A 72,089-nucleotide genomic window follows, 5' to 3' on the forward strand; every position below is an offset into this window, starting at 1 on the left:
CACCCTTTCTCACACAAAATGGAAGTCAATCTCTATATGCTTAGTCCTTGCATGAAACATAGGGTTGGCAAACAAATAAGTTACTCCCAAGTTGTCACACCATAAGCATGATATACGGTTCTGTTTAACTCTCATCTCATCCAATAACGACTCAATCCAAATAATCTCTACAGTGGCATTGGCCAACGACTTGTACTCAGCTTCTGTACTTGACCTAGACACAGTAGCCTGTTTCCTGGCACACCATGACACAAGATTAGGACCAAAAACATTGCAAAGCCTCCAGTTGATTTCCTGTCATCACTGCAACCTGTCCAGTCAGCATCAGAGAAAGCACTAACAAGAGCAGAATTAGAATGTCTGAAATGAAGTCCTATCCCCATAGTATGCTTGACATATCTTACAATTCTCTTGACAGCTGACCAGTGTGCAGTAGTGGGTGCATGGAGGTATTGGCAAACCTTGTTAACCGCAAAAGAGATATCTAGACAAGTGAGTGTTAGGTATTGTAATGCACCAACAGTACTTCTATACCTTGTACTATCTTCCTCCTGAAGTGACTCCCCTTCATATGCTGACAATTTCTCTGAAGAAGACAAAGGTGTGGGCACAGGCTTGCAATTTGTCATCCCCATGCGAGATAGAAGCTCATTCACATATTTCTCTTGACTTAACACTATGCCATCTTGAGTCTTCTTGACTTCAATGCCTAGAAAGAAGTGCAAGTCTCCCAGATCTTTCAAAGCAAACTCAGAGCTAAAATCATGCAGGAGAGCATTAGTATCACTTTGTGATGAACTTTCCACTATAATATCATCCACATAAATGAGTACAAATATTGCTACTTTTGCCTTGTTATAAATAAACAAAGATGTATCAGCTTTGGAAGCAATAAAGCCAAGAGATTTTAATTGTAAGCTCAACCTGGAATACCATGCTCTGGGTGCTTGTTTCAAGACATAGAGTGCCTTGTCAAGTTTACACACATAATGTGGTGTTTTATTATTTTCATACCCAGATGGTTGTCTCATGAACACCTCCTCTTCCAGAACACCATGCAAAAACGCGTTCTGTATATCTAGCTGTCTTAGGCTCCATCCTCTAGACATAGCAATGGCCAACACAAGTCTTATAGTTGCAGCTTTTACAACAGGACTAAACGTATCCTCATAGTCTATGCCATACCGTTGTTTAAACCCCTTTGCAACTAGACGTGCCTTATACCTGTCAATGGAGCCATTTGCCTTTTTCTTGATCCTGTACACCCATTTACAGTCAATAATATTTTTACCTCTTTGATCAGGCACAAGACGCCAAGTCTTATTTCTCATCAGTGCAGAATACTCCTCATCCATTGCTTTTCTCCACTTAGAGTCACCAAGTGCATCTTTTAATGTTGTTGGTTCTCCTGAAATACATAACATGCCATATGGTATAGTGCCATCTTTCCTTATTTTCGGATTGCGTATTACCTTTCTGTAGCCTGGTCATAACTCGAGAAGCAACTGTTGTTGGTTGCTGTACAGGCGAATGCACAGAATCCGCAGAATATCCACCAGCAGCTGACCCATCAGGTGATGATGCGCCAGGGTGCAGAGAAGATCCAGTGGTCCACGATGTGGTCCCTCGGCCACTGGATGGCGGTAGCGTGGGAGAGGCTGGTCACGAAGCCCTGGCCCGCTGTCACTTGGAACGAGATCCGAGGGAGATGCACCTGCGGGATGCGACGTCTGCAGACGCGCAGGGGCGGCAGGCGCCGCCAAATCAGCTCCGGGATCTGCACCAGCTTCGTCCCATTCTGGAGCATGAAATAACGCATCGTTTTGAACCAAATTTTCATGATTTTGGTTGTTTTGACCACCGTTTTTGCCAGCAACCTGCACAGGCATAAGATTGGAGCTAGGCACAGTAGAACCATCAGCATATTGGTTAGTACAATTGTCTTCCCCGTTGTGAATGTTTTGAAGATTTGATGGGAGAAGGAGAATTTCCTTGCGAAGAAGAGCACCGGCATTTGGATGAAGCGATGCAAAAGGGAACACTAATTCATCAAAGACAACATCTTGGGATATGTAGACCCTACCGGTAGGAACATCTAGGCATTTTACCCCTTTATGCATAGGGCTATAGCCTAAGAAGACACACTATTTTGAGCGGAAAGCGAGTTTCCGTGTGTTGTAGGGTCAAAGATTTAGCCAACATGCGCAACCAAAGATACGAAGAGATGTGTAATTAGGCGTTACCCCAAGAAGCCATGTGATGGGTGTTTCAAGCTTAATGACTTTGCTTGGAAGCAAGTTTATGAGATATGTGGCAGTTAAAAAGGCTTCATCCCAAAACTTGAGTGGCATAGATGCATTTGCTAACAATGCAAATCCTACATCGACAATGTGACGATGCTTTCTGTTGGCGAGCATGAGGGCAATAGACATGATGTGAGATGCCAAGTTTTTGAAAGAAGGAGTTTAGTTTCTCATACTCACCACCCAGTCGGTTTGTATAACAATGATCTTAGGATTCAGTTTGCGTTCAACAAGATTTTGAAAGTTGATAAAAACTTGGAAGACATCAGACCGTTTCTTTAACAAGTAAATCCAAGTAAATTTACTATAGTCATCAACGAAGCTTACATAATAGGAAAATCTACCAACTGAAGTGGGCTGGCCCCATACATCTGAGAATATAAGTTGTAGTGGAGCATTCGATACACTGGTAGAAATAGGATAGGGTAACTGATGACTTTTGGCCTGTTGACATGGACCACAAACTGACTCAACACTGGACTCATATGAGAGTTTATTTTTGCTAACAATATAACTAACAATTACTGTGGATGGATGACCTAAATGACTATGCCACTTTGCTGAAGATGGCTTGGTGACGACATATGCTTGTTTGTTGGACCATGATGATGATGATGATATGAGTGGGTAGAGGCCTCCCGCGCACCGTCCTCTAAGAATGACTCTCCTTGTTGCTAGGTCCTTAACCAAGAAAAAGTGAGGATAAAACTCTATAAGAACATTGTTGTCAAGAGTGAATCTATGGACGGAAATAAGATTTTTGGATGTTTCAGGAACTAAGACATCTTTCAAGTGTAAATTTTTTTACGGGGTTTTTAACAATTGTGCTGCCAATATGTGTGATCTCCATACCTGAACCACTTGCTATGTGAATTTGATCGCCTTCATTGTACCTTTCCCGCATTGTTAGCTTGTCAAGTTCAATGGTGATATGGTTTGTAGCTTCGGTGTCGGCATACCAATTTGTATCCACAACGTAGGAGGCAGCATGTGCCGCCTTCTCCTCCTGATCGCTTTCTTCATACCTGAACCAGCATGAGCGTGCACAACTTGGATGATGCTTAAGGCAGATCTAACATTCAGGGTAGTCATGCTGTTGATCGTGCCCGTGCTGCTGCTGTTGTCGAGGACGTCCTCTGTTGCCGCCACCTCCACCAGCAGGAGAGGGTTGTCGGTCGCCACGACCGCGCCCCCTTCCTCCTCGCCCGCGGTAGGATCTACCACGAGCGTGGCCACGGCCTTTGTACGCCGCATTAGCAGAAGTGTGGAAGCTGCCTAATGATGAATCACCGAGCATCTGCATCATCTTATCAAAGGCGGAGATTTGCGCAAAAAGATCATCTGGCATAATCCGATTCTTGACAGCACCAATCGCCGCAACCACCGGATCATAGTCACGGTCTAGTCCTGCCAAGATATAATCCACCATCTCTGGATCTAACACCGGATGGCCAGCAGCAGCTAGCTCATCTGCAAGATTCTTCATCTTCGCCATGAAAGCAGAGCTTGACATGGAGCCCTTCTTGGTTGTGGTGATCGCAATCCTCAAGTATGTGATCCTGTACTGCGACTGGGAAGCGAAGAGAGTTGTCACGGTTGTCCATAGCTCAAAGGTGGAGTCCTTCCCAACAACTTGTCCAAGAATTTATGGTGTCATAGAGTTTAGCAAATATGAGAGGACCTGTTGATCCTTTGTGATCCATGGCCCATACAGCGGGTTTGGCTCCATGGCCGAAGTCTTGTCCGCCTTGGTGATCTCCACGGTCTTGGGTGGAGCAGCGTCGGAATTGTCCAAGAGTCCTGTCACCAGTGCTCCTCGCAGGGCAGGCAAGACTTGCGTCTTCCATAGGATGAAATTCCCTCTCGCAAGCTTCTCTGATGAAGGCGCGCCGAGGTTGAGGGTGACTCCTGTTGATGAAGGCATGATGACAACGCCGGCGTGTTTTTGGGGTGTGATTTTGTGGCTAGATGTGTATGGAAGAGGATGCTCTGATTACCATGTAAGAATTATGGAAGCGTTCCTACTCCCACGTAAGGGAGCCGCATTGGGTTTTATTGATCGAGGCAGAAGCCCTGCCGTGGCGTACAAGATGAGGACTTAATTACAGGAAGAGATTCAAACTACTACGAGGGAGAGAGATAGAATACAGTTGAGATTACATGAGGAGATAAACATAAACTCTAACACGAAGGTCGATGCATTTTGCTAATGGTGCACCCGGCGCAGAGCTGGTCCACATGCTCCACTACTGTCATGCTATTGACCATGCCCATCGCACCAAGGTCATGTAGTGCACGGAAGTGCAGTTGTCCAAATCGCATGTGCCACTACCGCGCAAGGTCGCCCGCTTTCGCCAGCAGGCAGACCGGTTTTGTGATCTCCAGGTTCGTGATATGTAGAGCGGATTCTTGGCACACTTGACGTGCACCAGCAACACCCGCTCACGATCAACGATGCATATCACGCCATACACCAATTGAGCAAGATGGAAGATGATGAATAACTCAAGGACACAAGGAACTGCTCAACGCAACTTCTTCATTTTCTCTTCATCTTATTAGTCGCTAACAAACCTAGTTTGACCACTAACAGTACATCTTCACCACGCCGCGCATTGACTGCACCATCCCACAACCTGGTAGACATGGCTAAACTTTTTTTGAGGTCAAAGCAACGCTTTATAACTTAACGGTGCTCGGGCAAATCGCTCGAGGCACAAGCAGCCACATGGGCTAGTACATCGGACCCCCAGTTCATAATTTTGTCTACTGGGTACAACCGGCCCATATTGGCAAGCTCATGGGCAACATTATTAGCACTACGACGACAAACAACTATCTCGTGTTTAGAGAACCACATCTTCAGTTGATACTTTGTGTCCTCGATGATAGCCGCATAAGCTGACGAGTCGGCCTTCCGGAGATCCATGGCTTCCACTAGCAGTTGGGAATCTGTTTCAAAGATGACCCTCAGGCTGCCCAGGTCAGCGGCAAGAGCTACAGCGTTGGACAGTGCAGCGACTTCCGCCGCGAAAGCATCATGTATATGGTCCTGTTTGCCAGCCCTTGCTGCAACGATATCCCCGGCCGAGTCTCTCGCCACAACGCCCCATCCAGCATGTCCATCTCCTGGGGAAACGATCCATCCGCATTGATCTTCAGCATATCATCTGGCGGAGCAATCCACTTGTCCATGGAAACCTTCGACGGTGGTTTAATAAAGACTTGCATATATTCCATGACAGCGGTGCGAGTCCTCCTCGCTACCTCTGCTGCTGACGCAGCAAGTTCTCCCTTCCTCAGCTTGTTATGCACGCTCCACCAGTGCCACCAGAAGGTTACGATGTGCATGCGCTTCTTTTCATCTAGCACCCACACATAATCCATCATTGCATGCACGGACCTAATCTGTTCCAGCTCGATCCTCTCCTTCTCCAATGCTAGATCTTGTAGACAGGGGGAGGAATGAGAGAATGCACCCTTGGGTGCTCTCAAGTGTATTACTCAGGCTAATATAGACGGGTTACAGGGGTGCGCCGAGCGCAGTTACATGAGGCGCGAGGTGCGCGAGGTGGAGCTACAACGTGGGCATGCACGAGTACGTGCATGAGTGCTAGACTAGAGAAGTTACAGTCAACACCCCGCCACAGTCTGAGCATCAGGTGGCCGGATGCACAGGCTGGACCAGAATTCTTGGAACGCCGGCGTCGGAAGGCCCTTCGTCATAACGTTAGCGAACTGCTGCGCGGTCGGGACATGGAGAACATGCAGTTGGCCCACAGCAACCTTCTCGCGGATGAAATGGATGTCGAGCTTGATGTGTTTGGTGCGGCGGTGATGCACCGGGTTGGCAGCCATGTACACAGAGGAGATGTTGTCGCAGTAGGTCACCGTGGCTGACGGCAGGGGCACGCGCAGTTCACTGAGAAGCTGACGCAGCCAGCAGCATTCGGCGACGGCGTTGGCAATGGCGCGGTACTCCGCCTCTGCACTGGAGCGGGAGACGGTCGGCTGGCGCTTCGACGACCAGGAGACAAGCGAGTTGCCGAGGAAGACGGCGTAACCAGACGTTGAGCGGCGCGTGTCTGGGCACCCAGCCCAGTCGGCGTCGGAGTAGGTCACCAGGTCGAGCGAAGTGCATCGGTGCAGGTGGAGCCCGTGTGTCGACGTGCCGCGCAAGTAACGCAGGATCCTTTTGACGAGGGAGAGATGCTGCTCGCGTGGATCGTGCATGAAGAGGCAAGCTTGCTGGACCGCGTAGGCAAGATTAGAGCGCGTGAGGGTGATGTACTGGAGCGCGCCCACCAGGCTCCGGTACTCTGAGGCGTCGCGGACGGGCACGCCCGCGGCGGTGGATAGCTTTGAGTGCGTGTCCACTGGCATTGACACGGGCTTGCAAGCAGCCATGTTGGCGCGATCCAACAGCTCGTCAGCATACTTCTGTTGTGAGAGGAAGAAGTCGTCGCGGCTCCGCGTCACACTGATGCCGAGGAAGTAGTGGAGCGGGCCGATATCCTTCATCGGAAACTCAGCGAACATGCGTCGTTGCAGTCGCTGGAGAAGAGCCGTCGATGAGGCCGTGAGGACGATGTCGTCCACGTACAACAGCAAGTACGCCGTGGCGGCCGCATCGTGTAGAGTGAACAGCGATGGGTCGGAGCGAGCCGCCGTGAAGCCGATGGTACGGAGGAAAGCAGCGAACCGCACGAACCAGGCGTGGGGGGCCTGCTTGAGCCCGTACATTGACTTGTCGAGGAGGCAGACATGGTCAGGGTGAAGCTTGTCGACGAACCCCGCCGGCTGTTGGCAGTACACGCTCTTGGTAAGCTGGCCATGCAAGAACACGTTGTTCACGTCCATTTGGTGCACGGGCCAGTCGCGCGCGGGGGCGATGGCGAGGACGGCACGGATGGTAGCTGCTTTGACCACGGGCGAGAATGTCTCATCAAAGTCCACACCAGGGCGCTGAGAGAACCCGCGCACGACCCATCTCGCCTTGTAGCGATCGAGGCTCCCATCGGCTTTGAGCTTGTGCCGGAAGAGCCATTTCCCCGTGACAATGTTGGCACCTCGGGGCCGTGGCACGAGCGTCCAGGTCCTGTTCGTCATGAGCGCGGTGTATTCATCCTACATAGCGGTTAGCCAATGGACATCACGAAGCGCGGCGGACATGGACTTGGGCATGGGTGAGATGGTGGAGACAGCATAAGCAGTGTGTGTTTTAGCATATTTCGGGTTGAGAAGTGTAATATCCCAATTTTTATTAAATTCGGATGTTAATAGAATCATTCAATGCATATCATATTTCTTTGCATTTTTGGAGTTTTAAAAAAAAATATTCAAATAATATTTTCCACTCGAGAAAAAAAAACAAATGAGAGGGGATAAGATGACTTCCTCAAAATATAAAAGAGTGGGAAATTTTATTTTGAATATTATTTGAAGTTTTGGAGTTTATTTGGTATTTATTTTATCTGCAAAAAGTGCATTAATTGCATTAGGAAATATTTTCAAAATGTTCTGTGCTTAAGTTAATGTTCATTAGGCTTTAAATATTGCATAGTTATTTTATAAATTATTGTGGTGTTTTTATTAATTCTTTTGAATTAATTATGACCACTTTAGTGTTCTGTTTAAAAAAAAAAACACACGCACACACTCACCGCAGCCTGGACCGAAACTGGGTTCGGCCCAGGAGCGCCCCAACCGGCCCACTGGCCATTCGGCCCAAGGCCAGCCCCAGCGCCCGACGCCCCCGCACCGGTCGACCGCTCCGCGCCGCCCTCGCTCGCCTCCTCTCACTGCCGCTGCCAGGCAGGCCCCGCTCGTCAGCTCGTTCCCCAACCTCCCGCTTCTCCCGCAGGATGAGCACGCGCACGCACTCCCGAACCCGCCGGCCGAAGCTCTCGGGATAGAGCTTATCCCGCTGCTCCCCGACGCCCTCCCCTCGCCTATATAAAGGCCAAGGCCCCCTCTTCCATCCTCGCCGACCCGCACCTTCCCACGCCGCCCCTACCGCTCGTCGTCGCCGTTCGCATCTCGCCGGAGCTCCGAGCCCGCCGTCCTCGCCCCGCCCCGACCGGACGTCGCCGACGCACACCGCCACCACCTTCGCGACGCCCTCGACGCGCCGCACCTCCCCGACGCCGAGGACCGCCGTAGCCGCCGTCCCCTCCGCCACCGACGCCGCGCCGCCGTCTTCGTCGTCGCCGGCCACCACCTCCAGCCCACTGTAAGCCGCCGCCCCACCCTCGCCGTTAGATCGGACCCCAACGGTCCAGATTAGATTAGGTTCAGTTTTTTTTATTTTGCGAAGAGGTACGCGGTTAACCGCGGTTCCCTTAGACCGGCCGGTTTTATTTAAACCGAGCGTCGGTTTTTCTTTAGTTAGCCGCCGCCACTGGTTTTCTTAGTTAGCGGCCGTTCGCCGTATAGCCTCCGCAGCGGACGCTGCTCGGCCAGCCACGAGCCACCACGTGGCCAGGGACTTGTTTGCGATAGTTTTCTTCTCTGTTTAGTCCCTGTAATTAGCAGATTAGTCCCTAAACTTCGCATAGCCACAACTTTTTAACCGTAGATCCAAACTCGATGAAACCAGCGGCAAATTCTTCGTATTGTTTAGCTCTATCCAGTGGTATCCTTTTTGCAAACTTTTGACAGATTCAAATTTGAAATTATTCAGATTTGAATTCGAACTTCAAATGGCCATATCTCCCAAACCGTAGCTCCGATTAAGTTGATTCTTTTTGCACTTTGTCACCGTAGCCAAACCCTATCACCTGGACCTTTGTCACAATAATCTTTTCACACACTAGAATCTGCCCATTAATATTTTTTTTACTAGTATGCATAGTACGCACTATAGTTCACATCACTCTTTGAACCATAGGCCTATGTTGTTTTGCATCTAGAATATTTTTCATGCTAGTTAGGTGTGATGTTGTTCATTTGGTTTTTCCGAGACTTTTGCTTTGCATGTTCTTCTTGGTTCTCTTGAATGTTTGTTTATGTTTGTTTATCTCCTTTGCGATAGATTGCCCGGAGTGCGAAGCAGAATATTTTCAGTCTTTAGAGTTCAACCAGCAGTACCAAGGCAAGTTGCATCTTGATCATGTTTCATTACCTATGTTTTTATTATGCACTTAGTTCTTTGCGGTAGGACTGCATGGTAGGAATTGTTGCCGCATGACTATGCTTTTCACCCAGTAGTTCATTGAGGTAGGTCTGAACCATATGACATTGTCGCCATCGTTTTACATTATGTTGCTTCGCTAAATAGACGTGGATTGGGGAGTGAACATTGTAAAGTATGAGTAACAATGTAGTAAGTAGGACCTAAGATAATTAATGAACTACCTGGGCGGAAACTTGATGGAATGGTGGCGAAGTACAGTGGGGCACGCATGGGAAATCCATGGTGGTGCACCACTAGTGGACCGTCCGCTCAGGCTCAAAGAGATCAATCGTATTCTCATGTCTAGAAGCTTACGTGTGCAGCCACAAGCCAATATGGGCTCTGGCTTAGTTGAGTAGTTAGTGTGACCCCTTCCGGGATGGGCTAGCAGATGTAGAAGGATGTAGGTGTACCAGCCTATCCGTGGGTTAAGGGGAAGCACTTTCGAAAGACTATGTCTCGATCTTCCGATCATGGAGGTGGTCGAGTCTTGTGGGGAAAAGTGCGCAACCTCTGCAGAGTGTCAACCTAATCGATTAGCCGTGTCCCCGGTTACGGACATCTTGAGCATCTAGTAGTGAAAATGCTGGGAGATCTCCTCACCTTTAATTAAACAGTTGGGATTTAAATGAAACTTGGGAACGGATGGAGTTGGGTTTGCCAACTCATCCTATGCAAATGTGTAGTAGTAGAATAACATCTTTTCTAATAGGGAAAAACTAGCTTTATGCAAAAAATTAAACTTAGAGCTTTCCACCAGCCAAATTGCATGTACAAGTAGGTTCATTACACTTATGATGTGACTTTCCAGTACATTCAATGTACTGACCTATATGGCTGCAACTTATCACGTTGCAGATATATCCGACGAGGATTAAGGTGCGATAGGTCGATGTTCTACACTCAACCTTGCTCGTGGAGTTGGACTCATTTACTACTTTGCTTCCGCAGTATTTGTTTATTGGCTCTATGCCCTATTTGGTAATAAATGTATTGCTCCTGGACTATCGATGTAATAAAGAGATGTGTGTTATTTCTGTTATTTCATCGAGTACTGTGTGTGCTAGCAAGTCGATCCAGGGACTAGCACGGTAAGCACAGAGACTTCGACTCTTACCGAGTCGGGTCGCTACAAGATGGTATCAGAGCCAAGTTGACTGTAGGATGCGACCCCTAGAAAATGGAAAAGCCATAGGATAAAACTTTATTTTTCACTTTCCCTATATATCCTTTGGTCTCGTACCTTCTTTACTTCTGTACTAATTTCTTCCCTCTTTCAAAATTTAGATGTCGTCCGCCATTGTCGAGTTTGAGCAGCCCGATGAGACCATGCCTTTTGGACGGCAGCTGGTGAAGATCGTGAAGCACCTGAAGATTGGGCTTCCCACATTCACTGGAACCTTCACCGCCACCCTGCCCGAGGAGACATGTTGGAGGATCGATGCCCATATCCCTGGACGCATCCTCGGAAACCGCACCAAGCCCATTGATTTCCATGTGGATACTGCAACATGGGGCTTGGGCAGGGGCATCGCTGCTCACATTGCTCTCGGACGCATTCGTGAGGAGTATGACGAAGACCTCAAGAGGACCTCCTTCGTGATGTACGGACGCCGTGACGCAAAAGGAGATGTGGTGCGTACCCTGGAGGACGAGACGATAGCATCCCATATCCAGGACATGGAGGATCATATTCGTATGATGGAGCTGGAGCTGTCTGACAACATGATCGTCATCAAGAACCTCATGACTCGCAAGGCCGATCTCGAGGAGGAACTCCAAGACGCTCGCATCGAGCATGAGGGAGAGCTGGACGCACTACAGGAGAAGATCGACGATCTGAAGCTTGAGCTTGAGGAGGCCGAGGAGAAGCTGGATGAGGGAGAAAACATTCAAGAGGATCACTCGTATGGTGCCTATGTCAGCCAGGACAAGGACCAGGGTGATGAGCTTAGAGATGATGACACCGACAGTGATGCAAGAACACCTGATGTCAACATGGTTGACTGGTCTTCATCCGACGAGAGTTAGATTTTATACCACCATGAGAGTTAGAAATTTGATTTCGTTATCCGATTAGTTTTATTTCATTTGTGAGACCTTGTCAAATCTTGTGACATGGCTTACCTTAGGTTTGATTGTTCATGTGAACCCCTTTGAGTGAAATTGAATTGGAGTGATTTGAAGTTTTATTGCTATCATGTGCATATGGGTAGTATGATTTTACTCCCTAGGCCTTATTCTATTCTGACTTCTCATCCACTCTAAACCCATCAGATGCCTTCAAGACGTGACCCCGAATTCAACTTTCCGCCGGGGCTCACGCAATTGATCCAGCAGCAGAATGCTCTTATGCAGATGCTCATTCAGAACCAGAACCAGAACAACAACAACCCACCGCCGCCACCCCCAGTTGACAGTCTTACCCGTTTTCTGAGGCTGAAACCACCCGTGTTCTCCAGCAGCACGGAGCCAATCGTCGCAGATGACTGGCTCCGCAAGATAGGAAGGGAGCTAGCCACGGCAGGATGCAATGATGCTGAGAAGGTGAAGTTTGCCGCCCATCAGCTGGATGGCCCGGCCGCTGCTTGGTGGGAGAACTACACCACCACATACCCCTTGGAGAATGTGACTTGGACTCAGTTCCAGCAGGCATTCCGCACTGCTCATGTCTCAGCTGGAGCCATGAGTCTGAAGAAGAAGGAGTTCCGCAGCTTGCGCCAGGGAGGACGCACGGTATCCCAGTATGCTGAGGAGTTCAGTAAGTTGGCCCGTTATGCACCAGGGGACGTGGCCACTGATGCAGCCAAGCAGGAGAAGTTTCTGGAGGGACTAAACGATGAGTTGGGAGTTCAGTTGGCTGTGGTGACCTTTGCGAACTATCAGGAGTTGGTTGATAAGGCTACCATTCTCGAGGGCAAGCACCAGCAGATGGAGAATCGTAAGAGGAAGTACGGTCATGGGAAGTATAACTCTGGAGTTCAACAAAAACCCCGCTATAGCCAGTACTCAGGAAGTTCTGGATCAGGAACTAGCAAGTTTGGAGGGAATCATCATAACCATGGAGGCCACATTCAGCATGGAGGAAATGGACACAACCACCATGGTCACAAGCATGGAAATGGCAATGGAGGGAATGGCAACCAGCCGCATTTCAACTCTTCTACACCAATGAAGAAAGATCTGAGTCACATCACTTGCTTCAAATGCAAGAAGACAGGGCACTACTCTAATGAGTGTCCTGAGGCGCAGAATGGAAATGGAAATGGCAATGGGAATTCGGGAGGCAAGAAGCCTAATCCTTTCACTAAGGGGCATGTGAATCATGTCAATGTGGAAGAGGTCTATGAACAGCCTGACGCAGTGATTGGTAAGTTCTTGGTTAATTTATTTCCAGCACTCATTCTTTTTGACACTGGTGCATCGCATTCATTCATATCGAGGGGATTCGTGGATAGACATAAGTTGCCTACCGTAGCTCTTAAGGCACCCATTCTAGTGAGTTCCCCAGGAGCCGAGTCTATGGCTAGTCAGGGATGTTTCCAGTTGCCTTTGAACATAGGGGGACATGTTTTCCCTACGGATATGATCATACTAGAGTCACAAGGGTTGGATATAATCCTAGGGATGGATTGGATGTCCAAGTATGAGGGGACCATCGATTGTGCTAGTAGATCGATCTTTCTCACCACCCCAGAGAAGAAGAGGATCAAGTATGTATCCAGGCTTAAGCCTAAGAGGACTCAGGTGAACTCTCTTACGGGAGTTGTCCAGGAAGAAGTACCAGTGGTGAAGGATTATCCCGATGTATTTCCGGAGGAGTTACCAGGTATGCCGCCAGATCGGGAGATTGAGTTTTTGATTGAGTTGCTGCCAGGTACAGGACCTATCTCCAAGAGGCCGTATCGGATGCCCGCTAATGATTTGGAGGAAGTCAAGAAACAGATTAAGGAGTTGCTAGAGAAAGGGTATATTCGCCCGAGTTCATCACCTTGGGGAGCCCCAGTACTCTTAGTAGAGAAGAAGGATGGAACCTTGAGGATGTGTGTGGATTACCGCTCTTTGAACGAAGTGACCATCAAGAACAAGTATCCCCTACCGATGATCAATGACTTGTTTGACCAGCTAGAAGGAGCTAGTGTTTTCTCCAAGATCGATCTTCGATCGGGTTATCACCAATTGAAGATCCGTGAGAAGGATATACCCAAGACAGCTTTTACTACAAGGTATGGGCTTTATGAGTATACAGTCATGTCCTTTGGTTTGACTAATGCCCCTGCCTATTTTATGAGCATGACGAACAAGGTGTTCATGGAGTTCTTGGATAAGTTCGTTGTGGTATTCATTGATGACATATTGGTTTTCTCCAAGAATGAGGAGGAACACGCTGAACATCTGCGCTTGGTTCTGGAGAAGCTCAGAGAACATCAACTTTATGCCAAGTTCAGCAAGTGTGAGTTTTGGCTCAAGGAAGTCGGATTCCTTGGACATGTTGTGTCAGGTGAAGGGATTGCAGTGGACCCTACCAAGGTAGAGTCAGTCACCGAATGGAATGCACCCACCACAGTTGGCGAGATTCGCAGTTTCCTTGGACTTGCAGGATATTACCAGAGATTTATTGAAAATTTCCCTAAGATTGCAAGGCCCATGACAACGTTGTTGAAGAAGGACACCAAGTTTGTTTGGACTGAAGAGTGTGAAGCCAGCTTTCAAGAGTTGAAGAAGCGTTTGGTTACAGCCCCAGTGCTAATCCTACCCGACATACACAAGGACTTTCAGGTGTATTGTGATGCTTCACGTCAGGGACTTGGAGGTGTTCTTATGCAGGAGGGAAAAGTTGTAGCTTATGCTTCACGACAGCTTCGACCTCATGAGTTGAACTATGCCACGCATGACTTGGAGTTAGCAGCCGTTGTGCATGCACTCAAGACATGGAGACACTATCTTATTGGGAATCGTTGTGATGTTTACACGGATCACAAGAGTTTGAAGTACATTTTCACGCAGAAGGAGTTGAATCTCAGGCAAAGGAGATGGTTGGAACTTATAAAGGATTATGACATGAGTCTGCATTATCACCCAGGAAAAGCCAATGTTGTGGCGGATGCTTTGAGCCGTAAGAGTTACGTTAACACCCTTACAGCAGGAGATTTACCTCCGGAGTTATGTGATGAGCTTAGAGACCTTCAGTTAGAAATAGTTCCAAGAGGTTATGTTGCCGCACTCGAGGTACAGTCCACCTTGTTGGGAAGAATCAGAGAAGCCCAGAAGTTGGACCAAGGTATTGCTGAGATAAAGGAAATGATGGGAAAAGGGAAAGCAAAAGGATTCCGTGAGGATGAAAATGGAACCATATGGTTTGAGCAACGGATTTGTGTACCCAATGATCCAGAGATCAGGAAGTTGATTCTTCAGGAGGCTCATGACTCACCATATTCGATACACCCAGGCAACACCAAGATGTATTTGGACTTGAAGGAAAGTTTTTGGTGGGCCGGTATGAAGAGAGAGATTGCCGAGTATGTGGCAATATGTGATGTATGTCAGAGAGTAAAGGCAGAACATCAGAAACCAGCAGGTTTACTTCAGCCGTTGCCAATACCTGATTGGAAATGGGATAAACTTGGTATGGACTTTATCACGGGGTTACCTAGGACCCGTTCAGGTTATGATTCCATTTGGGTGATAGTGGATCGTTTGACCAAGGTTGCTCACTTCATTCCAGTGAAGACCACCTATACAAGTGCTAAGCTGGCAAAGATATATATGACCAGGATTGTATGTCTGCATGGAGTTCCGAGGAGCATCGTATCAGATAGAGGAACACAGTTTACCTCAAAGTTTTGGAATCAGTTGCATGAAACTTTGGGTACCAGGCTAGAGTTTAGTACAGCCTTCCATCCACAGACTGATGGGCAGACAGAGAGAGTCAATCAGATTCTGGAGGACATGCTGAGAGCTTGTGCGCTAGACTATGGGTCTAGTTGGGATGATAACTTACCCTACGCAGAGTTCTCGTATAACAACAGCTACCAAGCCAGTTTGCAGATGGCCCCTTTCGAGGCACTATATGGCAGGAAATGCAGGACACCTTTGATGTGGAATGGAGTTGGAGATCGCAAATTATTTGGACCTGATTTGATCAGGGATTCAGAGGAGAAGGTCAAGTTGATTCGTGACAGACTTAAGATAGCCCAGTCAAGGCAGAAAAGTTATGCTGATGCTAAACGCAAGGAAGTGATCTATGAAGTGGGAGATAGAGCATATCTTCGAGTGTCTCCACTTCGAGGTATTAAGAGATTTGGAGTCAAAGGAAAGTTAGCACCACGATTTGTGGGACCATATAGAGTTCTGGAACGCAGAGGAGAGGTTGCATACCAGTTGGAACTACCAGAGGCTTTGACAGGAGTTCATGATGTGTTCCATGTTTCCCAGTTGAAGAAGTGTCATGCAGAGATGGCGGATATTCCTTTGAGAGATACAGTGCCACTCGAGGCAATTCAGTTAGAGAGCGATCTGACTTATGAGGAGAAGCCTATTAAGATTCTTGAGACTGCAGAGAGGATCACTCGAACCAAGATCATCAGGTTCTGCAAAGTTCAGTGGAGTCACCACACCGAGGAGGAAGCTACCTGGGAAAGAGAAGAAGATCTCAGGCAGGACCATCCACACCTTTTTGCTGGCCAACCCGAATCTCGAGGACGAGATTCATCTTAAGGGGGGTAGGTTTGTAACATCCCAATTTTTATTAAATTCGGATGTTAATAGAATCATTCAATGCATATCATATTTCTTTGCATTTTTGGAGTTTTAAAAAAAATATTCAAATAATATTTTCCACTCGAGAAAAAAAACAAATGAGAGGGGATAAGATGACTTCCTCAAAATATAAAAGAGTGGGAAATTTTATTTTGAATATTATTTGAAGTTTTGGAGTTTATTTGGTATTTATTTTATCTGCAAAAAGTGCATTAATTGCATTAGGAAATATTTTCAAAATGTTCTGTGCTTAAGTTAATGTTCATTAGGCTTTAAATATTGCATAGTTATTTTATAAATTATTGTGGTGTTTTTATTAATTCTTTTGAATTAATTATGACCACTTTAGTGTTCTGTTTAAAAAAAAAACACACGCACACACTCACCGCAGCCTGGACCGAAACTGGGTTCGGCCCAGGAGCGCCCCAACCGGCCCACTGGCCATTCGGCCCAAGGCCAGCCCCAGCGCCCGACGCCCCCGCACCGGTCGACCGCTCCGCGCCGCCCTCGCTCGCCTCCTCTCACTGCTGCTGCCAGGCGGGCCCCGCTCGTCAGCTCGTTCCCCAACCTCCCGCTTCTCCCGCAGGATGAGCACGCGCACGCACTCCCGAACCCGCCGGCCGAAGCTCTCGGGATAGAGCTTATCCCGCTGCTCCCCGACGCCCTCCCCTCGCCTATATAAAGGCCAAGTCCCCCTCTTCCATCCTCGCCGACCCGCACCTTCCCACGCCGCCCCTACCGCTCGTCGTCGCCGTTCGCATCTCGCCGGAGCTCCGAGCCCGCCGTCCTCGCCCCGCCCCGACCGGACGTCGCCGACGCACGCCGCCACCACCTTCGCGACGCCCTCGACGCGCCGCACCTCCCCGACGCCGAGGACCGCCGTAGCCGCCGTCCCCTCCGCCACCGACGCCGCGCCGCCGTCTTCGTCGTCGCCGGCCACCACCTCCAGCCCACTGTAAGCCGCCGCCCCACCCTCGCCGTTAGATCGGACCCCAACGGTCCAGATTAGATTAGGTTCGGTTTTTTTTATTTTGCGAAGAGGTACGCGGTTAACCGCGGTTCCCTTAGACCGGCCGGTTTTATTTAAACCGAGCGTCGGTTTTTCTTTAGTTAGCCGCCGCCACTGGTTTTCTTAGTTAGCGGCCGTTCGCCGTATAGCCTCCGCAGCGGACGCTGCTCGGCCAGCCACGAGCCACCACGTGGCCAGGGACTTGTTTGCGATAGTTTTCTTCTCTGTTTAGTCCCTGTAATTAGCAGATTAGTCCCTAAACTTCGCATAGCCACAACTTTTTAACCGTAGATCCAAACTCGATGAAACCAGCGGCAAATTCTTCGTATTGTTTAGCTCTATCCAGTGGTATCCTTTTTGCAAACTTTTGACAGATTCAAATTTGAAATTATTCAGATTTGAATTCGAACTTCAAATGGCCATATCTCCCAAACCGTAGCTCCGATTAAGTTGATTCTTTTTGCACTTTGTCACCGTAGCCAAACCCTATCACCTGGACCTTTGTCACAATAATCTTTTCACACACTAGAATCTGCCCATTAATATTTTTTTTACTAGTATGCATAGTACGCACTATAGTTCACATCACTCTTTGAACCATAGGCCTATGTTGTTTTGCATCTAGAATATTTTTCATGCTAGTTAGGTGTGATGTTGTTCATTTGGTTTTTCCGAGACTTTTGCTTTGCATGTTCTTCTTGGTTCTCTTGAATGTTTGTTTATGTTTGTTTATCTCCTTTGCGATAGATTGCCCGGAGTGCGAAGCAGAATATTTTCAGTCTTTAGAGTTCAACCAGCAGTACCAAGGCAAGTTGCATCTTGATCATGTTTCATTACCTATGTTTTTATTATGCACTTAGTTCTTTGCGGTAGGACTGCATGGTAGGAATTGTTGCCGCATGACTATGCTTTTCACCCAGTAGTTCATTGAGGTAGGTCTGAACCATATGACATTGTCGCCATCGTTTTACATTATGTTGCTTCGCTAAATAGACGTGGATTGGGGAGTGAACATTGTAAAGTATGAGTAACAATGTAGTAAGTAGGACCTAAGATAATTAATGAACTACCTGGGCGGAAACTTGATGGAATGGTGGCGAAGTACAGTGGGGCACGCATGGGAAATCCATGGTGGTGCACCACTAGTGGACCGTCCGCTCAGGCTCAAAGAGATCAATCGTATTCTCATGTCTAGAAGCTTACGTGTGCAGCCACAAGCCAATATGGGCTCTGGCTTAGTTGAGTAGTTAGTGTGACCCCTTCCGGGATGGGCTAGCAGATGTAGAAGGATGTAGGTGTACCAGCCTATCCGTGGGTTAAGGGGAAGCACTTTCGAAAGACTATGTCTCGATCTTCCGATCATGGAGGTGGTCGAGTCTTGTGGGGAAAAGTGCGCAACCTCTGCAGAGTGTCAACCTAATCGATTAGCCGTGTCCCCGGTTACGGACATCTTGAGCATCTAGTAGTGAAAATGCTGGGAGATCTCCTCACCTTTAATTAAACAGTTGGGATTTAAATGAAACTTGGGAACGGATGGAGTTGGGTTTGCCAACTCATCCTATGCAAATGTGTAGTAGTAGAATAACATCTTTTCTAATAGGGAAAAACTAGCTTTATGCAAAAAATTAAACTTAGAGCTTTCCACTAGCCAAATTGCATGTACAAGTAGGTTCATTACACTTATGATGTGACTTGCCAGTACATTCAATGTACTGACCTATATGGCTGCAACTTATCACGTTGCAGATATATCCGACGAGGATTAAGGTGCGATAGGTCGATGTTCTACACTCAACCTTGCTCGTGGAGTTGGACTCATTTACTACTTTGCTTCCGCAGTATTTGTTTATTGGCTCTATGCCCTATTTGGTAATAAATGTATTGCTCCTGGACTATCGATGTAATAAAGAGATGTGTGTTATTTCTGTTATTTCATCGAGTACTGTGTGTGCTAGCAAGTCGATCCAGGGACTAGCACGGTAAGCACAGAGACTTCGACTCTTACCGAGTCGGGTCGCTACAAGAAGGAACTTGCCGGAGCGCCCTCGGGTGATCATGGCGTGTGTGGGCACGTGCGAGGGCCGAACAGGCGATGGTGCGTCGGAGGGAGCTCCTAGAGCGCTGTCAGGGCTAGAGTCCACGGCAGGCTCAGAATCCGGCGACGCAGGGGTCGTGGGAGAAGCATTAGCGACCGGAGAGCTGGGTGTTTGGTGTTTCATGGAGGCGGGTGGACAGCTGGGCGGGTGTGCGACCGTGACAGTGGTTGGGGGGAGTTTGTGGGCGGGATCACTGTGAGCGAGGCCGGCGAGGAATGACTGGTACGGGTACCTGATCAGTTTCCTCGTCAGTGGGTGTAGGTTCAGTGGTAGCGTGGGAGAAGGGGAATTGGGTCTCGTCGAAGACGACATGGCACGAGATGAGAATGCGGTTGTTTGTGCGATCGAGGCAGCAGTATCCCTTGTGCTCGGAGGAGTAGCCGAGGAGGACACAAGCTGCAGAGCACGGGGCAAGTTTGTGCGGGGTAGTGGCTGTGATGTTGGGGTAGCAGAGGCAGCCAAACACGCGCAGTGATGTGTAGTCAGGGTGAGTGCTGTGGAGGAGGAAGAAGGGGGTGTGGTCATGGCGAGCACGACAGGAGCGACGGTTGAGGAGGAATGTGGCCGTGTTAAGAGCTTCGGCCCAGTACGGGAACGACATGGATGCATGTGTGAGAAGCGAGCGAACGGTGTCGTTCAGGGTGCGAAGCACTCGCTCAGCTCGCCCGTTTTGTGGCGACGTGTATGGGCAAGACAAACGGAGAGAGATGCCCTCGTCGGAGAGGAAGGCGCGGGCGACATGGTTGTCGAACTCTCGTCCGTTGTCGCACTGGAGAGCGAGCAGGTTCAGGTTGAACTGTCGGCGAGTGAAATGGGCAAACGAGCATATAAGTGGAGAAACTTCGGATTTGCGATGAAGGGGATACGTCCACACAAAATGACTATAATCATCGAGAAGAACAAGGTAGTACTGCTTGCCTGATACACTAGGCACGGGCGAGGTCCAAACATCACAGTGCACTAACTGAAAGGCAAAATACGACACATGTTCTGAAGAAGAAAAAGGGAGCCTAACGCTCTTGCCTAACTGACATGCATGGCAAATTGGCGACGGTGAGCTGGGGAGGTGGACGGAGCAGGTACGCAGCATGCGGTGAAGGACGTCGTGGCCTGGGTGACCCAGTCGCTGATGCCACAGGTCCGGCGAGGTGACAGTGGCGGCGAGAGCGAGGTGGCGATCGGGCTGCGTGACTGGGTAGATTTCATCATCAGATTTACACCGGAGGATCACCCGCTTCGTCCTTCGATCCTTAACAAAGAAACCCACATCATCAAATTCAACATTAACGGGATTATCACGAGCTAGTTTCTTGACAAAGACAGGGTTTTTGATGAGGTTGGGAGAGACTAGAACATGGCGCAATGTAAGAGGATCAGCGGACGTGGGAATGTGAGCTGTGCCAGAGTGCGTAACCGCGAATGATGATCCATCGCCAACAACTATACGAGAGGAATGACAAGGGTTGTAGGAGGTGAGCAAACCTGACGACGAGGCCATGTGCGAGGATGCTCCTGTGTCCAGGTACCAGTCCTCGCTGGGCTGCAGTGGCTGTGTCTGCTGGACGTGCATGTTGTTGAGGGTGTGCACCAGCGCGGACTGGTCCTAGCCAGCCGGGGCGAAGGACGCAGATGCCCCTGCCGGAGGCGCGTTGTAGAGAGGGTGGGGTAGGACGACGCCGGGGGTCTAGTGTGCGGGGAGCGCGCCGTACGGAGCCGGTGGCGGGGCGGAGTAGTGCGAGGCCACACCAGCGAACGGGGCGTGTCCACCAAGGCGAGGCCCGAGCACACCCGCGCCAGGGGCATGCGGACGCCACGGCACCGGCCAGGCATGCACCATGCCCGTCCAGGGAGCGTGTGCAGATGGGGACGACACAGGTTGACGCGGGGCTGGCACACTGTTGCTGCTGCTGCCGACCTCCATCGGCGCTTTGCCCTTCCTTTTGTTGCGGCCACCACCGCCACCATGACGGTGGGGTCCGCAGCCACCCTTGCGGCGCCCCCGCCAGAGTTGGTACTGGCGGGAGCACGGGCGACATGGAGGGGGATGTCGCTGGACGGCTCCGTAGACTGGCGGCTCTCCTCGAGGAGGAGGAAAGCGCGACAGCGGAGGAAGGAGGGGAAGGGTGTTTGCATCGTTAGGATGGGCACGGCGTAGCGCACGCGCGGGTGAAGGCCGCGGAACATGTTGAGGACCTGCTCGCGGTCACCAACGGGTTCACCAAGGTCGGCGAGGCGATCGGTGCAGTCCGTCAGATGCGCAAAGTAGGAGAGGACCGAGCCAGATCCTTGCTCGATGCGGCGGAAGTCGGTGGCGAGGAAAACCGCCTGATGCTCCCTGTTCTCCAGGAAGATGGAGGTGATCGCCGCCCAGAGTTCCGCAGCCGTGGCTCTGCGGCAGTGCACAAGCCCAAAAATCTCCAGGCTGATGCGGTTGTAGAGCCAGGAGACAATGTGGGCGTCGTCCTGCAGCCAGAGAGGATCAGCGGGTCGCGGCGCCCCATTGATGTGGGCGACGACGCCGCTCTTCTGGAAAGTGACCTCAAACAGGGTGCGCCACTGGGAGAAGTTGGGTGGCTGCAGGGAAAGGACGATGGGGACATGCTGGTTGATGTAGATGGCAGCTAGGTGGGAGGGCGGTGGCGCAAGGTGCAAGTTGGAGGCACCGGCGCCGGGGATGATGGTGCCGGTGCGCGAAGCCGCTGCAAGGGCTGAGGGGGTGAGGAGAGCATCACGACTCGGTGTGGCAGCGGCGGCGGCGGCAAAGGCGCAGTGGAGACCACTGTTGGGAGGAGGTGGGGGTGGAGGAGGAGGCGGTGGCGATGGAGCAACCATGGCGCCGGTGATGGGGCACCGAAAGGCAGTTAGCGACGCTGGTGACACCGGGCGTCTGATACCATGTAGACAGGGGGAGGAATGAGAGAATGCACCCTTGGGTGCTCTCGAGTGTATTACTCAGGCTAATATAGCCGGGTTACGGGGGGCGCCGAGCACAGTTACATGAGGCGCGAGGTGCGCGAGGTGGAGCTACAACATGGGCATGCACGAGTACGTGCATGAGTGCTAGACTAGAGAAGTTACAGTCAACAGCTCTCTCCAGCCCTCCTTCACCGCCTTGCATTTGATGAATAGGTGAGCCCCATCTTCGTCCGCCCGACCACAGAAGAAGCAGCGAGTGCTTTCCACATGCAGTCCACATTTCTGCATGTTTGTCAAGAGTGCTAGGGATTCGTGCTTGACTCCCCACGCAAACATTTCCACATTCCGCAGGTAGGGTAACTTCCAGATTCTCTTCCATGCGTTGTCCTGGCACGTGTTGAGGTTCCCAGCTACATGAGTGCTCATCCCCTGCCCTCCGTTCTTCTTCTGCTTTGATAATTCGACGTGTAAATTATATGCACTTTTAACTGAGTGAACTCCTTTGCTATCAAATTGCCTGGCGATAAAGTCCTGTACACCATCCCTCAACGGTATCTGGAGTATAAGACGTGCATCCTCAGAATGTGTTTCATACAAGTTGCACATCCCATTGGCCTGTTGCTGGATCGATCAGATCACTAACCCTATCTAGCAGGTTGTTTCCCCTTGGCGTGATGACAGTGCGAGACCAAGGTCTCGGTATCCAGGGGTCAGACCAGATGTTCACATCAGCTTCATCACCTATGCGCCAAATGTACCCTCCACGGACCAGCTCTAATCCGTGCAGTAAGCTTCTCCAAGAATATGAAATTCCTTCCCTGGCCTCAGCAGCTAAAACATGGTAATTGGGGAAGTAGTGAGCTTTGAGAATACGCCCACATAAAGTGTCTGGTTGCTGAACAAGTCTCCATGCCTGCCTAGACAACATTGCAATATTGAAGTTGTACATATCCCGGAAGCCAAGGCCCCCTTTTGCTTTCGGCATGGTGAGCTTCTCCCATCCAATCAAGTGGACCGTATTTTCCTTATCTTGTTGGCTCCACCAGTAGTTTCCGATCATGGAACTCATCTCATGGCAAAAACCCTTCGTGAGGTCAAAGCAGGACATGGCGAACGTAGGGATAGCTTGTGCTACAGTGGTCACAAGTGTTTCCTTCCATGTTTTTGCGATGAGTTTCTCCTTCCATCCATACATCTTACCAGCAATAACCAATTTCACGTATGCAAAAGCCTTTCGTCTAGATCGTCCGACATGCACTGGGAGTCCCAAATACTTCTCATTCCAGGATTCGCTATGTATTCTTAACGCATTCTTCACTGCGTTCCGCTCGGACACTAGTGTATAAGGGCTAAACATCACTGCTGATTTATCCACATTGATGCATTGTCCTGAGCACGCCTCATAAATGTCCAGCACCTCTCTCAGGCTAGTGGCTTCCTCCGCACTTGACTGCATAAGTAAAACGGAATCATCCGCGAAGAGCAAATGGGATACTGCGGGTGTTGTTCGGCATATTTTGACCCCACTTATCCTTTTTTCTTGCTCAGCAGCATGGAGCAAAGCCGACAGGCCTTCGGCGCACATCACAAACAGATACGGCGACACCGGGTCACCCTGCCGTAGGCCTCTGGACGGGCTGAACAGTTCTGTTAGCTCTCCATTAACTTTGATCTGATAGCGCACGGAGGTAACACACTTCATTATTAAGTCAACCAACGCACGGTTGAACCCTAGCTTCACAAGCATCTCCCGCAGGAAATTCCACTCGACTCAATCGTAAGCGTTGCTCATATCCGCCTTGACCGTTGCATAGCTTTCTCTCCACCTCTTTTTGTTCAGCAGAAAGTGGGATAGCTCATAGGCAACCAGCACATTGTCGGTGATTAACCGACCCGGGACAAAAGCACTTTGATTCTCGGATATTATGTTAGGCATAATGAGCTTGAGGCGGTTGGCAATTACTTTTGACACCAGTTTGTACAGCACATTACAGAGAGAGATCAGTCGCAGATCCTTGATCCTCCTTGGGTTCTTTGTTTTCAGAATCAGCACAACAACGGTGTCGTTCCAACCAGGAGCGGAGCCAGAAAATTTGACCATTGGGTTCGCTCATTCACTCTAGGAGAACTTGATATTAATTTATGAAGATTAAAGTCTAATTGTGACAAAAATTATAGCACCCATAAACAATATAACAATAAGAAATATAGTATCACATAGCATATATTATGTTGAATTAAACATTGAAAAGTGCAAGACATACCTACGTCTAATGGGTGACATTGAGATGCCTGTATCAGATATCTGGATCTGATGACAGAGTTCTTTTTGAAAAATACTGTTCGATAGCCTAGATCAATCAAAGTCCATCGAGAAAAACAAATAAAAAACCTAGGACAAAAAAATATACTATCGCACTAGGCAAATAGTTTAGATAGAACATGTACAAGAGAGGGAAGATGTGGCGATGTAATCTAGTTACCATAATTTTGGGGCTATAATTGTAGTTGTTGTGGATCTGCAGCAGCCTGCTTGCTGGCGGCATGCGGCGGCCGAGGCGCCGAGTAAGAGGAGAGTTGATCAGGAGAGATGCGAATTGGAAAACGAACGGATGAGGGATTATGCATTCGGCTTCGTGTGTTTTCTGTAGGCTAATCATGGTCTAGGCTTAGGAATGGACTAATCAACATTTGCTTATGGGCTTTTTGGGCCTTTATTTAGCCATCCATGTGAGGCCCTTTATTTGATGGGGTCAGCGACCATTTTTTACTGGGTTCAAGTGATCAAATAAGTACCTACATGCACGTAGCAGGCAAATTCCGTTGGGTTCACTTGAACCCAACGCTTATAGGCTGGCTCCGCCGCTGGTTCCAACCTTCTGGGATATCACCTCCGTTTAGGACAGCTAGCACCTCCTCCACGATGCGATCACCCATAAAATGCCAATGCTTCTTGTACACAATAGACGGCATTCCGTTCGGCCTGGCGCCTTGAGATCTCCGATATGATCAAGGGCTGCTTTAACTTCTTCTCTGGTAAACTCCAAGTCAAGCATGGCCTGCATGTCGCTGGTAATACACGGTGTCACACGACTAATGATTTCATGCATGCGATCTCCCGAGAACTGTGTTGTGATGAGACCCTGAAAAAAAGAGCGCACATAGTTAGTCAGTCCCTCCCCCTCCTTCATCACTTCACCATTCTCCTTCACCAACTCCTTCACTCGACGTGGCTAAACTAAACCTACATAAAACCCTCACCGCAGCGTGAACAACACACTCTTGTGACAACAGGACGCGACTAATACACACATAGGCGGATGGGCTTACCCTTGACTAAGCCCAAACAGGAAAAAATAACAAGTCCCTGGCGACGTGATTAAGTCAACAGTCCTATCAGGGTCGGAGTGGCATATTTTTGCCCCCCCTCCCTCCTCTTTGGGTACGGCGTTCTCTCCGGTGCCGATTAGGTCGAAGAACAAGATCAGACTTAGTGCGATGGTAGGGGTGCTCTTTGGAGTTGTTGCAGTGACATCAAAGTCGTCAGGTCATTTTTTTTTCGAAACGGAGACAAAGATTGCCTCATCTATTAAATAAGCAGAAGAGAATTGCCCAGTTAATTACGGAAAACCGGAAAAAAACCGGAACAACAAGGGCCAAGCCCATTCCCATAGACTGAAACACACAGGGCAAAGCCCACCCTTATCGACAACATGCCGACCTGCGGCCAGACAACGCAACTCCGACTCTGACGGAGAACTCAGAAGAACGAAATCAGGCACGGCTGGCGCCACGGAAGATCGCCAAAAGGGCCACCTGCAGCCCCTCATCGTACACCACAGGGCCCCGCCGCCGCAGCTTCGACTCCACAGCAACAAACAAACCGAGGCAATACCGTGGACACGCCGGAGAAGAGCCGACTATCGCAACCATTGCTGCGTCGCCGACATCGCTCCCACCATCATCGTTGCCACAGAAGTCTGGCCGCCACAGTGATTCTCTCGGGGCCGCCGCCCCGACATCCACCGCTCCCTCGCGCCCAGCGCAATCAACCGGCACCGCCTTCCGGGTCCACCGCCCCGACATACCACCACTCCCCTCGAGCAGCAACGCCGCGCAACCCGGCTGCCCGCAGCCCACGCTGCTCAGGGCAACCGCTCGCAGACCACGAACGTCGCACCACATCCGGGGCCGCCGCCCCGACGTAAAGTCAGACTGCCCCCTCTAGGGCGCATCGACCAGGCCGACGACCTCGCTACCCACGCAGCACCAAGCCGCCACCAAAACAATGCACAACCGCGACTCTACCCCATAGAGGCACCGTTGCATCGCTATCCGAGGCCGCCGCCTCGGCGTACATCCACCGTCCAGAGCCGCCGCCCCGGCCTCCATCACCCCGATGGCGACGCAGCTCTGCACCACTGCCATGAGACCACCACTCCACAAAGGTCATTGCTTCCAAGGCGGTGGCTCCAAGAAGGTAACGACATAATTGCCGCCGCCGCCCGCTCCAATGGAGCTTGGGTTTTCACCCGGAAACACCAGACAGTTGCGGCAGTAGATGGACGTAGCTCCGCGATGTGCCTTCAGGAAGGAATGCAATGCTCAAGAACATCGCCAACATCGGCACCGACCGGAGAAGGTGCAAGACTTTCGCCCGGAGAATCTACTCCACTGCCGAGCCTCACGAGGAAGCCAATGACATAGGAACACAGCAAGCTGCGTACAGTGCATCGTTGCCAACCACCAGCCCTCAACACGCCGCAGCAAAACGCCTTGCCAGATTTGCGCACCCCCGACCACCTCCAGCCCAAACTGCTGCTCCATTGCACACACGGCCAGAGCAGTAGAAGAGTACACCACTCCGGTGTCTAGAGACCGATCTCCACGACCACCATCACAGCGCCGTTGCGTCGCCACCCAAAAACTGCGGCTCACCGCCACCGTCGCAACTCACCAACAGAAGAAACCTCCACCGTCGTGGCGGCGCCGCGCCGCCATCCAAAAGCTGCGGCTCGCCGCCATCACCGCAGCTCCCCCGGCCGAGGAAGGGAACCCCAGGCACCCAGCGCGCCAAACAGCCACAGCCCGCCGGAGCGTCGCCGTCGCAGCACGCCGGAGCGCCTCCACCGACAGATCTGGGCGCCGAGCGCCAGATCGACGACGGCCGGCCTCAGCGCCGCCCCGCACGCCATCCAGTTGAGGAAGGGGGGAGCAACGCTGCCACCATGCCCGGGGCCGCCGCCCCGGCTTGCTCGCGCCGACGAGACGCGGCCGCCGCCAGATGCGTGCCTCCGACCGGGGCGAAGCCACGCGGCGCGCGACGAGGGCCCCCCGCCGCCGCCGTCCGCCTAGCGGGCTTTGCCCGTCAGCATCCTCCGATGGCGCCTAGTGGGCAAAAGCTAGTCCAACACCTAGTCCAACACCTAGCCCCCCGTCAGCATCTCTCCAAAACCTACAATCTCCTTACGTGATCTTTCTATAAACTAATTTGTCCATCCCCTGAATTCAACTAGGTGGGCCTCCTTTGCTAATTTCTTCCAACAAAAAATGCCACCTGCAATGTTACGTTAATCACACATTATTCCTTACGTAGGTGTAGCATTGCTCATTTGAGAGTGACGGCAAGAGAGGAGTAGGGGAACAGGAAAGGATCAAACGAAGAGGGCGAGGAAAACGAAAGGCCGCGGCTGGATGGAAGCAACGGAAAGACCACCGCGCGCATCCAACCACCACGGAGGTTGAGGGGTCGAAACAAATCAGACTATTTCCGTTCGTCGACACTGCTGGCTTTCCTAGGATCCATGCCACACCTACCAATCCCCAGATCAACGAACCCAAAGGATCCTCACATTTGTTTAGACGTCTCTAACAACCATAACCAGGGGGTTAGCGTGTGGGCCATGGCAGACTTATGTTATGTCCAGGAGAAAGAGAAACGATTAGCACGGGTAGCCATCGCAACGTTTTGCCAAACGTAGACATGCCTATATATTCTTCAAAAGAAACGTAGTTGTTGCTAGAGTACGCAGCCCCTGATCGTGATGCTTCGGTCACGTTTTTATTCAATTGTGCTTTTGTCACTCTTTTTATTTTAAACTATTTCTTTTATATTATATTTAAAGCATCTAATGGTTTATATTTGTTGTGATACCATTTTAATTTTATTTGTGCAGTTGTACTCCAATGATGGGCACATATATGAAAATATACAGTCACCTGCACCATTGATATTCGTGGAGGAATGTGATATTTGTCAATAATTATTCTATATTGAACAAAAATTTGATACCTGGCCCAGTTTTTTCCCCCTTCAGTATCTCCTCGTCAGGACCTCTTTCTATCAAAGGAATTTCAACAGAATTTTGCACGATTCGGAACCACATATTTTTTTACATTAGAGTTGCTTTGCTTTAAAGGAATATATCCTCCAAAATATCCACACATTGCTTTTCTGCAACACATTTCTGTTGGTTTCCTGGGAAGAGGTTATAGTACTTGCGAAAATAAGTCTATGACAGCTATGTCATCCAATCAATCTCTATGCAAAATTGACATGTTTCCTACTAACTTCATTCGGGTTTCTTAGACCCCCACTTATTTCGAGCTAAAGTTTGACTATATATTTAACTAATAAATGTAAATTGTATGTCACAGAAATTAAACCATTGGAAACATATTTCAATTACAAATGAAACAATATAATTTTTGTGGTGTATACTTTAAATTTTGTTAGTAAAAGGAACTTTGTCTCAAAAAACGAGGGGGCCAAATAAGCCCAGACGGAGAGAGTATGTTCCTATTGTTAATTTCTTTATTGTTTGTACCTTAGAATCCTAATGTGTTGGCCTCATATTCATGTGTTTTACCTATTCCTCATAATGTTTTGAAAAACGCAACTACGATGCAACACTACCAGGCCTTTTTCATGTTGTCGGCTGACTGTATGCAGCACTAACCAACACCAGCACCACCGTAAAGTCAAATCCAGTAACCAGGGGCGGATAAGTTAGAAGTGCCATGGGTGCTATGGCACCCACTCTATAAACGGAAAGTATCTGATAGTGGCGTTTTGGTGCTCGGGCTCAGATGAACCCGGGCATGAACTGTAAAATTGTAAAAAATTCAAAACATTTAAAAAAATTAAAAAAATTGTGTTGCAAGATGCTCAGGTGCGTAATACTCATGCAAAATTTCATGAAGTTTGGACATTCGAGTAGCTTGTGGAATTCCAAATTTACAAACTTATTTTCGTTTAAAGAAGCGTTTACTTAGACTCTCATTTCCATTTATTATGTACATCGTCTGTTCGGCCCTCACATGTGAGAAAGAATCTTGCACATGCTAACTAGTGTCATCACCAATCTCACTCGCCTCCTAAACAACAAAAATATTTTTTTCTATACAGTATCATGCATCATTGCATCTTCTCTCTGGAAGAAAAAAAAAGAACAAAGAAAAACGTATGGAGTATGGACACCGCCCATGCTACAACGGTTGGCTCTGCTGGCGCCGCCGCTGCGCCGCCCAGTGGCCGTATGCCTCGCGCAGCCGTCGCCGGAACCGCGCCATGTCCAGCCGCACGTTCTGCCCGTCGAGGTACACCTTCTTGGTGACCTGCCATCCCTTGGCGTTAACGGCGACGGGGTCGGTGAGCACGGGGTCGTCCCTGGCGTAGCGCCGGAACAGCGAGCTCTCCGACGGCAGGATCTTGTAGGGGACGTAGCGCAGGCCGAGCCGCCGCGCCGGCTCGCCGTAGTAGTTCTCGGCGGCCCAGTCGGTTCCCAGCGGCACCACCTGGATGAAGACCGACCCCGGGCGCATGAAGAGGAAGTGCGTCATGGCGGCACCGTGCACGCCCACCATCACGTCCGAGCCGTTCAGGACGCGGTACATCTGCGCGAGCTCCGTGTCCGGGCGCGGCCGGAGCACCGTCACCCGGAACCCGGCCCTCCCCGCCGCGCGCGCCAGCTCCGGCTCGTTCTCGATCGCGCGCGACCCGTTGCGCGACACGATCACCAGCCGCGGCTTGTCGTCGTCCGCGAGCGCCTCCGTGACGTGTTTCTTTGCTAGTGCCGCCGCCGCCGGCGCCGCTTGTGGCGCGGCGTTCTCCTCCTCGATGATGGCGTTGATGCGGCCGCGGTGCGCGTCGTCGAGCATGTGCCGGAAGTCCCGGATGCCCTGGTTTCCCGGCATCCGTGACGCGTCGATGGCGAGCTCGTCGTGGATGCGCAGGCCGACGACGGCCTCCGGGAAGCAGTGCGTGCGGGTGTCGTTGGAGAAGTCGACGGGCGGGAAGTCGGAGAGCTGCTCGACGATGTGGCCGTACTTGGTCATCCACCAGTCGTGGTACTCGAGCATCACGAACACCACCTTCCTGTTGTACCGCCGGGCGGTGATGTAGAGCGGGATGATGCCGTCGTTGAACTCGTGGTACACGTTGCCGGTGTAGCCGCCGGTGGAGAAGACGACGGCGGGGACGTCGTGCCGGACGTCGCAGCGTGCAGCGCCCTCGGGGTCGGGCAGGGCTCGGAGGCGCAGCTCGTCGATGGTGCTCATGACGCTGGACTCCCACTTGCGGGTGTAGGGGCGGATGCGCTCGTCGGCCGGGGCGGCGGCGGCGAGCAGGAAGAGGGTGTTGGAGGCGGCGTGGGTGCGGACGTCCCCGCGCATGACGCAGAGGTCGGCACGTGGGGAGCTGCGGTCGCAGCAGATGGTGCCGTTGGGCACCCCCGCGCAGGGCGCTGGCGGCGTGGGCGCCATCTCCTGGTCGCACCGGCGCGGGGTGCGGCCCAGCTGCAGGAGGTCGTCCATGGCGGCGGAGAAGGGGCTGTTGGGGAGGAGCAGCAGGAGCAAGGAGACGAAGGCGAAGCCGGCGAGCATGAGGAGGAGCGCGTCGTGGCCGTGCTTCCGGTGGTGGCACGCGTAGTCCGCCAGCCGGCCCCGGAGCTCCTTCATCGTCTTGCCGTCCCCCTCCTCCTCCGCCTGCTGCTTCTCCTCGTCGTGGTGGTGGTGCGGCAGGAGGGTCGCCCGGTGGTGGTGCACCATGGCCGTCCGGTCAGAGCTCGGCACGTACGTACGCAGAGACGTGTGTGCGGTGGGTGTGCGGCGACGGCTGGAGCGGGATGCGTTGCGTGGTGGTGTTGCGTTGTGGTTGGCTGGACGATGGTGTCTTTTAAGCGCCGGTAGCCAAGTAAAACCGCGTTCCGGCCGGTGAGTTGTCGCTGGTGGATTCGGGAGGAAGGGAGATGGGAGCTTGGTGAGGAAGCGCCGCTGACCGACCGACCGACCTGACTGGCGACGCGATCCATCCGGCCTGGGCTGGGTGTTGGTGGACGGACGGAGGAAGCTTCGTGGCGTGGTTGTGGTTGGCGGCCGCAGTCCGCGTCCGCATGCCTGCCTGCCTGCCGTTGGATGCACGAAACTGTTTGCTTGCTGATTTCTTTTTGGCCTTTTCCGGTCGCCGTCAGGGGTTTTGCATGGCAACGAACGCGTGGCTGTATTAGCTGTGCACAGGTAATAACGACTAGTGACCAGTCATCTCGTCTCTACCATGACCCCACTCGATTTTTCTTCATAGAATATCCATCCATGGGAGAAGAAAAAGCGGGGCCATCTCCACCTCGCGACCCATCTTGTCCGGTGCCTTCGTTTGGGGTCCAACTTCCAACGCACGGTCCCAAACGGACAAATGTTCAGATTATGTTCGTTTTCGATCCATCCCCGGCTCAAACTTGCGCCGAGTTTAGGGTGAAACGGATATCACGCAGACGGGCTTGCCACACGCCCTTGTCCCCCCGTGGCCCGCATGTCGGGGACACAAGTAGTCCCATTCGATTTCAACGCCTTCACCCCCTCTCCCGCCCCGCCCCGTCGATGGCGCCGCCGCTATTCTCCGGCCGCCTCCTCACCGCGCAGCCCCCGGCCGTCCATAGCAAACCACGTCTTGACATGGCCTCCACCACACCCGCGCTTTCGCCGTAGTTTAGGCCGTAGATCGGAGGAGGTTTGGCCATCGCCATCGTAGCCGGCGGCAGAGGGGATACGACCGCAGGCGACGTACCACGGCGGCCACGATAGCTTCCGACGAGTGCTCCAGAGCGGCCAATAGCCAGCCGCCAACCACCCCTGCTCGAGGTGATCATCATGGCCTCTTTGCCACCACGACTGCAAGGTGTTTGACACTTTGCCCACAAAGGTATGGACAGTGGTGATGCGTTTTTCTTCCACCACTTCATTTGTTCATCGGACGATTCATCGTCGGATGATGAAGATCTTGTGGTGGTTGCACTGATGGTTCACGACCACATTCAACGACAGCTTCCTCGGTACAGGGGGTGATTCATTGGCCGTGCTCCCAACCTGAACCACAACAGGGAGAGAGGCCACGCCCTACTCTATGCTGATTACTTTGCGAACACCCCGCTGTTCAAGCCGGATAAATTTCGTCGCCGTTTTCGCATCGCAATGCATATGTTCAATCGTATTCGAGAGGAAGTGGTTGCTCATGACCCATACTTCGAGTGCAAGACGGATGCCCTTGGCAAGCTTGGATTCTCCTCTTATCAGAAATGCACCGCGGCCATCTGCATGCTTGCATATGGAATTCCAGGCGATCTGGTGGATGAGTATGTGCGTATGAGTTAGACAACACGTCTGATGTCAATGCACAAGTTCTGCCAGTCTGTGATCGAGGTGTTTGGCCCTGAGTACTTGAGGCAGCCAACTGCCGCTGATACAGAGAGATTGTTGGCGACCAACGCACCTAGAGGCTTTCCAGGCATGCTTGGCAGCATAGATTGTATACCACTAGTAGAAAATAGGGCTACCGTTCGGGCCTGGCCAGCCCATTAGTCCCGGTTCTTAAAGAAACGGGACCCATGGGGGGTATTAAACCCGGTTCGTCAGCCCAGGGGGCCGGCCGGGGCCTCATGGGCATTGGTCCCGGTTCGTGTGGAACCATTTGTCCAGGTTCAAGCTACGAACCGGGACCAATGGTCCTCTCTCCTGGCCCACAACCATTGGTCCCGGTTCGTGGCATGAACCGGGATAGAAGGGGGTGCTTTAGTCCCGGTTCATGCCATGAACCGGGACAAATAACTTGCATATATATACCCACCGCCGCGGCAGAGCACCCCAGTGCTCTGATTTTTCTATCAGGCGAGGAGAGGGCATTTGGGTGCTCTAGTTCACCTCCTATGCACATGAGGTGTTCGATGAAATGCCCGAGCCACACTAGTTAAGCTTTCTCCTCTCGAAGCTCGACCTCGGAGCTTCATTTTTTTCGAGATTTGTCTAGATTTAGCGGTCTGTCACGCCCCGTCCTTGTTTTCACCGTCGTTGATCACCCACGCCGATCTCGTCGCCGGCATCACCATGGTGAGCCTCTTGTTCTTATCTTCTTTCTGATACTTGTCTGATTTTCTTACTTTAGGTAGATATTTGTCCGATTTTCTTACTTTTGACACATATAATTAGATATAATGCACGCAGATGAACCGACAATGGATGTATGGTGACAGACACACCTCCGAGTACATTAAGGGCGTGCATAATTTTCTTGAAGTGGCTGAGGAAAATAAGCAGAATGGTTTTATGTGTTGTCCATGCACTAAATGTGGGAATACGAAGTCTTACTCGAACCAGAAAATCCTTCACACCCACCTGCTTTACAAGGGTTTCATGCCACACTATAATGTTTGGACGAGGCACGGAGAAATAGAGGTTATGATGGAAGACAACAAAGAAGAAGAGGACGATGACAACTATGTGCCCCCTGAATACGGTGATGCTGCAACGGGGGGAGCTGCTGAAGATCAAGAGGAACCAGACGATGTGCCCGATGATGCTGCAACGGGGGAAGCTGTTGAAGATCAAAAGGAACCAGATGATGTGCACGATGATGATCTCCGCCGGGTCATTGTCGATGCAAGGACGCAATGCGAAAGTCAAAAGGAGAAGCTGAAGTTCGATCGCATGTTAGAGGATCACAAAAAAGGGTTGTACCCCAATTGTGAAGATGGTAACACAAAGATGGGTACCGTACTGGAATTGCTGCAGTGGAAGGCAGAGAATGCTGTGCCTGACAAAGGATTTGAGAAGCTACTGAAAATATTGAAGAAGAAGCTTCCAAAGGATAATGAATTGCCCGACAGTACGTACGCAACAAAGAAGGTCGTATGCCCTCTAGGATTGGAGGTGCAGAAGATACATGCATGCCCTAATGACTGCATCCTCTACCGCGGTGCGTACAAGGATTTGAATGCATGGCCGGTATGCGGTGCATTGCGGTATAAGATCAGACGAGATGACCTTGGTGATGTTGACGGCGAGCCCCGCAGGAAGACAGTTCCTGCGAAGGTGATGTGGTATGGTCCTATAATACCACGGTTGAAACGACTGTTTAGAAACAAAGAGCATGCCCAGTTGATGCGATGGCACAGTGAGGACCGTAAGAAAGACGGGAAGTTGAGAGCACCCGCTGACGGTTCGAAGTGGAGAAAAATCAAGTGAGAGTACTGGACTGAGTTTGCACATGACCCAAGGAACGTATGGTTTGATTTAAGCGCGGATGGCATTAATCCTTTCAGGGAGGAGAGCAGCAATCACAACAGCTGGCCCGTGACTCTATGTATGTATAGCCTTCCTCCTTGGATGTGCATGAAGCGGAAGTTCATTATGATGCCAGTTCTTATCCAAGGCCCTAAGCAACCCGGCAACGATATTGATGTGTACCTAAGGCCATTAGTTGAAGAACTTTTACAGCTATGGAATGTAAATGGTGTACGTGTGTGGGATGAGCATAGACAAGAGGAATTTAACCTGCACGTGTTGCTGTTTGTAACCTTCAACGATTGGCCCGCTCTCAGTAACCTTTCAGGACAGACAAACAAGGGATACCACACATGCACGCATTGTTTAGCTGACACCAAAAGTATATACCTGGAAAATTGCAGGAAGAATGTGTACCTGGGCCATCGTCGATTTCTTACGACCAACCATCAATGTAGAAAGAAAGGCAAGTATTTCAAAGGCGAGGCAGATCACCGGAAGAAGCCCGCCATGCGTACCGGTGATTACGTACTTGCTATGGTCAATGATTTACACGTAATCTTTGGAAAGGGTCCCGGCGGACTAGCTGTTCTGAGTGACGCTGAGGGACACGCACCGGTGTGGAAGAAGAAATCTATATTTTGGGACCTACCCTACTAGAAAGACCTAGAGGTTCGCTCTTTGATCGACGTGATGTACGTGACGAAGAACCTTTGTGTGAACCTGCTAGGCTTCTTGGGCGTGTATGGGAAGACAAAAGATACAACCGAGGCACGGGAGGACCTGCAACGTTTGCACGAAAAAGACGGCATGTCTCCAAAGCAGTATGAAGGTCCTGCCAGCTACGCTCTTACCAAAGAAGAGAAGGAAATCTTCTTTGAATGCCTGCTTAGTATGAAGGTCCCGACTGGCTTCTCGTCGAATATAAAGGGAATAATAAATATGGCAGAGAAAAAGTTTTAGAACTTAAAGTCTCATGACTGCCACGTGATTATGGCGCAACTGCTTCCGGCTGCATTGAGGGGGCTTCTACCGGAAAACGTCTGATTAGCCATTGTGAAGCTATTGGCATTCCTCAATGCAATCTCTTAGAAGGTGATCGATCTGGAAATTATACCAAGGCTAAGGAGTGATGTGGCGCAATGTCTTGTCAGTTTTGAGCTGGTGTTCCCACCATCCTTCTTCAATATCATGACGCACGTCCTAGTTCATCTAGTTGATGAGATTGTCATTCTGGGCCCCGTATTTCTACACAATATGTACCCCTTTTAGAGGTTCACGAGAGTCCTAAAGAAATATGTCCGTAACCGCGCTAGGCCAGAAGGAAGCATCTCCTGTAGGGGAATGTTGCAGAAAATAAAAAATTTCCTACGGTTTCACCAAGATCAATCTATGAGTTCATCTAGCAACGAGAAAGAGGAGTGCATCTACATACCATTGTAGATCGAGCGGAAGCGTTCAAGAGAACTGGGTTGAGGGAGTCGTACTTGTCGTGATCAAAATCACCAGAGATCCTAGCGCCGAACAGACGGCACCTCCGCGTTCAACACACGTACGGTCAGGGAGACGTCTCCTCCTTCTTGATCCAGCAAGGGGGAAGGATAGGTTGATGAAGATCCAGCAGCACGACGGCGTGGTGGTGGATGCAGCAGGGATCCCGGCAGGGCTTCGCCAAGCGTCTGCGAGAGGGAGAGGTGTAGCAAGGGGAAAGGGAGGCGCCAAGTGCATAGGTGCGGCTGCCCTCCCTTCCCCCCTCTTTATATAGGGCCCCTAGGGGGGCGCCGGCCCTAGGAGATGGGATCTCCTAGGGGGGCGGCCAAGGGGGTGCCTTGCCCCCCAAGGCAAGTGAAGGTGCCCCCACCCTAGGGTTTCCAACCCTAGGCACAGGGGGGGGCACCAGCCCACCTGGGGCTGGTTCCCCTCCCACTTCAGCCCATGGGGCCCTCCGAGATAGGTGGCCCCACCCGGTGGACCTCGGGACCCTTTCGGTGGTCCCGGTACAATACCGGTGACCCCCGAAACTTTCCCGATGGCTGAAACTCGACTTCCTATATATAATTCTTTACCTCCGGACCATTCCGGAATTCCTCGTGACGTCCGGTATCTCATCCGGGACTCCGAACAACTTTCGGTTTACTGCATACTCATATCTCTACAAACCTAGCGTCACCGAACCTTAAGTGTGTAGACCCTACGGGTCGGGAGACATGCAGACATGATTGAGACACCTCTCCGGTCAATAACCAACAGCGGGATCTGGATACCCATGTTGGCTCCCACATGCTCCTCGATGATCTCATCAGATGAACCATGATGTCGAGGATTTAAGCAACCCCGTATACAATTCCCTTTGTCAAACGGTACGTTACATGCACGAGACTCGATCGTTGGTATCCCAATACCTCGTTTAATCTCGTTACAGGCAAGTCACTTTACTCGTACCGTAATGCATGATCCTGTGACCAGACACTTGGTCACATTGAGCTCATTATGATGATGCATTACCGAGTGGGCCTAGAGATACCTCTCCGTCATACGGAGTGACAAATCCCAGTCTCGATTCGTGCCAACCCAACAGACACTTTCGGAGATACCCATAGTGCACCTTTATAGTCACCCAGTTACGTTGTGACGTTTGGTACACCCAAAGCACTCCTACGGTATCCGGGAGTTGCACAATCTCATGGTCTAAGGAAATGATACTTGACATTTGGAAAAGCTCTAGCTAAACGAACTACACAATCTTTGAGCTATGCTTAGGATTGGGTCTTGTCCATCACATCATTCTCCTAATGATGTGATCCCGTTATCAATGACATCCAATGTCCATAGTCAGGAAACCATGACTATCTGTTGATCAACGAGCTAGTCAACTAGAGGCTCACTAGGGACATGTTGTGGTCTATGTATTCACACTTGTATTACAATTTCTAGATAATACAATTATAGCATGAATAACAGACAATTATCATGAACAAAGAAATATAATAATAACCATCTTATTATTGCCTCTAGGGCATATTTCTAACAGTCTCACACTTGCACTAGAGTTAAATAATCTAGTTACATTGTGATGAATCGAACACCCATGGAATTCTGGTGTTGATCATGTTTTGCCCTAGGGAGAGGTTTAGTCAATGGATCTGCCACATTCAGGTCTGTATGTACTTTACAAATATCTATGTCTCCATCTTGAACATTTTCACGAATGGAGTTGAAGCGACGCTTGATGTGCCTGGTCTTCTTGTGAAACCTGGGCTCCTTGGCAAGTGCAATAGCTCCAGTGTTGTCACAGAAGAGTTTGATCGGCCCCGACGCATAGGGTATGACTCCTAGGTCGGTGATGAACTCCTTCACCCAGATTGCTTCATGCGCTGCCTCCGAGGCTGCCATGTACTCCACTTCACATGTAGATCCCGCCACGACGCTTTGCTTGCAACTGCACCAGCTTACTGCCCCACCATTCAGAATATACACGTATCCGATTTGTGACTTCGAGTCATCCAGATCTGTGTCGAAGGTAGCGTCGACATAACCCTTTACGACGAGCTCTTCGTCACCTCCATAAACAAGAAACATGTCCTTTGTCCTTTTCAGGTACTTCAGGATATTCTTGAACGCTGTCCAGTGTTCCTTGCCGGGATTACTTTGGTACCTCCCTACCAAACTTACGGCAAGGTTTACATCGGGTCTGGTACACAACATGGCATACATAATAGTTCCTATGGCTGAGGCATAGGGGATGACACTCATCTCTTCTTTATCTTATGCCGTGGTCGGGCATTGAGCCGAGCTCAATCTCACACCTTGCAATACAGGCAAGAACCATTTCTTGGACTGATCCATATTGAACTTCTTCAATATCTTATCAAGGTATGTGCTTTGTGAAAGACCTATGAGGCGTCTCGATCTATCCCTATAGATCTTGATGCCTAATATGTAAGCAGCTTCTCCAAGGTCCTTCATTGAAAAACACTTATTCAAGTAGGCCTTAATGCTGTCCAAAAGTTCTATATCATTTCCCATCAAAAGTATGTCATCTACATATAATATGAGAAATGCTACAGAGCTCCCACTCACTTTCTTGTAAACGCAGGCTTCTCCATAAGTCTGCATAAACCGAAACACTTTGATCATCTCATCAAAGCGAATGTTCCAACTCCGAGATGCTTGCACCATCCCATAAATGGATCGCTGGAGCTTGCATACCTTGTTAGCATTCTTAGGATTGACAAAACCTTCCGGCTGCATCATATACAGTTCTTCCTTAAGATAGCCGTTAAGGAATGCCGTTTTGACGTCCATCTGCCATATCTCATAATCATAGTATGCGGCAATTGCTAATATGATTCGGACGGACGTCAGTTTCTCTACGGGAGCGAAAGTATCATCTTAGTCAACCCCTTGAACTTGCTGATAACCCTTAGCGACAAGTCGAGCTTTATAGATGGTAACATTACCATCCACGTCCGTCTTCTTCTTAAAGATTCATTTGTTTTCTATCGCTCGCCGATCATCGGGCAAGTATGTCAAAGTGCATACTTTGTTTTCATACATGGATTCTATCTTGGATTGCATGGCTTCAAGCCATTTGTTAGAATCTGGGCCCGCCATCGCTTCTTCATAGTTCGAAGGTTCACCGTTGTCTAACCACATGATTTCCAGGACAGGGTTGCCATACCACTCTGGTATGGAACGTGTCCTTGTGGACCTACGAAGTTCAGTAGCAACTTGTTCCGAAGTACCTTGATCATCATCATTAATTTCCTCTCCAGTCGGTGTAGGCACCACAGGAACATCTTCGTGAGCTGTGCTACTTACCGGTTCAAGAGGTAGTACTTCATCAAGTTCCACTTTCCTCCCACTTACTTCTCTCGAGAGAAACTCTTTCTCCAGGAAGGACCCGTTCTTGGCAACAAAGATCTTGCCTTCGGATCTAAGGTAGAAGGTATACCCAATTGTTTCCTTAGGGTATCCTATGAAGACACATTTTTCCGACTTGGGTTCGAGCTTTTCAGGTTGAAGTTTCTTGACATAAGCATCGCATCCCCAAACTTTTAGAAACGACAACTTAGGTTTCTTCCCAAACCATAATTCATACGGTGTCGTCTCAACGGATTTAGATGATGCCCTATTTAAAGTGAATGTAGCTGTCTCTAGAGCGTATCCCCAAAAAGATAGAGGTAAATCGATAAGAGACATCATAGATCGCACCATATCCAATAAAGTGCGATTACGACGTTCGGACACACTGTTACGCTGAGGTGTTCCAGGCGGCGTGAGTTGTGAAACGAGTCCACATTTCCTTAAGTGCGTACAAAATTTGTGACTTAAATATTCTCCTCCACGATCTGATCGTAAGAACTTTATTTTTCGGTCACGTTGATTCTCTACCTCATTCTGAAATTCCTTGAACTTTTCAGAGGTCTCAGACTTGTGTTTCATTAAGTATACATACCCATATCTACTCAAGTCGTCAGTGAGAGTGAGAACATAACGATATCCACCGCGAGCCTCAACGCTCATTGGACCGCACACATCAGTATGTATGATTTCCAATAAGTTGGTTGCTCGCTCCATTGTTCCGGAGAACAGAGTCTTGGTCATTTTGCCCATGAGGCATGGCTCGCATGTGTCAAATGATTCATAATCGAGAGACTCTAAAAGTCCATCAGCATGGAGCTTCTTCATGCACTTGACACCAATGTGACCAAGGCGGCAGTGCCACAAGTATGTGGGACTATTGTTATCAACTTTACATCTTTTGGTATTCACAATATGAATATGTGTAACATCACGTTCGGGATTCATTAAGAATAAACTATTGACCATCGGGGCATGACCATAAAACATATCTCTCATATAAATAGAACAACCATTATTCTCGGATTTAAATGAGTAGCCATCTCGTATTAAATGAGATCCAGATACAATGTTCATGCTCAAAGCTGGCACTAAATAACAATTATTGAGGTTTAAAACTAATCCCGTAGTTAAATGTAGAGGTAGCGTGCCGACGGCGATCACATCGACTCTGGAACCATTCCCGACGCGCATCGTCACCTCGTCCTTCGCCAGTCTCCGCTTATTCCGCAGCTCCTGTTTTGAGTTACAAATATGAGCAACGGCACCGGTATCAAATACCCAGGAGCTACTACAAGCACTGGTAAGGTACACATCAATTACATGTGTATCACATATACCTTTCATGTTGCCGGCTTTCTTGTCTGCTAAGTATTTGGGGCAGTTCCGCTTCCAGTGACCCTTCTCTTTGCAATAAAATACTCAGTCTCAGGCTTGGGTCCATTCTTTGACTTCTTCCCGGCAGCTAGCTTACCGGGCGTGGCAACTTCCTTGCCGTCCTTCTTGAAGTTCTTCCTACCCTTGCCTTTCTTGAGCTTAGTGGTTTTATTCACCATCAACATTTGATGTTCCTTTTTGATCTCAACCTCTGCTGATTTCAGCATTGAATATACTTCAGGAATGGTCTTTTCCATCCCCTGCATATTGAAGTTCATCACAAAGCTCTTGTAGCTCGGTGGAAGCGACTGAAGGATTCTGTCAATAACCGCGTCATTCGGGAGATTAACTCCCAGCTGAGTCAAGCAGTTGTGCAACCCAGACATTTTGAGTATGTGGTCACTGACAGAACTATTTTCCTCCATCTTACAGCTGAAGAACTTGTCAGAGACTTCATATCTCTCGACCCGGGCATGATCTTGGAAAACCATTTTTAGCTCTTCAAACATCTCATATGCTCCGTGTTGCTCAAAACGCTTTTGGAGTCCCGGTTCTAAGCTGTAAAGCATGCCGCACTGAACGAGGGAGTAATCATCAGCACGAGACTGCCAAGCGTTCATGACGTCTTGGTTCTCTAGGATGGGAGCTTCACCTAGCGGTGCTTCTAAGACATAATCTTTCTTTGCAGCTATGAGGATGATCCTCAGGTTCCGGACCCAGTCCGTATAGTTGTTGCCATCATCTTTCAGCTTGGTTTTCTCTAGGAACGCATTGAAGTTGAGGTGGACATGAGTGTTGGCCATTTGATCTACAAGACATATTTGCAAAGGTTTTTAGACTAAGTTCATGATAATTAAGTTCATCTAATCAAATTATTTAATGAACTCCCACTCAGATTAGACATCCCTCTGGTCATCTAAGTGATACATGATCCGAGTCGACTAGGCCGTGTCCGATCATCACGTGAGACGGACTAGTCATCATCGGTGAACATCTCCATGTTGATCGTATCTTCCATATGACTCATGTTTGACCTTTCGGTCTCTTGTGTTCCGAGGCCATGTCTGTACATGCTAGGCTCGTCAAGTTAACCTAAGTATTTTGCATGTGTAAATCTGTCTTACACCCGTTGTATGTGAACGTTAGAATCTATCACACCCGATCATCACGTGGTGCTTCAAAACGACGAACTTTCGCAACGGTGCACAGTTAGGGTGAACACTTTCTTGAAATTATTATGAGGGATCATCTTATTTACTACCGTCGTTCTAAGTAAACAAGATGCATAAAGATAATAAACATCACATGCAATTAAACAGTGACATGATATGGCCAATATCATATAGCTCCTTTGATCTTCATCTTCGAGCTCCATGATCATCTTCATCACCGGCGTGACACCATGATCTCCACCATCATGATCTCCATCATCGTGTCTCCATGAAGTTGCTCGCCAACTATTACTTCTACTACTATGACTAATGGTTTAGCAATAAAGTAAAGTAATTACATGGCGTTAAATCATTGACACGCAGGTCATACAATAATTAAGACAACTCCTATGGCTCCTGCCGGTTAACATACTCATCGACATGCAAGTCGTGATTCCTATTACAAGAACATGATCTCATACATCACAATATATCATTCATCATTCATCACAACTTTTGCCATATCACATCACAAATCATATGCTGCAAAAACAAGTTAGACGTCCTCTAATTGTTGTTGCATGTTTTACGTGGCTGCAATAGGGTTCTAGCAAGAACGTTTTCTTACCTACATAAAAGCCACAACATGATTTGTCAACTTCTATTTACCCTTCATAAGGACCCTTCTCATCGAATCCGCTCCAACTAAAGTGGGAGAGACAGACACCCGCTAGCCACCTTATGCAACTAGTGCATGTCAGTCGGTGGAACCTGTCTCACGTAAGCGTACGTGTAAGGTCGGTCCGGGCCGCTTCATCCCACAATACCGCTGAAGCAAAATAAGACTAGTAGTGGCAAGAAAGTTGACAACATCTACGCCCACAAAAAAATTGTATTCTACTCGTGTAAAGAGAACCACGCATAGACCTAGCTCATGATGCCACTGTAGGGGAACGTTGCAGAAAATAAAAAATTTCCTACGGTTTCACCAAGATCAATTTATGAGTTCATCTAGCAATGAGAAAGAGGAGTGCATCTATATACCCTTGTAGATCGAGCGGAAGCGTTCAAGAGAACGGGGTTGAGGGAGTCGTACTTGTCATGATCCAAATCACCGGAGATCCTAGCGCCGAACGGACGGCACCTCCGCGTTCAACACACATACGGTCAGGGAGACGTCTCCTCCTTGATCCAGCAAGGGGGAAGGAGAGGTTGATGAAGATCCAGCAGCACGACAACGTGGTGGTGGATGCAGCAGGGATCCCGGCAGGGCTTCGCCAAGCGTCTACGAGAGGGAGAGGTGTAGCAAGGGGAAAGAGAGGCGCCAAGTGCATAGGTATGGCTGCCCTCCCTCCCCCCTCTTTATATAGGGCCCCTAGGGGGGCGCCGGCCCTAGGAGATGGGTCTCCTAGGGGGAGGGGGCGGCCAAGGGGGTGCCTTGCCCCCCAAGGCAAGTGGAGGCGCCCCCACCCTAGGGTTTCCAACCCTAGGCGCAGGGGGGCAAGGGGGGGCGCACCAGCCCACCTGGGGCTGGTTCCCCTCCCACTTTAGCCCATGGGGCCCTCCGGGATAGGTGGCCCCACCCGGTGGACCCCTAGGACCCTTCCGGTGGTCCCGGTACAATACCGGTGACCCCCGAAACTTTCCTGATGGCCGAAACTCGACTTCCTATATATAATTCTTTACCTCCGAACCATTCCGGAACTCCTCGTGACGTCCGGGATCTCGTCCAAGACTCCGAACAACTTTCGGTTTACTGCATACTCATATCTCTACAATCCTAGCGTCACCGAACCTTAAGTGTGTAGACCCTACGGGTTCGAGAGACATGCAGACATGACCGAGACGCCTCTCCGGTCAATAACCAACATCGGGATCTGGATACCCATGTTGGCTCCCACATGCTCCTCGATGATCTCATCGGATGAACCACGATGTCAAGGATTTAAGCAACCCCGTATACAATTCCCTTTGTCAAACGGTACGTTACATGCCCGAGACTCGATCGTCGGTATCCCAATACCTCGTTTAATCTCGTTACCGGAAAGTCACTTTACTCGTACCGTAATGCATGATCCCGTGACCAGACAGTTGGTCACATTGAGCTCATTATGATGATGCATTACCGAGTGGGCCCAGAGATACCTCTCCGTCATACGGAGTGACAAATCCCAGTCTCGATTCATGCCAACCCAACAGACACTTTCGGAGATACCCGTAGTGTACCATTATAGTCACCCAGTTACGTTGTGACATTTGGTACACCCAAAGCACTCCTATGGTATCCGGGAGTTAAACAATCTCATGGTCTAAGGAAATGATACTTGACATTTGGAAAAGCTCTAGCTAAACGAACTACATGATCTTTGGGCTATGCTTAGGATTGGGTCTTGCCCATCACATCATTCTCCTAATGATGTGATCCCGTTATCAATGACATCCAATGTCCATAGTCAGGAAACCATGACTATCTGTTGATCAATGAGCTAGTCAACTAGAGGCTCACTAGGGACATGTTGTGGTCTATTTATTCACACGTGTATTACGATTTCCGGATTATACAATTATAGCATGAATAACAGACAATTATCATGAACAAAGAAATATAATAATAACCATCTTATTATTGCCTCTAGGGCACATTTCCAACATCTCCATGGCCCATCAAACAGAGGATGTCATTGGGTTTTGTGTTGACCTCATTCCTGTCCTTAAGAAGATAGGTCTCCCTAAATCGCGGTATGAGGGGAGACTTGTTGGAAATATGCCCTAGAGGCAATAATAAAATTGTTATTATTATATTTCCTTGTTTATGATAATTGTTTATCATCGATGCTAGAATTGTATTGATAGGAAACTCAGATACATGTGTGGATACATAGACAACACCATGTCCCTAGTAAGCCTCTAGTTGACTAGCTCGTTGATCAACAGATGGTTACGGTTTCCTGACCATGGACATTGGATGTCATTGATAACGGGATCACATCATTAGGAGATGTGATGGACAAGACCCAATCCTAAGCCTATCACAAGATCGTATAGTTCGTATGCTAAAGTTTTTCTAAATGTCAAGTATCTTTTCCTTAGACCATGAGATTGTGCAACTCCCGGACACTGTAGGAATGCTTTGGGTGTGCCAAACGTCACAACGTAACTGGGTGGCTATAAAGGTGCACTACAGGTATCTCCGGAAGTATCTGTTGGGTTGGCACGAATCGAGACTGGGATTTGTCACCGTGTGACGGAGAGGTATCTTTGGGCCCACTCCGTAGGACATCATCATAATGTGCACAATGTGATCAAGGAGTTGATCACGGGATGATGTGTTATGTAACGAGTATAGAGACTTGCCGGTAACGAGATTGAACAAGGTATCGACATACCGACGATCGAATCTTGGGCAAGTACTATACCGGCAGACAAATGGAATTGTATACGGGATTGATTGAATCCTTGACATCGTGGTTCATCCGATGAGATAATCGTGGAACATGTGGGAGCCAACATGGGTATCCAGATCCCGCTGTTGGTTATTGGCCGGAGAGTTGTCTCGGTCATGTCTGCATGGTTCCCAAACCAGTAGGGTCTAAACACTTAAGGTTCGACGACACTAGGGTTATAGGGAATAGATATACGTGGTTACCGAATGTTGTTTGGAGTCCCGGATGAGATCCCGGACGTCACGAGGAGTTCCGGAATGGTCCGGAGGTAAGGATTTATATATGGGAAGTCCTGTTTTGGTCGCTGAAAAAGTTTCGGGTGCTGTCGGTAACGTACCGGGACCACCGGGAGGGTCCCGGGGGTCCACTAGGTGGGGCCACCGGCCCTAGAGGGCTGCATGGGCCAAGTGTGGGAGGGGACCAGCCCCAGGTGGGCTGGTGCGCCCCCCACCAGGGCCCAAGGCGCCTAGGGTTAAAAACCCTAGGGGAAGGGGGCGCCTCCACCTTGCTTGGGGGGCAAGTCTCCCCCTCTCCCCCTTTGGCCGCCACCCTAGATAGGATCTAGGGGCCGCCGCACCCCTTGGGGTGGGAACCCTAGAGGGGGCGCAGCCCCCTCCCTCTCCCCTATATATAGTTGAGGTCTAGGGGCTGCCCAACACATGAGTTATTCTCTCTAAGACGCAGCCCTACCTCTCTCCCTCCTCGTCTCTCGTAGTGCTTGGCGAAGTCCTGCTGGAGTACCGCGCTCCTCCGCCCCACCATGCCGTTGTACTGCTGCTGGACGGAGTCTTCCCCAACCTCTCTCTCTCTCTCCTTGCTGGATCAAGGCATGGGAGACGTCACCGGGCTGCACGTGTGTTGAACACGGAGGTGCCGTCCGTTCGGCACTAGGATCTTCGGTGATTTGGATCACGACGAGTACGACTCCCGCAACCCCGTTCTCTTGAACGCTTCCGCTTAGCGATCTACAAGGGTATGTAGATGCACTCCCCTCTCTCTCGTTGCTAGTCTCTCCATAGATAGATCTTGGTGATGCATAGAAAATTTTGAATTTCTGCTACGTTCCCCAACAAGACTGACTGGAAAAGGCACCCTTGGAGGGGAGACAATAATATGCAGGGACGAATATTCTTGGTCTCAAGCACACTACACAGTTCTACAGAACTCTACCTTGGTGACCCCTTATGTCGATGAACACAAGAATAGTCTGCGCTCCAAACACCCGGAGCAGTGCGACGACTGGATTACATGCAAACACATCAAGACTTTCAGCAGTTGGTTGGAAACACGTCTCAGAGGTGACAACACCGTTTGTGAGGAGCTGTACTCGTTGTCCAGGGGACCATCTTCGACTGTAATGATTTGGAAAGGATACGAGATAAATGGGAATACATTTTACACGATCGCCCAAGTCAAAAGAGCACCAACCAAAACAGCAGTGTCTGCTTTGATGCAGCCACTGAGAGGGGAAAGGAAACATATTATGGTTACATACTGGACATATGGGAACTTGACTGTGGAGTAGATTTTATGGTCCCTTTGTTTAAATGCAACTGGGTCAATCTGTCAGGAGTCGGGGTACAGGTAGACCCACAGTACGGAATGACAATAGTGGATCTGAACAATCTTGGGTACACTGATGAACCATTCGTCCTAGCCAATGATGTGGCACAGGTTATCTATCTGAAGGACATGTCTACCAAACCGAGAAAAAGAAAAAATAAGGAAGCGAATACATCATACGATGTGCCAAAGCGCCACATAGTTCTTTCAGGAAAAAGGGACATTGTGGGAGTGGAGGGCAAGCCAGACATGTCCGAAGATTATGAAAAGTTTCATGAAATTCCTCCCTTCAAAGTCAAGGCTGACCCAAGCATCCTGATAAATGATGAAGATTATCCATGGTTACGGCGCAATAAGGAAAGGACACAAGCAAAGAAAAAGTGAAGACTTTCTCCACAACTATTATGATGATACCATGCCAACTTTCAACCTTTTCGTAGTTCATTTAAAATGCCTGTTGTAACAGACAAGTTTCTGTATGAAATCCTGATACTTCGAAAGAGATTGTCCGTTTTGTACATGAAGTGCATCCAGTTTATGCCGTAACCCTCTCAACTTTCTTGCACATGCTATGTGGATGAAATGATGATACCATGCCAACTTCCAACCTTTTCAGAGTTCATTTGAAATGCTTTTCAATTTCAAGGTCTTATAGCTAAAAAACCAGTAAATGCTTTTACAAAACTCTAATAGCAAAAGGAATCAACTAAAAAGTTTTTATAAACCTCTAATATTTTTTAAACTAAAATTATATAAAATTTATGCAACTAAAATTATCAAAGTATTTTCTGTTCAAAACATGAAAAGCAGAAATAATTATCATAAAGAATTTTTTGTTAGAAAGTTAAGTAGCAAAAAGAATTGTCATAAAGATTTTTTTGATAGAAACTAAAATAACAAAATCTGTTTTTCAATATAATGATAAAACACAATAATATTAAATAGCAGGAAAAAGAATCACTCCAAATATACTTTTAGTTGCATAAAGATTATAATTATTCAAATTTGGAAACTAATGGAGTAACAGAAAGATTATAATTATTCTGAGCTAAAAGAAAAAAGAATAAAAAAATAAAGCAAAAATCAAAAGAAAATAAATAATTCAAAGCAAAAAATAAAACAAAAAAAATTAAAAAAAGTGCCACCCAAAGGGCCACCACGGCCTGAATACGACTAGAAACCCAACAATGGGCCAGGATTCAGGCCCGCAATAGGCCCAATAGGCCCACAAGCACATATAGTGCGTTTAGGCCCGTAAGCCTGCATTTGAGAGGAGCTCGAGAGGGCAGGGGGACTAGGGCTTATAAACCACTCTCGAGCTCCCTCAGCTAGCGAGGTGGGACTAAACTTTCGTGCCGCGACGCAGGCAGCACAAGGCCTTTAGTCCCGGTTGGTGGCACCAACCAGGACTAAAGGGGCGCATTGGTCCCGGTTGGTGGCACAAACCGGTACCAATGCCCCCCCTTTAGTCCCGGTTGGTGCCACCAACCGGGACCAAAGGCCTCTTCTTCCCGCCCTTTGGGCTACTGAAAAGATGCCTTTAGTCCCGGTTGGTGGCACCAACCGGGACTAAAGGGGGGCATTGGTCCCGGTTGGTGCCACAAATCGGGACCAATGCTCTACCTATATAAGCAGCACTCGTGAAAATTTGGTTAGTTCTTTCTTCCCCGCCCGCCGCCGCCAGGCTGCCCGTCTCCGCCTCGCCGTCACCCCGACGCCGTCGCCGCCCCCCGCCCCGCGCCCCGTGCCCCGCGACGCCGCCGGCCCCTGCCCGTCGTTTCCCCGCCCCGCGCCGCACCTCACCATTGACCGTTGCCATGCCGCCCCTCACACACCGTCGTCGTCGCCGTCGCCGTCCCCTGCCCGTCGCCATCGCCGCGCCCCTCACGCCGTCGCCATCCCGTGAGCAATTTTTTTGCTAATTTAATTTGATGTAGTAGTTAATTTAGATGTGTAGTATAATTTAGATGTGTAGTTAATTGAGTTAGATTTTGTTAGATTTTTTTGTAGTTCATAGATTTTTTTGTTAGATGTGTAGTAATTTAGATGTGTAGTTCATAGATTTTTCTGTTAGATTTTTTTTCATATTGTGTTAGATTTTTTTTTCTGTTAATAGATTTGTTTGGTGATATTATTGTTGAATATGCATGTTTGTATGTTCATATATATGCAAAGATCGAATATGTCAATTTTTTATCATTTTTTTCTGTTCATAGAATTTTTATGATTTTTTTCTGTTGTAATTTTGTTCATAGAATTTTTATGATTTTTTTGTTCATAGAATTTTCTTTGTCAATTTATGTATATGTTCATATTGTGTATGTATAGAAAAATTGTGCATGATCAAAGTCATTTATGAATATGTTCATATTTAGAATAGAGGAAAAAGGAAAATAAGAAGAGAAAGTGTTTAATATAATTAGTTAGAAAAATAATAGAACTATAGTTAAATTAGTTTATTTTTAGTAAGTACTATTTTATTTTATTTATAGTAAGTGCTTAATATATAGTTGAACTAGCTAGTTGATTTAATAAACTACTTTATTTTACTATATATAGAAGTAGTTCCCGCATCGACGTCGACGATGCCTATCCCGCATCCTCGTCGTCGACTCGTCGGTGGAGGCCTATCCCGCATCCTCGTCGTCGATGGGCCATGTCCGGGACTGGGCTCCGTCGGGCTGGTATTGGGAGGTGCTACCTTCCGGGGGACGTAGGTTGGTGAGGAGTCAGCCCGTTGTTGACCCGATCCTTGTTTGGTGGCGGTCGCGTGGGCCAGTGATGGTGCCGAGGCTTCCGGACACCGCGGAGGTGGTACGTCAACGTGTGAGCGAGGAGACGAGCACGTCCGTCGCTACATGGTTGTGTTGGAGGGCAGGTTCGACAATAGCTGGCAGGTTTTCATGGATCTCACTGGAGCTATGATCATGTGATGGTTCCTTATCTTTGGGTGTCCACCGCCCGCGACGATACCCATCGGGCGCCACGGTTCTAGCTGTACTGGCGATGCTATATGTAAGATAGTATTTGAGGAGTATTAGTGATAATATTCGACGATGTACAGACACAAGAAATGATGTACTTTTGGTTATAATTGAATGCATGCTAATTTGAATACTACTTTATTTTACGATTTGGTTTTGCTTATTGAATGCTCATATTGAAAAAGTACTCCTACTTTGAATGCTAGAATTGAAGAGCACTCTATGCAGAAATCTAGGAGCCCCTCCATCATCCATGCCGTCGTGGGGATAGCTTCTCTTTCATTCCCGTGTGCTAAACAATTTGGTGGAATAATGCACTCGGGAATGAAAGGAGGAGCTACCATCACCGATAGTCAACTCGTGATTAATAATAATGATCTAATTTAAGTTTTTTAGTACACATATTTAATTGTAAAAGTTTAATATATTTGAATTATGAACATAGGCCGGAAATGTCGTACTCGGACGACGAAAACTGCCCGGGGGAGTGCGACTGGTGCCACGATGACCGAGGTATGTGCGACAGGTTCCTTGAGCTGGACGAAGATCGGCCCTTCAACATTAAGCTCGAGGAGACCTTCGATGTTCATACGGTACGCAACAACGACAATAGTTTTTTTCGTAATTAAGCACGACTTCAACTATTTTAACGTGTATTTTTCATCTTTTCCAATTCGACTAGCTTATCCCGTGCTATGCAAGACGTTATGTCTTAGAGATGATGGATTTTCAAGACCATAAAAGTATGGAAACCAAAACAATTCACCTAAGGACCCATCATGGTGTGGATTTTGAAGTAAAGTTGTACAATGCTGAGAGTGTAACCAATTTTGGTTGCAAAAATTGGAAAGCACTTTGCAAGATGTATGGTTTTGATGAGGGTATGCTTGTCACCATGGATCTTGGTGATCCTACAATCGAGCAAGACAATATATGGACATTTGGGTCCTTGTGGATACACTTCCAATTCTTCCCCCATGTGAGCTTCTCAAACATAGTTATTAAGTAATTTATATTGTTTATTTCAAAATAGTTGACAACTTATTTTCATTCTTCATAGAATGTGCGGAAGATGGTAGACAAAACCCACTACACCGATGGCTCTGAATTAACTTATAAGGAGAAAAATTATCTGATCGCATTTTGTACTGATCTTGAGAATTACAATGTCTACAATCGAACTCCTCAATATTATGGTCAATACGTGCCACTAGTGCATGTGTTGAACAACGGTAACTACCATGGAGATACTCTGGTAAGATTTTTTACAATTATGACATCCGTGCATCTTTTTGCATACTTCTAAAACTAGTACATCATTGCTAACTACGAAGTTATTACTATGTTTTTCAATAGATAATACCCAATGATTGTGTGCCTCATCTGATGTATACGCACGGTCGCCTTGATATTTTGAACATACAACCAGGTCGTCCTACGAATCTCAACTGTCCATACCGAATTTCTAAAAGAAGTGGAGACATGGCAATCAAAGAATGGAAAAAATGTATGGACAGTCGTAAGAAGCTTCTTGGAAGTAAAAGGAAGCAAAGCGCAAGAATTGGAGACATGATGATCTCCATTCTTCATAATGGAGAGTCAGGGTCTATATTGTTTTATGCTATTTTATCTTAAGTGTGTTTAGGTCCTACCTGATACTGATGATCATGTGCTAAGAACAATTATGTAGGGTTGGGTTCGATGACTATGAGTATGATGATCGTATGACTTGTTACTAATAACGAGTAGAAGTTGTATGATGATGCATGATTAGTAGGACTTGTTATTATATATGATGATGTATGATGCGAGCATGATGAAGAGTTATTATATATCAGCGGGTGAAATGAACATAGCAGTAGCGTTGGTAAACCAAGCACGAAGATATAAGAGAGGACACTTCTCTCTATTAGCTAACTAATAACAACCTAAATTAACCCCCAAAACCTCTAAACCAGCCACTTTCAAAAAAAAAACCTCAGCTCCAGCCAGCTGCTGACGCGTGGATGCTTTTTGTTCCCGGTTTATGTCACCAACCGGGACCAAAGGCCCCCCTGCCTGGGCTGCCCGCAGCGGCCACGGGGAGGCCCATCTGTCCCGGTTCGTGTAAGAACCAGAACTAAAGGGAGGAGGCATTAGTAACGACATATTAGTCCCGGTTCAAGAACCGAGACTAAAGGCCCTTACGAACCGGGACAAATGCCCTATTTTCTACTAGTGTACACTGAGAGTGGAAGAACTGTCCATTTGCTTGGCAGGGCCAGTACAAGGGCATGTATCTTCGACCAAGGATTTGATTTTCAAGGTGGCAATGTTGAGTCTCTGCACCAAGAACCGGCCACGTTTGAACAGTTTGAACAGTTCCATCGTGAGCTGCGTGATTGGTACACTCATCTGGATATTCAAAATGACTTGGTTGAGCGTGTGTGGGATCACATTGGCAACCAATAGATGTATTGGTTCATTTTATGTTCATTCAAGACAATTAGATTTGGTTGTAAAACTATTTTTATTAGACAAAACTTTGATTGGATTGTAAAACTATTTTAATTTTCAAACAATTCATATTTGGACGTGCAAACTAGTTTTGATGCGAAAATATGGGCATTTAGGCCCTGGTGGATTGGATAGGGAAAACGGATGCGGTCGCGCGCTGGACGTACGGTCACCGCATCACAGGACAGACCCAGACACGATCTCATCGCCCTACCCAAACGGACAGAATCCGGACAAAACGGACGTCCGTTTGGGATTGCGCGATGGAGCTGGCCTCAGGACCCGACACCTTTTAGTTTTTGTCATACATACGACGCAAGCTAATCCGTGGGAGGCTGGGATGGGATTGGCAACCAAACAGTGGCCAGGCCGTGCATGGACGTGTGATCAATTGAATACACAACTTTTTTTTAGTAAAAAATTCCTCTTTTAGGGACAAACAAAAGTGCCAAATGAGAATTAGAAATTACGCAAAAGTAAATTCGTAAATACATATGTATGCGTACATAACTTTGAATTGACTGCGCATTATTGAATTCCATGCCCGTACAACCAAATCCATTGTGATCGGAAACAAGAAAATCCGCCCTGCCCAATCTCCAAGCAAGAAAGTCAACAAGACGGGACATAGAGCAACTAGGTTGGGTCGCGATCAACCAAGGCACCTCCATCCCGGCAACCGCTCCAGAAAGGACTAGACCAACGTACCCCACCTAAAGCATCTAGATGAGTATGCTAGTTGGTTTTAGGATTGACACGAATGCCATAGGCTGGATCTTGGTATGGGAGGCCCATAGATCCGACGCCCCTAACACGCCGCATGGACGCCGCTCGATGACGCTAACCAGTAACCACAGAGAGGACCATCACTTGCAAGAGAATAGGGACTCTACTGCCTACTTTGTGCGGGCTTTGGCTGCCAACGACCTTGGATGGCGTTGTTGGTGAGGAGTTGTTGGTGGGGAGGTAAGAGGGGGTTGTGGACTAGTGGTGGCGCCATCTTGTGCCCGTGTCGTCCCGAAGATGGGCGACACGGGATTATGTGCTTCTATCCCCAAAACTAGTTCAATATCTCAGTCTAGCCTTGACCATCAATTTATCAATAAATTATATTTATAAAAAAGCCATACCATGGTCAAAACTTTAAATACAAATACAAAAAAATATATTTTTTGCTCATTTACTATATGCTTATTGGTCAAATTGGTGGTTAATTTCTGTCCCAAACTAAATTGTGGCCTTACATAAACAAACAAATAGGGTAATTTTGAAATTGTGTTAAATTTGTTGTTTGGTCCGTACACCCTCCACTTGGGGTTTATTAAGCCCCCTCATATATAGGGTGAAATTATCTTTCAATTATAAATCTAATAGTATACTTGTTTGTATCATATAATTACATTTTGTTAGTCATGTAGATGGTCAATATTTGACTCATAATACAAAGGGGTCCATAAACCCGGATGAAGGAGTTCAAAATCAAGGTCTTTATGAGGCTCAGTTAAACAATGCGGTTACCGATGATAATAACCAGAAGTTTTGACACTTGGAAATGAGTTTGCCATATGAAATTTATGAATTAGTTGAAATGAATAATGTAAATACTTAAAGCACTGTGCCGTATAGCAGCACACCCGATATTAGTCTATAATTGGTGCTAATTTTCCTGAACCAACGAAAATCAGGTGCTAAGTTATTGGAGCACCATGGCCCTGACATGTCTTTTCACTATTGCCGAATCAGCTTCATGTTTGAGATTACCAGTGACGGCCACTTTCATATATTGCCTCCGTCCCAAATTATTTGTCTTATATTTATCTAGATATAAATATATCTAACACCAAAAATGCAAATATGGACATATCACTGGTATATATATTTTAAATGTCTTCTTACGATCGTATAGTACAAACACCTAGTTTTGAAGAAAAGGTTGACCAAATGATGAGGAAATAAAATATTCCAACCAATGGGCCAATAATAGAGCTAACTAAAAATATTAGAGGAAATTTTGTTTTCTGAGAGTTATATTCCAATTGTTTTCTTAGAATTGTATTCCAACTGTTTTCTTAGAAGGTGTGAACAAAACTGTTTTTTTAGAGCTAATCATAGCGGTCACGCTCTAATATTATTACGCAGGAGCTAGTGTGGCACAAGGCAAGTCGAGGAAGGAAGATGGCTGCTACGCCGCTGACCGACTGGAAGCCTGGAAATGGTCTGCAACGCAATCCGGCGTGGCGGGCGTTGGCGCCAGAGTGGTTGGAACCACGTGAACTCTTGCCGTTGGAAGCATGAATGAAGTTGCTAATTTCTTTTGCATTTCTTGGTCGTCGTCAGGGGCTGCATGGGAATGCATGCGGAAACTAGCTGTCCACGGGTAATAACAAGTGCTTTGGACTTTGAAGACAGCTACACGTGCCATTTAAAAATCCTGTAGAATTGTTTTTTTCCGACCAGAAAGTCCTGGAGCTGGAATTAATATATCCTTTTCTTTAGGGAACAGAATTAATATAGCTGAACCGATACAAGGCTGCATAAAAGACGGACCTAGGAAACAGGCCTTGGGAAAACGGAGAAAATACAATCCGGTCCTTGTATTCATGGTGGCCTGAACGTAGAGCCTCTACATGTGGACTTGGCAAGTCCGACCCTTTATACGTCCACGGGCGCGTCCGGGTGCATCCACGGACAGTGATCGGTCGTCCGTCAATTTTTTTATTCCACAACCGAATACATCAATTACATGCAATTACATGCAATGTAAAGTAGTTTAAATTTTCTTTGCCATCATAGGGCACCATAGATTAATATATTTCACCGTTAGTACTTTGTAGGAGTAAGAATGGGGAGAGTGGGCAAAGGCCCCCTACACACTTTTTTTGGCATTATATGCCCTGGAAAAACTATTTTTGCAATTTATTTAGGTATGTACTAGTAGATATAACCCTGCGTTGCGACGGGTTGATTTAATTAAATTTTTTTCTTGGCCATGGAGAATTTACTCAAAGTCCAATCTTCATTCTAGTTCAATTAGCCAAGTTAGGATTATAGTTGATCGGACCATATGGCATAGATGTGAAGAACCATACTCATTCCATCTGGTGGTGCCTCCAACTCCCCACTACCCTAGGTTTGAAGATATGTACCAAGAGTCTTCCCAACATAGCACTCCATGCCTAGATGTCATTTTGATGAACACAAGGTGTCACCAAGATCACTTCACTGAGGTGGATCCATTCAGGCAAACGAGTGACGAAAACATAGCTCTCTGTCAGAACTCACATGTGCGTCCACACCTACTTCGTCAAACAATTAACCTTCATCACAACCGCCATCTCAACATGACAACTTTGCCACCGCGGCAAGTTTACAACTGCTTTAGCTGAAGTGGTAGCCCAAACAAACAAGGCAGGGGAGCAAATGTGGAGAATCCGTTTTAACGTGTTGATAGCATAATGCATTTATTTTTATTTTTATTTTCCTTTTTCCCTTTTATATGGGTTTTCCATTTTAAAAATCATTAATATTTTTTAAATTGGGGAACAATTTTTATATTTGCGAATACTTTTTAAATCCATGAACATTTTTAAATGCATGATATATTTTTAATTCGTGAATGTTTACTAAAATTCATGAAATTTTGTGGATATCATGGATATTTAATAAATTTGGGAATATATTTTGAAATTCAAAATTATTTTTTAGTAACTTTGGGGATAGTGGGTCGTCCTATGGGAGTCAGTTTTTTGTGTGGAAGTAATGGTCAATGTCATCATGGGTTTTTTAGCTACACTGCTAAGTGAAAAAATTATCAACCCACACACATAAGTTCTTGGAGAAGCCCTTAATTGTTAGGGTTATCAAAGAAAAGACCATTTGACTATGTCATACGCTTCTGCATGGCCAATTTTAAAGATTACACATGAAAGATGACAACGCCGTCAAGGATACTCCTTCCTTCCATGAAATCTTCTTGGATGGCCAGACAACGTGCTCGATAACTGCATTGAATCTATTAGCAGCAACTGTGGTGAAAACCTTGACACTATCATTTAGGAGGCATATTAGCCTGTAATGCTGGATCCATTCAACCTAGCTAGAAATATACATAGTCAAGCACGTTTTATCAGTGGCAGTTATTTTCATTTGTTGCTTCCACTCCGTTTCTTGTCGAAGGAGGAAAGCGGTCACATTTGCATATCTTGCTTCCACTCATTTCTTGTCGGCGGAGGAGAGCTATATCCAACTGAAGGAAGGTTTTCCAGGCATCCACAGATGCACTGGCTAGATTTTTTTACTAAAGTTAGTTATTTTTTGTCTTTACAAACAGCTAGGTATCCGAACACCCTAGCATTACGTTCATTCCAGATGGTCCAGGAGACGTGCTTTGGGTTACAACTGGTGCAAAGAAACTAGGGCCTATTGTATATCGTGAGTAGTTCGCATGCCGTGTTTAAGGTGGTCGCTGTAAAACTCTAATCTACTCTCTCTTATTTAATCGATGTGGCAAATCTTTTGCCTCCGTTTCGAAATAAAACAAACAGCTAGGTAGCCTCGCTGGCCAAAACTCGAATTGACTATGATCCAAACCGTCTTGGCAGCATCCCTTTTCACCCATGCTGCCAAATGTGGTTTGTCACGCGTGGCTTGTGCTTCTTGGTCGGACGTGTCTGCACCACCAAATCAGCTAGTGGGGTATCTTGTTTCCCACCCTTGGCTTACATAGTGCTAATGGGTTGACTTGATAAAACATCGTGAGCGTGACCTGATGAAGTGAAGTGTCATCATCTCTGTAACAGCATCTTGGCACAATGTGTACTCAAGCAATTAACCTCAAACCTTAGCTAACAGCAACATGGTACCGAACCTACGGTAGTATTTGTACTTTGATTTGTAGCTACGGTTCTATCTAGCTAGGACTTGACCATGTGAACATGCGACCTCTACCAACCTAAGACTTGAAAGTACATGGACCAATCCGGAGATCGACTGCTTGTAGTACGTTGAGACGCAAGGCTACTTCTTTGTTGCTTCGCTTCGCTTGTTTCTGTATAGGTCTTGATCAACCGGCCAGCAACCGCAGCGACAGGGAATCGAGCCTGCCGTGTAGATCACATGTACCACATCTCATTTATTTTTCGGATTTTTGTTGTGCTATATTCACATTATAAACTTCAGAAATTTGTAGAGGGACCCTAGCTGCACAATTTGGGTCGACTTGATGACCACATGATGCATGCATTTATGTCGTTCGTTCGTTAGCTTGCTTGCCTGTGTACATACGACACCATTGTGCACGACGAATGCCAGGACGTTAAAAATACATTTTTGACAGAAACTAAAAAAAGGAGGCGGGCGACGGCCAAGCGTCCAAAGTCCTAATTTCACACATATATTCACGCAAACACACTCGCTCTGTGTGCAATACTCTCTCTATGTGTGCTCCTAACGTTTCTAGAGCTATGAGAGGCTTCCCCTTACATAGCCCCTCCATCCGTGTTTGTTAGGCACCCCAGTATTTTGGATCAAACTTTAGTTATCATTTTGCCAAAAAATATATATATAATATACTCCCTCCGTCCAAGTGCAAAAGTCACCTTGTGAAAACCAGGTTTTCCCACAACCTTTAGGCATGGAACATTAGCTTCTCTTCAATCCCCTCCCAGCCTCGTTCGCGAGCATTGATTAGGCAAGAGATTGAAGACGGTTTTGCATGCGATCACATACGGGTCTACATGGAGAGGTCAAACGGCGTCCTAATAACTAGCGATTAAATGTTGATTTTACTTCCGTTTAAAAGACCATTGTGATAGGAAGTTTCCCTCATTGCCGTGCTCCTCCTCGTCCAATCTATAGCCATCTAGGTCATGCTGCTATTCCTAATGTGACTTATTCACTTTGACGGAGGGAGTACACTACAAAAACTACATTGTTGGATTTGTATTCGAAAGAGGTTTCCAAAGGTATAATTTTTGTGACATATAGTTTACATTTTATTATTTAAATTTATAGTCAAATTTTAGCCCAAAATAAGAGGGATCCGAATAAATACGGACGGAGGGAGTAGAAGACATGGCAAATTTGCATAGATATTGATGGGGTGTCATAGCTGTCATACTTTTATGTTTCCAAGCCGTAAATCATCTTGACAGGAAACCTACAGAAATGGAGTGCAGAAAAGAAATGTATGGATATTTTGGAGGAAACGTTTCTTTAAACCAAACAAACTCTAAAGTAAATATATATGTGGCTCCGAATCTTACGAAATTCCGTTGAAAATCCTTTGGAAGAAAGAGGCTTAACTAGGAGATATTGAGGTGGGAAAAGCCTGAGCCGGGCATCAAATTATTGTTCGATATAGAATCATTATTTGTAAAGCTTATATTCTTCCACGACTATCAATGGTGCAGGTGACAGCATATTTTCTTATATGTGACCATCGTTAGAATACAACTGCACAAATACAATTAGAAGTGCTATCACAACAAAGTTAAAACGTAAAAGTTCTTTCAAAACAAAGAAATGGTTTAAACAAATAAAGCGTGACAAAAACTCTATGGAATTAAAACGTGACTGAAACATCACAGGTGGCGTACTATAGCAACAACTACCTTTCTTTTTCAAGAATATAAACATGTCTACGTTTGGCAAAACGTTGCCATGGCTACTCGTGTTAATTGTTTCTTTTTCTCCTGGACATAACATAAGGCTGCCATGGCCCACACGCTCACTCCCTGGTTGTTAGAGGCGTCTAAACAAATGTCAAGATGCTTTGGGATCGTTGATCAGGGGATTGGAGGTGTGGCATGGATCCTAGGAAAGCCTGTAGTGTCGACGAACAAAAATAATCTCATTGTTTCGACCCCTCAACCGCTCCGTGGTTGTTGGACGCACGCGAAGGTCTTCCGTTGCTTCCATCAAGCCGCGGCTTTTCGTTTTCCTCGCCCTCTTCGTTTGATCCTTTCCTGTTCCTCTACTCCTCTCATGCCGTCACTCTTAAATGAGCAATGCTACACCTACGTCAGGAATCATGTGTGATTAACGTAACAGCCAGCCTTGGTGGCATTTTTTTTGTTTGACGAAATTTGTGGAGTGAGGCCCACCTAGTTGAATTCAGGGGATGGAGAAATTAGTTTAGAAAGATTACGTAAGGAGACTGTAGGTTTAATTTTTTTTTTTAAAGAGGAAGACCCCGGGCCTTTGTATATGGACGATGCATACAACCATTTTATTAATTATTAACACAAGACCTTAGAAAGTCATACAACAGTAAGACTAAAGCAACCGTCTAAGCAACATTTGTCGGTACTCCTATCCCGTTGATTAAGGGACGCTGATAGTCTGGGCCTAATACCAAACAGACCTCGCAGCGAAACCTAACATCTAAGACCCGAGGTCCCAACCAGGACGTCTGCCGAGTATGGGCACCCACCAGTCTGGCGTGCTCCTCAACCAGGACGCCTACTGGGTATGAGGCCGCCACATCCACCTGCCACCAATCCATCTTCAGAGCTGTACTGCTTCATCTACCTTGCCCGGTCTAGGTGCCGCCGACGCCACCACGACGCCGGACAGCGTCACCCTCCTGCGTGAGTCCATCTTGGCGTATCGGACACCGAGTCTCCACTGCGCCATGCCGCCGAGATCCACCGTCATCAATGGGCAAGATAAATCACCGCTCCTCCTCTTGTCCCCTCCAACCAGTACTTGCTCCAAAACGATGCCACCAGGAGGGAGAACGACACCGAAGGCGCCGTCATCGTCCGATCCGGTAGACCCAGATCTAGGGTTTCCCCCGGAACTTCCCGATCAGGTTGACGTGACCTGCAACAATGATGCCTCAAGAAGGGAACAGCGTCTGCGACGCCGCCATCGTCCGCCAAGACCGCAGTTAGGCGCGATTTTCACCGGAAGCCACGTCGTCCCGATCTCACGGCTGGCTGGAACCGAGTGGAACCTCGCCATGAAGATGTATGGTGCCGTCGGAAAGCCGGTTGAGGACCTCCGGCCGCCCCACCCCAGCCCCATCACACGCCGCCGGCCGGCCATAACCGAACCACGACGGATCTGGCCGCGACGCCAGATCCACGGCCACCTCTGCCGCACATTGCATAGCCGAGAATCCCACCGAAGGACCTCGCCGACCCTGGGTTCGCCGGATGCCGCCGCACAGCCAGGACGCCGCCGTGGCTGCCGCGCGAAGACCCCGCACGAGGCATGCCGCCTGATGGGAGATCCGTCGCTTCCCTCCTGCCCTAGCCCTTTAGGCGTCGGGCGCCGCCACCACTGCGGCCACTGCCGGCGGCAGCGGCGACTAAGATCTGCCTCGCCGGAAGGCTGACCACGCGAGGAATTAGGTCCCCCTGGCGTCGCCCTGGGTGGCGGCGCGAGGGGGTCGCGAGAGATATGCCTGAAATATCTCATCGAAGCACGTCATTAAATATTATCTCTCGGCGTCTCTGTTGGACTAGATTTTGCCCACTGTATTGTACTCTTCTCTCACATCACTAGTGCAGAACCGGCCTTTAGTGCCGGTTCGTAACGGCCTTTAGTGCTGGTTCGGCAACCGGCACTAAAGAGTGGGGACTAAAGGTCCCCCCCCCCTTTAGTACCGGTTCGTCACGAACCGGCGCTAAAGTGTCACCACGTGGCACGAGCCAGGCCCGGATGCGTGTAGGACATTAGTATCGGTTGGTAACACCAACCGGTACTAAATGTTTGGGGGGGAGGGTGGCTTTATTTTCCATTTAATTCTTTTTTGTTTGCTGGTATTTCACGATACTACAAATTGTACACGTTACACATATATATAAATAGATTTTCTCGTACGTAGAACCGCATATATATATATATATATATATATATATATATATATATATATATATATATATATATATATATATATCATCGAATGTCTCACAACCAACACCATTAATTATGCACACATACACATGTATATACATATACAATTTCTCCTACATGTTACCTTGGTGCCTTCGGAGCACGATGACAAGTGGTTCATGCGAGCGGTAGCGGGTAATAGTATTCTCCTTTGGGATCTATGACCTGGTCGAGCAAAAATCCGGCTATTTCCTCTTGAAGTGCTAGTATATAGGAGCATCTGTTGTAGAACGTTGCATAAAATAAAAAATTTCCAACGTTCACCAAGATCAATCTATGAGTTCATCTAGCAACGAGAGAGGGGAGTACATCTACATACCCTTGTAGATCGCGAGCCGAAGCGTTCAAGAGAACGAGGTTGAGGGAGTCGTACTCGTCGTGATCCAAATCACCGAAGATCCTAGCGCCGAACGGACGGCACCTCCGTGTTCAACACACGTATGGTCATCATGACGTCTCCTCCTTCTTGATCCAGCAAGGGTGAAGGAGAGGTTGATGAAGATCCAACAGCACGACGGCGTGGTGCTGGATGCAGCAGGGATCCCGGCAGGGCTTCGCCAAGCGTCTGCGGAAGGGAGAGGTGTAGCAAGGGGAAAGGGAGGCGCCAAGTGCAAGGGTGCGGCTTCCCTCCCTCCCCCCTCTTTATATAGGGTCCCCAAGGGGGCGCCGGCCCTAGGAGATGGGATCAAAGCATTTGGTTTTATACAGACTTTCGGAGAAGCCTGTATTTACAAGAAAGTGAGTGGGAGCTCTGTAGCATTTCTGATATTATATGTGGATGACATATTACTGATTGGAAATGATACAGAATTTCTGGATAGCATAAAGGGATACTTGAATAAAAGTTTTTCAATGAAAGACCTCGGTGAAGCTGCTTACATATTAGGCATTAAGATCTATAGAGATAGATCAAGACGCTTAATTGGACTTTCACAAAGCACATACCTTGACAAGATTTTGAAGAAATTCAAAATGGATCAAGCAAAGAAAGGATTCTTGCCTGTATTACAAGGTGTGAAATTGAGTAAGACTCAATGCCCGACCACTGCAGAAGATAGAGAGAATATGAAAGATGTTCCCTATGCATCAGCCATAGGCTCTATCATGTATGCAATGCTGTGTACCAGACCTGATGTGTGCCTTGCTATAAGTTTAGCAGGGAGGTACCAAAGTAATCCAGGAGTGGATCACTGGACAGCGGTCAAGAACATCCTGAAATACCTGAAAAGGACTAAGGATATGTTTCTCGTATATGGAGGTGACAAAGAGCTCATCGTAAAAGGTTACGTTGATGCAAGCTTTGACACTGATCCGGACGATTCTAAATCGCAAACCGGATACGTGTTTACATTAAACGGTGGAGCTGTCAGTTGGTGCAGTTCTAAACAAAGCGTCGTAGCAGGATCTACATGTGAAGCGGAATACATAGCTGCTTCGGAAGCAGCAAATGAAGGAGTCTGGATGAAGGAGTTCATATCCGATCTAGGTGTCATACCTAGTGCATCGGGTCCAATGAAAATCTTTTGTGACAATACTGGTGCAATTGCCTTGGCAAAGGAATCCAGATTTCACAAAAGGACAAAACACATCAAGAGACGCTTCAACTCCATCCGGGATCTAGTCCAGGTGGGAGACATAGAGATTTGCAAGATACATACGGATCTGAATGTAGCAGACCCGTTGACTAAGCCTCTTCCACGAGCAAAACATGATCAGCACCAAAGCTCCATGGGTGTTAGAATCATTATAGTGTAATCTAGATTATTGACTCTAGTGCAAGTGGGAGACTGAAGGAAATATGCCCTAGAGGCAATAATAAAGTTATTATTTATTTCCTTATAATCATGATAAATGTTTATTATTCATGCTAGAATTGTATTTACCGGAAACATAATACATGTGTGAATACATAGACAAACAAAGTGTCACTAGTATGCCTCTACTTGACTAGCTCGTTAATCAAAGATGGTTATGTTTCCTAACCATGAACAATGAGTTGTTATTTGATTAACGAGGTCACATCATTAGTAGAATGATCTGATTGACATGACCCATTCCATTAGCTTAGCACCCGGTCGTTTAGTATGTTGCTATTGCTTTCTTCATGACTTATACATGTTCCTATGACTATGAGATTATGCAACTCACGTTTACCGGAGGAACACTTTGGGTACTACCAAACGTCACAACGTAACTGGGTGATTATAAAGGAGTACTACAGGTGTCTCCAATGGTCGATGTTGGGTTGGCGTATTTCGAGATTAGGATTTGTCACTCCGATTGTCGGAGAGGTATCTCTGGGCCCTCTCGGTAATACACATCACATAAGCCTTGCAAGCATTACAACTAATATGTTAGTTGTGAGATGATGTATTACGGAACGAGTAAAGAGACTTGCCAGTAACGAGATTGAACTAGGTATTGGATACCGACGATCGAAGCTCGGGCAAGTAACATACCGATGACAAAGGGAACAACGTATGTAGTTATGCGGTCTGACCGATAAAGATCTTCGTAGAATATGTAGGAGCCAATATGGGCATCCAGGTCCCGCCATTGGTTATTGGCCGGAGACGTGTCTCGGTCATGTCTACATTGTTCTCGAACCCGTAGGGTCCGCACGCTTAAGGTTACGATGACAGTTATATTATGAGTTTATGCATTTTGATGTACCGAAGGTTGTTCGGAGTCCCGAATGTGATCACGGACATGACGAGGAGTCTCGAAATGGTCAAGACGTAAAGATTGATATATTGGAAGCCTATATTTGTATATCGGAAGTGTTCCGGGTGAAATCGGGATTTTATCGAAATACCGGGAGGGTTACCGGAACCCCTCGGGAGCTATTTGGGCCATAGTGGGCCTTAGTGGAAAAGAGAAGGGGCTTCCCTAGTTGGGCTGCGCGCCCCCCCCCCTTCCCCTAGTCCTATTTGGACTAGGAGAGGAGGCCGGCCCCCTCCTCCTCTTTTCCCCTCCGAGGAATCCTAGTTGGACTAGGATTGGAGGGGGAATCCTACTCCCAGAGGGAGTAGGACTCTCCTGCGCCTCCCCCCCTTGGCCGGCCAGCCTCCCCTCCTCTCCTCCTTTATATACGGAGGCAGGGGCACCTCTAAACACACAAGTTGACACAAGTTGATCCACGTGATCGATTCCTTAGCCGTGTGCGGTGCCCCCTACCACCATATTCCTCGATAATACTGTAGCGGAGTTTAGGCGAAGCCCTGCTGCTGTAGTTCATCAAGATCGTCACCACGCCGTCGTGCTGACGAAACTCTTCCCCGACACTTTGCTGGATCGGAGTTCGGGGATCGTCATCGAGCTGAACGTGTGCTCGAACTCGGAGGTGCCGTAGTTTCGGTGCTTGATCGGTTGGATCGAGAAGACGTACGACTACTTCCTCTACGTCGTGTCATCGCTTCCGCAGTCGGTCTGCGTTGGGTACGTAGACAATACTCTCCCCTCGTTGCTATGCATCACATGATCTTGCGTGTGCGTAGGAATTTTTTTGAAATTACTACGAAACCCAACAGTGGCATCCGAGCCTGGTTATTGATGTCGATGTTATATGCACGAGTAGAACACAAGTGAGTTGTGGACGATACAAGTCATACTGCCTACCAGCATGTCATATTTTGGTTCGGCGGTATTGTTGGACGAGACGACCCAGACCAACCTTACGCGTACGCTTACGCGAGACCGGTTCCCTCGACGTGCTTTGCACAGAGATGGCTTGCGGGCGACTGTCTCTCCAACTTTAGTTGAACCAAGTATGGCTACGCCCGGTCCTTGCGAAGGTTAAAACGGAGTCTATTTGACAAACTATCGTTGTGGTTTTGATGCGTAGGTGAGATTGGTTCTTACTTAAGCCCGTAGCAGCCACGTAAAACAAGCAACAACAAAGTAGAGGACGTCTAACTTGTTTTTGCAGGGCATGTTGTGATGTGATATGGTCAAAGCATGATGCTGAATTTTATTGTATGAGATGATCATGTTTTGTAACCGTGTTATCGGCAACTGGCAGGAGCCATATGGTTGTCGCTTTATTGTATGCAATGCAATCTCGATGTAATGCTTTACTTTATTACTAAACGGTAGTGATAGTCGTGGAAGCATAAGATTGGCGAGACGACAACGATGCTACGATGGAGATCAAGGTGTCGCGCCGGTGACGATGGTGATCATGACGGTGCTTCGGAGATGGAGATCACAAGCACAAGATGATGATGACCATATCATATCACTTATATTGATTGCATGTGATGTTTATCTTTTTATGCATCTTATCTTGCTTTGATTGACGGTAGCATTATAAGATGATCTCTCACTAAATTATCAAGAAGTGTTCTCCCTGAGTATGCATCGTTGCCAAAGTTCGTCGTGCCCAGACACCACGTGATGATCGGGTGTGATAAGCTCTACGTCCATCTACAACGGGTGCAAGCCAGTTTTGCACACGCAGAATACTCAGGTTAAACTTGACGAGCCTAGCATATGCAGATATGGCCTCGGAACATGGAGACCGAAAGGTCGAGCGTGAATCATATAGTAGATATGATCAACATAACGATGTTCACCATTGAAAACTACTCCATCTCACGTGATGATCGGTCATGGTTTAGTTGATTTGGATCATGTAATCACTTAGAGGATTAGAGGGATGTCTATCTAAGTGGGAGTTCTTAAATAATATGATTAATTGAACTTAAATTTATCATGAACTTAGTACCTGATAGTATCTTGCTTGTTTATGTTGATTGTAGATAGATGGCTCGTGCTGTTGTTCTGTTGAATTTTAATGCGTTCCTTGAGAAAGCAAAGTTGAAAGATGATGGTAGCCATTACACGGACTGGGTCCGTAACTTGAGGATTATCCTCATTGCTGCACAGAAAAATTACGTCCTGGAAGCACCGCTGGGTGCCAGGCCTGCTGCTGGAGCAACACCAGATGTTATGAACGTCTGGCAGAGCAAAGCTGATGACTACTCGATAGTTCAGTGTGCCATGCTTTACGGCTTAGAATCGGGACTTCAACGACATTTTGAACGTCATGGAGCATATGAGATGTTCCAGGAGTTGAAGTTAATATTTCAAGCAAATGCCCGAATTGAGAGATATGAAGTCTCCAATAAGTTCTATAGCTGCAAGATGGAGGAGAACAGTTCTGTCAGTGAGCATATACTCAAAATGTCTGGGTATAATAATCACTTGATTCAATTGGGAGTTAATCTTCCGGGTGATTGCGTCATTGACAGAATTCTCCAATCACTGCCACTAAGCTACAAGAGCTTCGTGATGAACTATAATATGCAAGGGATGAACAAGACTATTCCCGAGCTCTTCGCAATGCTGAAAGCTGCGGAGGTAGAAATCAAGAAGGAGCATCAAGTGTTGATGGTTAACAAAACCACTAGTTTCAAGAAAAAGGGCAAAGGGAAGAAAAAGGGGAACTTCAAGAAGAACGGCAAACAAGTTGCTGCTCAAGAGAAGAAACCCAAGTCTGGACCTAAGCCTGAAACTGAGTGCTTCTACTGCAAGCAGACTGGTCACTGGAAGCGGAACTGCCCCAAGTATTTGGCGGATAAGAAGGATGGCAAGGTGAACAAAGGTATATGTGATATACATGTTATTGATGTGTACCTTACTAGAGCTCGCAGTAGCACCTGGGTATTTGATACTGGTTCTGTTGCTAATATTTGCAACTCGAAACAGGGACTACAGAATAAGCGGGCACTGGCAAAGGACGAGGTGACGATGCGCATGGGAAACGGTTCCAAAGTCGATGTAATCGCAGTCGGCACGCTACCTCTACATCTACCTTCGGGATTAATATTAGACCTAAATAATTGTTATTTGGTGCCAGCGTTGAGCATGAACATTATATCTGGATCTTGTTTAATGTGAGACGGTTATTCATTTAAATCAGAGAATAATGGTTGTTCTATTTATATGAGTAATATCTTTTATGGTCATGCACCCTTGAAGAGTGGTCTATTCTTATTGAATCTCGATAGTAGTAATACACATATTCATAATATTGAAGCCAAAAGATGCAGAGTTTATAATGAAAGTGCAACTTATTTGTGGCACTGTCGTTTAGGTCATATCGGTATAAAGCGCATGAAGAAACTCCATGCTGATGGACTTTTGGAACCACTTGATTATGAATCACTTGGTACTTGCGAACCGTGCCTCATGGGCAAGATGACTAAAACACCGTTCTCCGGTACTATGGAGAGAGCAACAGATTTGTTGGAAATCATACATACCGATGTATGTGGCCCGATGAATATTGAGGCTCGTGGCGGATATCGTTATTTTCTCACCTTCACAGATGATTTAAGCAGACATGGGTATATCTACTTAATGAAACATAAGTCTGAAACATTTGAAAAGTTCAAAGAATTTCAGAGTGAAGTTGAAAATCATCGTAACAAGAAAATAAAGTTTCTACGATCTGATCGTGGAGGAGAATATTTGAGTTACGAGTTTGGTGTACATTTGAAAAACTGTGGAATAGTTTCGCAACTCACGCCACCCGGAACACCACAGCGTAATGGTGTGTCCGAACGTCGTAATCGTACTTTACTAGATATGGTGCGATCTATGATGTCTCTTACTGATTTACCGCTATCTTTTTGGGGATATGCTTTAGAGACGGCCGCATTCACGTTAAATAGGGCACCATCAAAATCCGTTGAGACGACGCCTTATGAACTGTGGTTTGGCAAGAAACCAAAGTTGTCGTTTCTTAAAGTTTGGGGCTGCGATGCTTATGTGAAAAAGCTTCGACCTGATAAGCTCGAACCCAAATCAGAGAAATATGTCTTCATAGGATACCCAAAGGAAACTGTTGGGTACACCTTCTATCACAGATCCGAAGGCAAGACATTCGTTGCTAAGAATGGATCATTTCTAGAGAAGGAGTTTCTCTCGAAAGAAGTGAGTGGGAGGAAAGTAGAACTTGACGAGGTAACTGTACCCGCTCCCTTACTGGAAAGTAGTTCATCACAGAAAACTGTTTCAGTGACACCTACACCAGTTAGTGAGGAAGCCAATGATAATGATCATGAAACTTCAGATCAAGATACTGCTGAACCTCGTAGATCAACCAGAGTAAGATCCGCACCAGAGTGGTACGGTAATCCTGTTCTGGAGGTCATGCTACTAGATCATGATGAACCTACGAACTATGAAGAAGCGATGGTGAGCCCAGATTCCGCAAAGTGGCTTGAAGCCATGAAATCTGAGATGGGATCCATGTATGAGAACAAAGTATGGACTTTGGTTGACTTGCCTGATGATCGGCAAGCAATTGAGAATAAATGGATCTTTAAGAAGAAGACTGACGCTGATGGTAATGTTACTGTCTACAAAGCTCGACTTGTCGCAAAAGGTTTTCGGCAAGTTCAAGGGATTGACTACGATGAGACCTTCTCACCCGTAGCGATGCTTAAGTCCGTCCGAATCATGTTAGCAATTGCCGCATTTTATGATTATGAAATTTGGCAAATGGATGTCAAAACTGCATTCCTGAATGGATTTCTGGAAGAAGAGTTGTATATGATGCAACCAGAAGGTTTTGTCGATCCAAAGGGAGCTAACAAAGTGTGCAAGCTCCAGCGATCCATTTATGGACTGGTGCAAGCCTCTCGGAGTTGGAATAAACGTTTTGATAGTGTGATCAAAGCATTTGGTTTTATACAGACTTTCGGAGAAGCCTGTATTTACAAGAAAGTGAGTGGGAGCTCTGTAGCATTTCTGATATTATATGTGGGTGACATATTACTGATTGGAAATGATATAGAATTTTTGGATAGCATAAAGGGATACTTGAATAAAAGTTTTTCAATGAAAGACCTCGGTGAAGCTGCTTACATATTAGGCATTAAGATCTATAGAGATAGATCAAGACGCTTAATTGGACTTTCACAAAGCACATACCTTGACAAGATTTTGAAGAAATTCAAAATGCATCAAGCAAAGAAAGGATTCTTGCCTGTATTACAAGGTGTGAAATTGAGTAAGACTCAATGCCCGACCACTGCAGAAGATAGAGAGAATATGAAAGATGTTCCCTATGCATCAGCCATAGGCTCTATCATGTATGCAATGCTGTGTACCAGACCTGATGTGTGCCTTGCTATAAGTTTAGCAGGGAGGTACCAAAGTAATCCAGGAGTGGATCACTGGACAGCGGTCAAGAACATCCTGAAATACCTGAAAAGGACTAAGGATATGTTTCTCGTATATGGAGGTGACAAAGAAGCTCATCGTAAAAGGTTACGTTGATGCAAGCTTTGACACTGATCCGGACGATTCTAAATCGCAAACCGGATACGTGTTTACATTAAACGGTGGAGCTGTCAGTTGGTGCAGTTCTAAAGAAAGCGTCGTAGCAGGATCTACATGTGAAGCGGAATACATAGCTGCTTCGGAAGCAGCAAATGAAGGAGTCTGGATGAAGGAGTTCATATCCGATCTAGGTGTCATACCTAGTGCATCGGGTCCAATGAAAATCTTTTGTGACAATACTGGTGCAATTGCCTTGGCAAAGGAATCCAGATTTCACAAAAGGACCAAACACATCAAGAGACGCTTCAACTCCATCCGGGATCTAGACCAGGTGGGAGACATAGAGATTTGCAAGATACATACAGATCTGAATGTCGCAGACCTGTTGACTAAGCCTCTTCCACGAGCAAAACATGATCAGCACCAAAGCTCCATGGGTGTTAGAATCATTACAGTGTAATCTAGATTATTGACTCTAGTGCAAGTGGGAGACTGAAGGAAATATGCCCTAGAGGCAATAATAAAGTTATTATTTATTTCCTTATAATCATGATAAATGTTTATTATTCATGCTAGAATTGTATTTACCGGAAACATAATACATGTGTGAATACATAGACAAACAAAGTGTCACTAGTATGCCTCTACTTGACTAGCTCGTTAATCAAAGATGGTTATGTTTCCTAACCATGAACAATGAGTTGTTATTTGATTAACGAGGTCACATCATTAGTAGAATGATCTGATTGACATGACCCATTCCATTAGCTTAGCACCCGGTCGTTTAGTATGTTGCTATTGCTTTCTTCATGACTTATACATGTTCCTATGACTATGACATTATGCAACTCCCGTTTACCGGAGGAACACTTTGGGTACTACCAAACGTCACAACGTAACTGGGTGCTTATAAAGGAGTACTACAGGTGTCTCCAATGGTCGATGTTGGGTTGGCGTATTTCGAGATTAGGATTTGTCACTCCGATTGTCGGAGAGGTATCTCTGGGCCCTCTCGGTAATACACATCACATAAGCCTTGCAAGCATTACAACTAATATGTTAGTTGTGAGATGATGTATTACAGAACGAGTAAAGAGACTTGCCAGTAACGAGATTGAACTAGGTATTGGATACCGACGATCGAAGCTCGGGCAAGTAACATACCGATGACAAAGGGAACAACGTATGTTGTTATGCGGTCTGACCGATAAAGATCTTCGTAGAATATGTAGGAGCCAATATGGGCATCCAGGTCCCGCTATTGGTTATTGACCGGAGACGTGTCTCGGTCATGTCTACATTGTTCTCGAACCCGTAGGGTCCGCACGCTTAAGGTTACGATGACAGTTATATTATGAGTTTATGCATTTTGATGTAACGAAGGTTGTTCGGAGTCCCAGATGTGATCACGGACATGACGAGGAGTCTAGAAACGGTCGAGACGTAAAGATTGATATATTGGAAGCCTATATTTGGATATCGGAAGTGTTCCGGGTGAAATCGGGATTTTACCGGAATACCGGGAGGGTTACCGGAACCCCCCGGGAACCATATGGGCCATCATGGGCCTTAGTGGAAAGGAGAAAGGGGCAGCCCAAGGGGGCTGCGCGCCTCCCCCCTTCCCCTAGTCCTATCAGGACTAGGAGAGGTGGCCGGCCACCCCTCTCCCTCTTTCCCCCTTGGGAATCCTAGTTGGAATAGGATTGGGGGGGAGTCCTACTCCCGGTAGGAGTAGGACTCCTCCTGCGCCTCTCCCTCTTGGCTGGTGCCCCCTCCCCCCTTGGCTCCTTTATATACGGAGGCAGGGGCACCTCTAAACACACAAGTTGACACAAGTTGATCCACGTGATCGATTCCTTAGCCGTGTGCGGTGCCCCCTGCCACCATATTCCTCGATAATACTCTAGCGGAGTTTAGGCGAAGCCCTGCTGCTGTAGTTCATCAAGATCGTCACCACGCCGTCGTGCTGACGAAACTCTTCCCCGACACTTTGCTGGATCGGAGTCCGGGGATCGTCATCGAGCTGAACGTGTGCTCGAACTCGGAGGTGCCGTAGTTTCGGTGCTTGATCGGTTGGATCGAGAAGACGTACGACTACTTCCTCTACGTCGTGTCATCGCTTCCGCAGTCGGTCTGCGTTGGGTACGTAGACAATACTCTCCCCTCGTTGCTATGCATCACATGATCTTGCGTGTGCGTAGGAATTTTTT

General features: G+C 47.6%; 1 protein-coding gene across 1 annotated transcript; it reads right to left on the reverse strand.

Moving 5' to 3' along the window:
- Nucleotides 1-29,505: 29,505 nt before the first annotated feature.
- Nucleotides 29,506-31,423, reverse strand: LOC123104529 (xylan glycosyltransferase MUCI21-like). The gene has a single exon (XM_044526403.1). It carries the CDS (start codon nt 31,303-31,305, stop codon nt 29,746-29,748), a length of 1,560 nt encoding a protein of 519 aa, XP_044382338.1. The 5' UTR covers nt 31,306-31,423; the 3' UTR covers nt 29,506-29,745.
- Nucleotides 31,424-72,089: the final 40,666 nt, after the last annotated feature.

The sequence above is a fragment of the Triticum aestivum genome, chromosome 1B, assembly GCF_018294505.1.
Source record: "Triticum aestivum cultivar Chinese Spring chromosome 1B, IWGSC CS RefSeq v2.1, whole genome shotgun sequence".
NCBI lineage: Eukaryota > Viridiplantae > Streptophyta > Magnoliopsida > Poales > Poaceae > Triticum > Triticum aestivum.

What these genes read in the sequence shown, in the direction of transcription:
- LOC123104529 (XM_044526403.1), bottom strand. Translation starts at nt 31,305, where the DNA reads ATGGTGCACCACCACCGGGCGACCCTCCTGCCGCACCACCACCACGAC.